Genomic DNA, 72,089 nt, shown 5'->3' with positions numbered 1-72,089 from the left:
TGCACGTGTATATGAACCTACTGGGTAGTGGAACAAAGGAGTACTTGATGATTAACAGTTGTGGTGAATAAATGGGATGTGACATATTTTACTCTGCTTTCCTAGGCAACCCTAGTTCCAGCACAGTAATGTGTGCATACTTTAGGTGACTGTAATGATAGTACATTTTGCAGCTGTTGTTAAATGCAGCCAACTTCCAATCACTTAATTTAAAAGCTTCGTCTCTTCAGTTTTTGACTATTATCTTTAATAATCTTACTACTATGTAATCTGTATACATGCCTGTACTACAAAGTAAAAGCCTCAAACAACATAGATGAAGAAATTTCTAGTAGTTGAATCATGATAAGCAGCTCTGTTTGTCATTATGCTTTGGTAATGTGATTCCATAGTTAATTATACCCAATGTTAAAAGCCTGGTATTTATTTCTTATCTGAATTTATCCAGCTTCAACTTTAGCATCTTGCTATGCCTTTTACTGTTAAAGATAAATTTACCACCAGTAATTTCTTCCCTAATATAAATCCTTATAGACAGTGATCAATCTCTTAACCTTTTTCTTGGATAAGCTACATATATTGAGTGTTGTATGTCTCTCCTGGTATAAGGCAGTATTTTCCACAACTTGAATTATTCTTGTAGCTCCTTTTCCATGATTCAGTGTTATTTTTTATGTATGGACCAATATCCAAATACAGCATTCCAGCATTCTGCTATCACATAATGTTCATTGATGTTCCTTTGGATATATTTTCAAGGATTATGGGTGATTGAATAACTGGCTACTCCCTGTCCAATATATAGTGGCATTATGTTCAATATATAATGCCAATATAGTGGCATTATGTTCAAAAAAATGTTTGAAGAAATCAGCATGGTGAAGCATATACTAAAAATAAAGTTGGTGCTTCATTTAAGCCTGTTCAGATTAAAAATATCCTGCAATTTAAAACAGTCCTTGGGAAAATAGTTTATGTATGCTTTAAAGTATTAACTTTTTCATAAAATGTACTTTTTACAATTTTCATTCTCATATTATCATTTAAAAAAAAATTCAATGTAGGTCACTTAATCCATAACATAATTAATAAAATATGTTTCCTTTTCTAAAACTAAAAAGATTAATATATCAAATAAGAATGACCAAATATGTATACTAGGAAATGCAACCTTTAATTAAAATCCTTTGAACACCATCAGACAAATGATATTGGATATTATCTTATTTTCTGTGAGATATTACAACTTACATATGCAAAATCAGTTTCCAAAGACCTTAAATATAATCTAAACCACTGATGTGACAGGAGTTATTATTAGAAAATTAAATATGTTGATGCAGTATCTGCATCTAATTAAGCTAGGACAGTGACATTTGCTAAAGTACTTAAAGACAAGTTCCACAGGGGGACTGGTGTAGTGACATGGAGGGCTTGTTGATACTACTGTGGTGACAGGTCCAACACTGAGGGGCCCAAATATACCATGCCCAATGGCACAATCCAGACCCAGAAGGTTTCCAGTGAGGTTGCTCTAGGCTTGAATTCACAATAACCTGCACACTGAGCAGGTGGATACCTAAACTGAGGCAATAGAAAATGCTGTGGGAAGGAATATGTCTGAAATCCTGCCTCTTTCCCAGACTTAGGCACCTCCCCAAGACCCTGAGAAATACCCCTTCTAAGTGCCTAATATAGCTTTTTTATCAAAATGGATGGAGGGTACATGGGGGCGGGGGAGGAAGGCAGAGACAAATGTTTTTTCTTTCCATCATAGCTGTCTAATTGGCAGCCCACAAGGGGTTAAGTTGTGGCCCTCAGGCTCCTACCCAGTTGCCACTCCCCGCCCCCAACGCCCCTTCCACTGTTCCAGCTGTAATAACATTCAGAGTTCTTGGGATCCCCCTTCCACCTCTGGCTTCCACTTTCCAGACCCACTCCAGGGGGTGGGACAGTGCCATATGGAGCAATGTGGCACATAATGCTGAGACTGAGCCTGGAGCCATGTGGGCATGCAGTGTAGAGATGCAGTGGTGCCCCTATGGGAATGTGGTACAGCTCTTGGGAGGGGCAGGGGGCAGGGACAGCCAAGATGGGTGCACCCCAGGGCCCCTGCTGGTGTGGCTCCCAGGGTGTGCAGCTGGTATGCCCTGTGGTGTGGCCCATGGGGCATTTGGCTTCTGGCTGCTAATAAGTTGGACAGCCCTGGTTTATATAATAGTTTATATAACATAACCCTGAACAGGGTTTAGGACCAAGCCCTTCACATTTGCACCATGTGGCCGTGGCATGGATCAGCTGGGCTTGGGAGTCCGCTTGATCTATGCTCAATTCAGGGGTTGAAAAACCAATTGGCAGTCCTGGAGGCAAGGAGGCCAAAGAGCAGAGTGAACTGTTCTTCCCTACAAAGTGGGCAACTTTGACTTCATGACATTTTCTTTCCCAGCCCCAGGGCCAAGACCCTGAGCTGTCAACATCTTAGGAGGTTTAGCCTTCAGGGGCCCGGCTGCCTTGCACTCCTCTTCCCCCCACCCCCAAACAAATAAAGGAAGATGGCTGAGCTGCTCAGCAAAGAGTGGATGCCAGCAGTCATTCAGTCCTGCCCTTTGGTCTTCTACCCACAGGGCCAAACCCCTGGGCTACAGAGTCCCTAATCTCAGCCAGCCCTTCTCTCAGACTCCTTATGTGGAGCCTTGGCACAGCTAAGAAAGGCCTGGGAGAGCGCCCTACTTTAATTAAATGCTTTTTAATATTTTGTATCTTTTCATGTGCCAACCATTGTGGGCATATTTGGCATGCTCTGATGGCTGGTGCAGTTCTTATCCTGTCACCAGATACATTGCTATGATGATTAGAAATGCAAACAGGGACAATCTACATCACAAACTTTCCATGCCACAAAGCACATGGCACAGCTCTTTACACACAACCTCCTGAACTGGAAGCAATAGAGGCAAATCACATGGCACTGTAGGAAGATTTTAGGCTGACTAAAAATAGTGGGAAGTCTGTTCTTCTCTATTAAATCCTGTAAGTTTTTAAAGTAACTTATGTAGACCTCTGTAGAATGTCTGTAGAATCTGGTTGATGTTATACTTATTGTTGTCTATAATAAATAGCTCTTTCTTTCAGGGAAAGCATCTTGTGTGTAGTTAGTCCAACGATAAAGCAGGAGGCAGTAAAAGTACAAGTCAAAGAAAATTTAGTTTGGAAATTCTGCTAAGTGAGGACGATCTCTTGAAGACCTATACCAACCAGGAAAAGCAGCTAAAGTTCCTGGAGAATAGCCAAGTAAGGAAAATTAAGGACTGAAGCCAGGTACTGTAATAACAAGGTTTGGGATAGATGTGTAGCCAGTGAGGTGTTAATACCATTGGTGTGGAAAGCAGCCACTTAAAGCTGTGATGTGGCAGGGGATCAGAGAGGACTGCAGCTGCAACATGGGGCTGAGAAGAAGAGATGTCACAAAACAGTGAGTCTCTGTCACACAGCAGGCTTACAAACTTATTCAGGATGTCAGACTTTTTAAAAACCAGCTCTCTGCTGCTAAATGGCTTTACACAGATGTTGCATATTAAGATCTACCAACCTTTTAAAAGATTATGCCACCTCTTTTCCTGTTCCTCCCTCCAATAAAAAACCAGGAAATGGTACAAATTGGACTGTAGTCGCCAAAAATATAATGTATTTTCTTCCAGTGTGCTAATTGAAGGAGTTATTATTTGCGTTTATTTTACAATATGGAGAAAATTATGTAGCTTAGCAGAGCTCAGACTTTTACTGCATAGTGTTCCAAAAGGCAGGACCTTTGCCCAGTTTCATTTATGGTAATCATTTCCTCTGACCTGCAGATTTATGTGCTTTGAGCTTTTTCTTTTAAAAGCCAAGGAGAGTGGCTAACCCTCTGTTCTTGGATTCCTCACTGAAGTCTTGAATTGTGTTTTTATAATCTGACTTATCCCGCAGCGCCTCTCTTACTTCCATTTGGGATGAATTATTTTCTTCTTTTACTAAACCTCATGGCAGGGCTAGATTTGGCATTTTACAATTTATTTGTGTTCTTGCAAAATTTTTCTCTCTGTTTATGTAATTGGTCAATGCCTTATAGAAATATTAAGATTCTTCTGGGCCTGATCATGCAAGGTGCCAAGTATTCTAAATTTCTATGGGGTTTTATGGGATTTTAAGGAACTTGTCACCTTTTAGGATCAACCTTGGGATCACCATATTAAGAATGACCTTAGACACATCTAAAATGGAAACTTCCCATTCCAGGGAGTGGTGCACCCAGACATATTGTCTGCCCTGTTCACACAACTTCTGCCACCAGAAGTAGTGTAGCCCCATTTACATCACACTGAGGAATCAGCATTATCATTTTCTATCGAATTCTAAAGGACTTTTTTATGTCTTTTCTTAGAAGTTCTCAATATGAGATAGCACAGAAAAAGAGAAATATACTCAGACTTTTAAGGCAGTTAAGTGCTTTATTGCCATTTTACTTGTTCTGTGTAATTTTATACCTTTGAGAAAATATATAGCTTTGCCTCTTTGAGTATTTTAATTTATAATCAAACTTCCAGGGGCTAGAAATTATTTACAATGAATAACAACCTAAAATGCCATTTTAGAAAAAGCAGTTACACTTTTAAAAACAAAAATAGGTCTTGCCTAAGTAATCCCTTAAACATACACATAATGTTAAGCATGTTGGCTGTCCCACTGAAGTCAATCAGACTATACTCAATATCTACGATATGCATATGCTTAACAACTTCCAGGATTCTGGCTGTAATGAGGATGTAGTGTTTCCAAATGATCTATGTAACAGACTGAGCATACTAGTGGGAGCAGGACAGCCTAATCTCACTTTGGTCATTGATTGAAATTTACCCTTTCATTGTAATTTACAGGTGTAGGTCATTTATGATGTGAGTTATTTATCACCATCATTATCATCATTGCTATCACCATCCAGATGAGAAAAATTCCATCGCAGAGATAAACGTTAGTCTACATCAGTGGCTCTCAACCTTTCTGGACTTGTGGCACCCCTCCATAACTTTTGTGAATTAAGTGGCACCAAATTTCAAAAATGAATTTTTATGTTACAGTGCTTACCTCCTTGCAGAGAGATGGGGTAATGGAGGTAGGGAACCATCCTACCAAAGACAAGCCTGAGCCTGTGCTTATCTGTCTAATTTCTCAGCTTATCTCTTCACACCTCTTTGTATCCTTTGAAGATCTAGCAGCACCCTGGTTGAGAATCATTGGTCTGCATAAATAAATCTACAGAATGGAATGTAACATCCATTAACTTATCTTATAATTAAAGGGAATTTTTCCCAGATCTTTTCATGATGCTAAGTGAAAAAGTTCCCTATAAATATTAGCTTGATAGCTAGGAAATGCCCTTACGTTCTGTAGTAATTTTGGGATTGTAGGGTTAGATTATACTCAGGGAAGGGCAAATGCTAGGGAAGCCCAATGCATTCCAGCTACAGCTACAAGGTTTGTAGAATTGCTATCTCCTGACTTATCCCTATCTTCAGGCTTATACTGAAGCAGGAACAGGTCTTTCTTGTTCTCCAAATGACTGATCTAAGATTATTCATGTCAAAATGAATCTTTCTGATGACTGCAATGGGTTTGGGATCAGCTCCTAGATGCGGGGTAAGATTGTAGGCCCTTGACTTTCTTTCTCAAAAAGAACTTCCTGGAGTTGGTAAGAATGGTCTTCCTAGCCAAATAGCACTTTAAAATTGTGGTGGCAACCAAGCTGCACCTCCTAACGGTGTTTTAGGAGGACCTCAAAATAGTTACAGGGATCAAGACACTGAATAATGGAAATTTCCAGATGTGGTGCTGACAGAAGGACCACTGGAAAGTATTGCAGGGCAAAATAGGTGAAGAGTTCCATTTGCAAAGAAATCATCAAGGGATAACATTGCCAATTTCAAACAAGATGTCAGGGTTAGGTCCGAGTATACCATATAAACCACATCCTATATAATTAACTCACACAGCTGTTAGCTCATCTAGTCCATCCACAGCACCCTATACACCTCTTGCTTTATGTCTCTTGGATTGTTCCCATCAAAATAATCTTTCATAATTTATCTAATCCAGTTTTGTATAAATCATCTTAAACTGCGCACCTTAATAGAGGTGCACTGATACATTCGTCCCATATCAGATTGGCACTGGTATGAGGAAAATTGAGAGTATCAGCAATCAGCTTTTTTTGAATCATGTGGCTGATAAAGTGGCTGATAAATGCTGTGTGCATGCACACAGCCGCAGCACAACATTCAGCTGGCCAGGAGCGCAACCTGGCATCATGGAGAACAGCTGGGTCCCTCTCGTAGTGGGTTGTGGTGGAACGGGTGAGGGGGCAGGGAAGGGCTATGGGGGTGAAGATTGAGGCCCCCATGGTGAGGGAGGGAGTAGGAGTAGGACTGGGGCTGGGATTAGGGCAGGGACAGGTGCTACCCTGCCAGGGTGGGGCAGGGTGTGGGACAGAATCGTGGCTTGTCTGGGGGGTGCAGGAAAGGGAGAGGGCAGCCCCCACCACTGCACACCCACCAGGAAGGCATGGGGGGTGTGCCCCTGGCTCTTTTCAGGATGGGTCGGGCTGCTGCTGTGGGCTGGGGCCAGTTCTGCACCAGACATTTCCTGGTGGAGGGCTAGGCTGGGTGGTGCTTGGGGCTGGTGGTGGCAGTGCTGGGAGGAGGAATTGGGGGGGCGGCGGCCACCTCAAAATTCACTGTAGCCCCCATTTCCAGTGCTGCTGCTGTAAGCCCCAAATGCAGCCTGGCTCAGCCCCCCAACCATGAAGAGCCCAGCACTGCTCCTGGCCCCAGCCTACGACAGCAGCCTGCCCTGCCCTGCATCTGGAGCACATGCCACCCATGACTCCCAGGATGTGCACAGCGGTGGGAGTCAACCCTCCCTTCTTGTCATCCCCCCACCCAGATGAGCCATGGCTCCATCCCGCCCCAGCTGGGCACCTGTCACTGCCCATGCCCCAGCCCCAGTGCCAGCCCCACTCCCTCCCTCACTGCTGGGGCCTCAGTCTGCCCTCATGTCCCTTCCCTCCTCCCTTCTCCCTTCCCTCACAACAGACTTACCAGCTGGATGCTGCTCTCCATGCTGCAGGGCTGTATATCTGACTCGGATTGGTATTGGCCGATATGGCTCATTAAAAATCAACCATCAGTATCAGCCCAAAAAATCTCTATCAGTGCACTCCTACACCCTACTATAAACATATGCAGTAAAATAAAAACAGTATTCAAAGTAACAATTACACTTGGGAATATCTTAAATTATTTGGATCATGTTTAATAGTATATATTAATAAACTAACATACAATATTCAGTAGTGTAGCTGAATACAGATTTCTGTTTTACTCAATCATCTTTTATTGGGAGGTCATTGGATGGCACATGCTTGAAAAGAAGTTTGGTCTAGAAGTTTTTATCTGTTTTTGCATGGGGAGCTTTAGTTTTCTATAAGCATTCATAGTCACAATGTTTTGTTGGCACTGAATGGGGATCCCCCTTTGGTACTATATATAGATTTTTCTACATATAATTTCTTACATACTGTTTTTTCAAGCTATATTATTAAAAAAAAATCTTTTTCCTCATTTGTCTTGCATGTTCATATTTAAGATGTGGGCAAATATTCTCTGCTCCGTATACTTTCCACTGCAAAATTTCCTCCATGGAGACATTGCCATCATCACCTTCATACAATTCAAATTAATAACTCCTGTCAATATGAAGAATCACATAAGGATTGTTAAGCTGGTATGCCACCATTTTGAGCCTCCAAAATTGCTTTGCTATAATAATCATTTTTCTTTGAAAGTAAAAATATATGGATATTCCTAATATTCATACTATTACTGTTAACATAGTTTTGGTATCTAACCACAAACACCAATGTGTGCTGTTGTAGAGGAAACCCACTCCTGTAACCACCCAGAAAAATATTATATTTTGTCTTTATTGCAATATGTAGTTCTGCTGTTTAGCCATAGTGCTTATAAAAAGGTATTACTGCATGACTAATGACTGTAGGGCTGGACCTCTTATAGCAGGCTTGTCCAACATATGGCCTGCAGGCCACCATGTGGCCCACCAAGCCATTTTATCTGACCCACAGCGGTGCATGGAGCCACTGTCAAGTGAGGAGCCACCAGCGTGGAGCTGCTGTGTCAGGCTCCGGAGTGCGAAGGCGTGGCAGCGCGAAACCACTGCCGAGTGCGGAGCGGCCACCACAGAGCATAAAGCTGCCACCTCAGAGTTGCCACCAAGCATGGAGCTGTGGCAGCCAGGTGAGGTGGGCAGGGCCAGCCCATGGGCCCCAGCTGGCAGCGAGGGGAGGGGAGCTACTTACCCCCACAGGGCCAGGCTCATCAGTGAGCCAGGTCCTGCTGCTGCTGCCTTGAGGGCTGCGTGGCATGGGGCTGCCCCAGCCGTGCCTAATTAGATGATCTGGGGACAGCACGTGCAACTTCTTCTCTGGCTCCACCCCTTGCCCCTGGCACATGGCCGGGGGAGCTGCAGCATGGCCCGTGCCCTGCCCACATGCATGGTGGATGGAGGCACGAGGTAAGTTCCCGCAGGGAGCTGGGGGGGCCTCAGGGCCAGGCCGGGGCTGTGGAGCACATGGTTGCCGGAGCCAGGCTGGGCAAGAGGCAGGAGGAGCCCGGCCCAGAGGCTCTCTACATCCAGCCACTTCATTAGCAGTTCAGCAGCCCATGCAGTGAGGGGGCCCTAGGAGCCTACCCTCACAGCATGCAGCCTGTGCAACACATGCTGGTGTCATCTGGGGCCCACAGCCTCAGCAGATCTGAACAGCCCTGAACTAGTTTCACCTTGAGATCTCTTCCACGTCTCTGCAGTATATGCCTACAATTTCTATTTAATTAACCACAATGACCATGATTGAGTTAGTAAAGGATCTCAAGGATAAGCTAGTCCAGGGCTGTTCAGAACTGGTGAAGCTGTGGGCCCCAGATAACACCAGCATGTGTTGCACAGGCTGCACGTTGTGGGGGTGGGCCCCTAGGACCCCCTCACTGCACAGGCTGCTCCAGCAGCATGCAGACCCCCATCCTCAGCCATGCAGGCTACATTTGCAGGATATGGACCACTCCTCCCCGCCCACAGGCCTTTCCCCCTTGCACAGAAGTGGGAGAGGTGGCTGCCCAGGCTCATGCCATATATACCTAACTGCTTGCAAACCCCATATCGACTGTGGGCAACATCCTGGCCCTTTGCAGGCCACATGTGGCCTGCAGGTAGTCAGCTGGGAAGCCCTAATCTAGTCCAACCCCTGCACAGAAAAAATGATGTCCTGTTCCTAAGCCATACCAAACATACATACTTTCTGAAAACCACAACTTCCCTAGGCACATTTCCAGACCCATTTCATTGTCACTTCCTGTATCTTCATTGGTGTCAAAGGTCACGTGACATCACTTCTTGATGTGATACCACTTCCTGTGAGGTCTTTGAATATGGCTCGCCAGCCCACTGGGTGATTAAAAGTTGGTGATCTGGCCCCACATTCAAAAAGGCTGGACGCCCCTGCTTTATAGCAAGGATTGGCAAACTCTGATTCATCCCAGGAGGAGGGGAATTGGTAACATGTAGCAGTGTGAGCTTTAAAGGAGCCATATTCACAATTTGCTACTGCCAGTCCAGCACTCTGCTCTGCGCTGAAGGCTAGCCTCTCTTCTGCTCCACCCCTACAGCTCTGCTCACCCTTGCTGCAGTATTAACCATTCCCCATTGACAATGGCCATGACTTTTGGAAATGCTCAGTATTACATTGAAGAAGCACAGGAAACCAGTCTCTGGCACAGAGCAGGGAGTGCTGAGGTGCTGCAGAGGGATAGGCAGCCCATAATGGCAGGGAGGTCACAAGCATGAGCCCACCATTCTAAAAGGTTGCTGATCCCAATCTATGCTTATAGCCACATTAAATCCTTCTAAAGAAAGGCCAAAGAATGAAACAAGAGCCTCTAGGAAGGATCACTCTAAGCATTCCTTTCAAGGGACTGGAGGCTGTGCATAGCAAAACAAAAGCCTCTTACCCATAGTATCTGGAAGTCCATGCAGCAAGATACCCCTAGATTTACTGATGCAGGTGATTTATTCTACACATCACAGAAGAGCTGGATATTAAGGCATCCAGTACTGATTTCCTAGAAATCAACAGCTATGTTGATTGTAAAAGGACAACTTTAAAAAATGAGGATTTCAAGGGTGGTAGCTTCCAGGATATCTGTAATTTGAAATGTTCTTTACTAAACTTTATTGTAAAATTACAGAAAATACCTAAAAATAATGGCCAAAACATAGAAGTATGAATGTCTAGGAGTAGACATCTAAATATCTCTTTAAGCAACTAAATTTTGATTATCAAAGGGGCTAAACATCTACCTTTCCTATTGCTTTCAGTCAGGCCTAAATGTGTCTCCGGGTGCCTACTTAAGCATCTATATTCGGGCATTTTTTCCTAAATGTCTGTTATTTAATGCAATACAAGATATTAGTTTAAAGCAAAATAGATTTTTAAAGAATGCGTATCATATCTAGCTGTCCTGCCTTCTGGCATTTCTGTTCTCCTGCTTTATCAAGGCTGTTGTTCATCAACATGCAAGCAATGAATTGAATTAGCCCAGCATTTGTGGGGTGAGTATGATATAGGAAGATAAATGGAGGAAGAGGGGCCACTGCAGGGAGAAAAACGAGGGAGAAAGGGTCCAGAAAAAGGTAGGAAAGGGAAAGAGAGGGTCTGCGTATGGAGTGTTCCCGAGTGAGGCAGGAGTGTACACACAGTCAGGGAGGGGACCAAAGAAAATGGAGCAAGTAGCCAATCAGCACAGGAAGGAGAATGTCCAAGAGCCAACACTCTGATACATCATAATCAGTCCTTTAGTCAGTGCTGTTCCTCTGGTTGATGGTGCTCTCATATATGATTTCTCAGGTTTCAGTTTATTCGACCCAATGGCTGGCTCCTTCCTTGAATTTCCTTCTTCCCCTTACCCCCATGACTCAGGGATGGAACATTACATGGATCCTCAAGATTCTTTAGTGAAGGGACAACTTGTCATCTCTGCATTTTCATTCACCTGGTAGATGCCCAGAGGCCTAAGGTTGTATATGAATAAATATGTAATAAATAGACAGAAGTTCTTTATAAGTTTTTGTGATGGACTGTTTATTTTTCTGCTTAAGATTCAGTCCTGTCCATCATCATCACATTGCCAATAAGGGATATGAACATTCTTTGGCAAAATTTGTACAAAGCGTACAGAGCACAGTTGTTATCACTTAATCTGACCTAAATACAGTATAGATCTTTCTGCAAATGGAACATTCCATTCATTTTTTAAGTGAGAGAAGTAAAGTATAAACTATGTGAATCCATCTGTTGAAGTTATGTTTCTTGTTTTTTCATCTGGCCATTCTCCTTTCCAATTCTTGAATTTCCTTCATTTTTTACAATCTATGACTTAAAAATAAAGTGGAGGAGAAGGAAGAGATGGAAGTCTTTAAAGTCATAGAGTTTATTTTTGTTTTCAGGTTTTTTGCAAGTGTAGTTCAGGATTGCAAAAGAGACTGTTGTAGTTTGTACTTATTTATTCTCAAAGCTCAGATTATAAGAAACTATATCAGCTCCATCAGGGTTTAAACTGTTACTGAAAGTGGCATTTTAATATTCAAATTAGAGTCTGCCTTAATTTTTCTGTAATTTAATTTGACATCTTTAATTTTTAGATCTGAGTGTGCTGTGAATACAACGAAGTTCCTGATATCCTCAGCAAAATAAGATTTTTGCTTATCTTTTTTCAGTAAGTAATTTAAAATAATATTTGTATTGTTTATCTCTCTTAGCAGCAATACACACCATATTAGAACCTGCAAAGCATGCAAGAGTTTGACAAGACAACACGAGAAGGCATAAAGTTAGAGAAGTGGATTAAAAGAGCATACAGGTCCAAATTCTCTTGAACTCAGTGGAGTTGCCATAACTGGAGCAAGAGAGAATCTGGCTTCCAATACAATAGGCAGTGTGCAAGGATTATAAAGGGTTTTACCAGTTTACAATTAGCAACTGAGGGCCCAAGGGTGACATTTGCAGAAAGAATTCAGTGCATAGCAGTAAGCTGCCAAAGAACAAAAGTCATAGTCATAGGGTCATAGACAAACAGGTCTGGAAGGGACATCCAGAGGAATCTCTATCTAGTCCAGCCCCCTGCCTGATCATCCCTATCAAACCATCCCATACAAAGCATAATCTAAACTTGATTGATACACACCTGACAACTGGAAGATGCCAGTGAAGGCAGATGACATACATTTGGTTTCCAATGCCCTGTATATGAGCTTGTGTGTATAGGTAAATGTCTAACTCCTCTATAGTATTTGGTAAAAATTACTCCCATCTGTTAGAAATAAACTTCCCCAAATAGACAGGCTAACTACAATGCAAAGAATATTTTGTTCAGACCTACATATGCATTACAAAACCAGCTGGGTTTAGCAAACAAATCTGTAGCCACAGGACACTGCACTATCTCCCTCAAGTTCCCCAGTTTAACTATTTTTAAAGCCAAAGGGCAAGTAGGACAAAAACCACAAGATAGATTTGCAGTTTTAGAAACATCTAGAACCTTATCACTGCTTCCATATCAAGACCTTCTTTAATCAAGGAGCCCTTAAAGCTGAACTTGGGTAGACTCTCCTATCAGCCAGGATTGGAGTGAGGGGTACAAATAGATCCACAAGTTGGATGAGGGGCATGCAGCTACACTCCCCTTTGGTTTGTTGCACATGTACAATGAACTCAACTGCACCTCCCCCATATCCACTCTTGGTGAGGGACATCTCTTTTTAAGGGCTTCTACACACATGCAGGGAGCAGATTCGATTAATCAAGTCTGCTGGAGCACAGCAATTGATGCTCTCCGGCAGCCTCATGTATCACTTGTACAGCATCACTGTGCATCTCTACACTGACAAAAAGGCAGCAGCAAGCTTTGAAATAAAGCACATCCAATGAGCATTAGTTCAAAGCACTACACCGCCATTTTTTCAGTGCTGAGACATACAGAGATGCTGATACATGTGATACACGGATGCTTTTAATTAGCACAACTCGCTAATTAAAGTGCTTAGTGCCACACCAGGACCACATGTAAAATGGTTTCTACATAAATGCTCTCCACTTCCAATACAGTGTCTTTTTCACCTGCTACAGATGGAGAAGCAGACACACAGAATCTCTGATCAGCTATGATCCATTCGTGGAGCAGCCATTGCTGCACTGTATACTTGCTAACAAAGTGATATATAAAGAAACAGATCCTGAAGATATCAAAGTAGTGTCCATATATTGTAACGCATGGTCAAATACTGAATCAGTGCCTCAGCAGGCAGTAAGTCATAAGTATCTTAGCAAGGTAAGGATCTTAGTTGTAGATGAACTCATCATTCCAGAAGTTCAGGGATACATGTTGTAAATGTGTTGGTCTGCAGGCAAAGGTAATCAGAATTTTGAGGAGGTGATATCTTTTATAAGACCAACTAGATAGTTGCAAAAAAAATTCTTTATTTGCAAGTTTTCAGGCACATGCACCCTTCCTCAGGCATAGGAGACTACAAAAATCGTAAAATTTCCTCCAGGTGGAAATGAAATTTCATATTTCACAGGAGAGTTGAAAGGTAGTATAAGATCTCCTGGTCGGAGAAGTTCATTTTAGGCAAAATGGGCTCAGAAAAAAGTTGGAGCAGTCTAATTACTTCAGAGTTGTGTGATGGCAAGCCAGATGTTGAATTATGCTTCTTTCTTGTTAAGATATTTTATACTTCACAGGAGGATGGGTAATGGAAGGCTCTCCTGGGCAAGGAAATTCTCTTTCACTAAAACTGCTCTAGGTGTATGCAAATTTGGTTTGGTCTCAAGCTGCTGAATTTTTCTTCTTTCTTGTAAAATTATGAAGTTTTCATTTACAGTTAGGAGATCTTATACCACCTTTTAGCATTCCTGTGAAATATGAATTTTCATTTCCACCTGGGAGAAATTTTACAATCCTTGCACTCTCCTATCCCTGAGGAAGGGCTCATGTGCCCAAAAGCTTACAAATAAAGATTTTTTTGTAGTTATCTAGTTTGTCTAATAAAAGATATCACCTCCCCAAGACTTCTGATTACACATTCCAAAATATCTTTTATTGCACAAACTTAGATTTGTACAGAACTAAATATTCCATTAACAGTTTTTTATTTTCTAATAGCCATTTGTTTTCCTTTATTATTCCCAATAATCTTTGATGGAAACACTCAGGTGTAGCATCAGTTTTGGCCTTTGAGCCACAGACCAGCACTGGTGGTAGGGCAGAACCACATTTCACCACGTGGTGCTGGGAGAGGGACTGTGGTTCCAGTCTGTCTGACAAGTAAGCAGACTATAAATGCTGCACCATCATGAACTGTGAAACCACCCAGTGACTGAGTGGGCTACACAGCACAAGATATTACATGAGAGCTCCATGTATATAAGACTTCACAAGTAATCAGCATATCACAATAAAATAGTTATCCAGCCCTGTTTTCCCCCAGTATTTATGAAATCCCCATGCTTCAGATTAAATTAAAGGCTTTCCACTCTTCAGTACATAAAGCTTGTAGATAGATATACATATATATATATATACTATACCTATATCTAGGAGTACTGACTTATATACATTTGTGTGTGTGTACACATATATATACATCTAGTACATACTTGTACACAGCCAGCCTAGGGCTATATATGTATATAGATGTGTGTGTATACACACACACACACATATACACATGTGTTCGAGTTCATGTACACAGGTCAGGATTTCCCTACGCATTAGGTAAAGAAGCAGAAATGCAGACCACAGAGATAGATATATATTATGTTCATTCAACAAAACACCATATTGTAAATGACACATACAACAAGATTATTTCAAGCAGCACCAGTAGCATTCTTCCAGCAGGAAAGAGAGGATAATCAAGAATAAAAGGTCAAAGTAAAAAGTAGGCCTTGGAAATGTAATTGAGGATTTCTACACTTCTGATATTTAGGTTTTCTTTTAACTACAATCTTCTAATTTCCTGACTCCCCCTCATTTGCTTTTTTAACCTTAATTCAAAATTTCTTTGGCAGACTCAGCTTAGCTCTAGTATATATTTATTTATATAACAAAGTCACCCCACAGTTCGGTGCAGTTAACTCAGGTGCTGGAGGTCAAAATTAAATTGTTTTGGCAAGGGGCCATTTTACAAAGGCTTTTACAACTTATTTTATTTAGCGCTGGGTTGGAGACAATTTTCTTGTCTCCATTTTTTTTTCAAGATGTCAAAAATGTTTTTTCTGTCCCAAATCAAGGTGAGAAGTTGAAAACCTTCACAACTAATCTTTCCAAATGGAAATCAGTTCAAGTCAATCAAAATATTTCATTAGGTAACTTAGAAACCCTTTGCTTTGTTTTTGATCTTTTCTCTTCCATTACTCTTTTATATATATATATATATATGCCCAATACAAAGAACTGCACGCAGGTCTTTTGAGTGCCATTTTCTATGAAGGCAGTGTAGTGACTGCATACATCTAGCACCAATGAAATATACTCAGTGAACTCTCTTTCCTACACATGGAAAATTACTGGATTGTAAATACATATAGTGAAAATTCCAGCAGAAACAAGTTTGTTGCCATTTCTAATGCTTTAGCCAAGAGACATGTTCCTTGTGGGTTACCTGGAAGAGTCACTGCGTACATGGGTTCCTGTTTTAGATCTTGATGTGGTAATATGCAGGATGCATTTAAAGCAAATTCAGCCACTTGATGAAAGACTCTGGTTCTGCCTGCAAAGTAAGCTTATACACTCATTTGAAGTGTCCCCCAATCATACTTGGTAGGGGACCTCCTAAAACCAGCAGGACACCCACAACTCTAGCTATAATACATTGCTTCTAGTTTATAGGAGTCAACCTACCTGGAGCATCACAGCATGTTTGATGAGCATGGTAAATTTTTCTTGTGGACATGACCTCTGCTACTAAGTCTACATTTCTATCTGCCCAGCTCCTCACAAACAGAATCAAATTTGCCATGCCACCTGGCCATGTCCACATGAGCGTGGATGTTTGTTTCCCTGGGGACAAGAAGCAGCAGTACACCTTGAGCCACTGCTACTTGTTGTCAGGGAATGCCCATGCCCTCTGGCAAATGGCAGGTTACCCCAGGTGGTTACCCCAGGTGGGATTGGGGAGGCTGGGACCAACAACTGTGGTGGCCCCATCAGTCTTACCTGGGTTCTTGGGGGCCAGGGAAGGGGCAGCTGGGAACCTGGCTGGCAGCCAGAGCATACCTCTGGCAAGCCAGGCTCAGCTTTTGGGCAGCATGCATTGCCTCCACATATACCTTCCCACTTTTTTTCTGCGTGGGATTTTTTGACCCCAGAAAATCCAGGGGTAACAGCATGGAGAACACCTGAATGTGCAGTTTGTGCCACTGCAGAAAGTCTGAGGTATCACATGGCTGCTTGTCTGGATATGGCCACTCAGCCCATTTTGAATGAATCCAGACATGCAGGCACATGCGGTTTGTGGCATAGCAAACCTCTTTGTCATGCCACAAACCACATATTCTGTGTAGTTCTGGGGCAAAATTTGCTACCAGGATTTCCCAGTAGCAAAATAAAACCTTAAAAAAAAAAGCAGTGCAAAGTATGCTGGGACAAGTGCAGAGACAAGGAAACAGGCAGCCTAGGAGTGCCCCATGCTGAAGCACCCTGTGCCCCAGCCAGCCAGGGAGCAGCATGTGGAGACTGGGAAGCAGGCTGGCTAGGGTGTAGTGTGCCTCAAGATGGGGGCTCCACTTGCCTAGCACAGGGGCTTCACCATTGGTGACACATAGGCGGTGCTTGTGGGTGCACATGCAACCCCTGAGGTTGGCAGTGCACCCCCCTGAGAGAAGTGCTGTCACCGACCACCCTCCAATGCCCAAGCTTGCCACTGCCATGCCCCCACCTCTGCCACAGCCACGTATGGGCAGTTGCAATGCCCCACCAGCCACCGGGGTGGCATTGTTCATGGGCTCCACAGTGGAGCCCTCACACTGAGGCATGCAGAGGCAGAGAAGCAGCAAGCCCAGGGCTATCTGCTCCCCCATCTCAAGGCACCCTGCACTCCAGCCAGCCAGGGAGTGGCACAGGAAGCAGCAGGACAATGTGTCCCGCTGCAAACTGCATAAATGGGGGCTGGACTCAGCGATCTTCTGAGGTCCCTTCCAGCCCTCATGTCTTTGAAATAATATCTATAAGCAAGGGCATGCACTGCAGCACAAAGTAATGGCACAAATTTGTGTTGCTACTGTTTGTGCTGCTACAGACACCTGCCCCTGCTTATGTGGATGCAGCCTATATGTCACTTAAGTCACCTTTAATCAATAGGGCTTTTTTATAAATGTTGAAATTCAGAACCTCAGTGAAATAAGCTTGTGACAAGGCAAAATGTTGTGCTACAATACCTGGAGTTCTGGTGCCTTTTATTTATAAAATAACTTTAGTAATTATTGAAGATAAACCTCAGATATGAGAAAACATTTTTCAAATTCAGGTGTCTAGAAATAGACATCTAAATAAATATACCCTGATTTTAGAATGGCTGAGTACCTGCAACTGTCACTGAAGTCAGAGTTAGCCTGGGCTTTATTTGCAAAATTTAGGGTGAAGACAACAGTGCACCTCCCAGCTGTAGCTCAGAACACTTTGCAGTAAGCGTTCTGAGTTAAAGCAGTCCCTGGGACCAAACAGAAGTTCATTGTTGGTTCCGGGGGGTGGGAATCTAGTTGCTGGCTGCCAGCCCGCAGCTGGTTTCCCTTAGCAATGGCTCTTCCTCCCTCCTAGTTTGCCCTGTTTTCAGAATGGGAGGAGGGATCCCTGCTGCCCCCCCACTGCCCCACGCCATGTGGGGGGCTCTGTCATGAGCACCCTGATGCCCACCCACTCTCCTAGCCCCCCCCCATGGCTGCCCAGCCTGCCCCAGCTCCAACCATTTAATAAAAAATAATTTGAAAAGAGCCCTGAATCACTGGCTCCTGCCTGGCAGGGGGGTGAGCCCCACTACCCCCCACTGCCCTGCACTACGTGGGGGGCTGTGCATGAGCCCTCAGAAGCTCCAAGGCCACTGCAGCAGTGGGTTTTGGTTTTTTTTCTTAAAGGGCCAGTGCTGAGGTGGGTGGTGCAGTCAAAAGGGGCCTGGGGGAGAGGGTGGGGGTTGCAGGGCTTGTGGTAGTATGGGGCAGTGGGGGGCATCAGGGATTTCCCCACCACCACCCAGCAGCACCTGGTTAGTGGGGGGTTTTTCCCAAAGGGCCAGAAGCTGGAGCAGGAGGGACAGCCATGGCACGGCTGGGGTAGCAGGCAGTGTTTGGGGGAGCAGGGGTTCCCCCATGGTCCCCTCTCCACTCCTTCAGCCTCCCCTCCCCCACCCCCTACTTACCAGCTCAGAGTCCAGGTCCAGCTCCCTGCTGCAGCAGGCAGGGATTGCCCGAATCACCGAAGCTCTCTGAATCAATTCAGACCTTTTAATTGATCCCCTGAGTCTATGTGGATTTGGAGATTCAGCCACCAAATCAGGCTGAATCTCCTCAAAATCGAATCACCATACAAAGCTTCTCACAGCCCTACAGCAGAGGGAGCTCATTCTAGGGGCTCCCCACCCAGGGCTGGAAGGTAGGGTGGGTGAATTGGAGGCCATTGGAGCCTATCTCAGTGGAGTTCCAATATAGCCATCCCACCCTCCAGCAGGAGCTGAAAAACCAAAGACTGAACTCCCTCTGTTCCATTTCTCCCTCCCTTTCTGAAAAGAGAGAGAGGCTGGGAGGCAGGCAGACACAAGTTACAAAAACTGCTATGTTTTGAAACATCTTCATCTGAATGACTGTTCAGATTTTCACTCAACTGGTCATTTTTTAAGCTGTCTGCAGTGCTGCACTTGTGTTTGATCACAGCTATAAACCACTTTCTGTGGCCAGATTGGGCAAAAATTGTCACTTTTGTCGGTGCCCTTAGAAACTCTTCTGAACATTTGCAAAAATTGCTGTTTTATCTACTTTGTCTATTTTCTTACATCAGTAATATTGGAGGTTCTCTAATGCAGAAATACTTTGTTTGAATTATGATGTAACAGGTGTTGAAAATAAGACAAACACTAGGCTACTGTTATGGCTAGATATAAGAGAGTTTATCGTATTAAATTTTGTATCATGTTTACAGCATTTGTTTTACATTAACAAGAATTCCTTTAGTATTAGAAACATAATGTTCTTAAAATTATATAAATCCAATACTTTTTCCTTCCCTTGGCTCCTATTTAGTATTTTCTGTGTGGTTTTCAGCCTGACACACAAACATTTGTACAGAGGCTATGTTAAAAACTGATATATGGGTGAAAAGATTTTCATTCAAATATGGCACAGACATTATGTCAGAATCATTCATTTTTTCAGGGTTAAATAAGCTTTCTACCTCCTCTTGCAAACTTAAAATCAGTTCTGGTATTGCTTATAAGTTTGAGTTAGATCATGGCTTATGCCTGTTGGGATGGAGAAGGTACAGCATCATAGGATCAGGTCCTAATGCATGACATATGCACGACAAATCCTAATAGGCACTGTGGCCAAGATTCAACTTGGTTTCATAAGTAGCAAAATGAGATTTAGGTGGAACTTAACTGAAGAGTGGTTCAAATTGGCCCTATACCATCAGTCATTAAATGCATTCAGTGTCTAAATCATCAGGTGCCTCCATTTCGGACTCTGAAGTTTCCTCGATGTCCACACCTAAGTTTCTAAGCTTCTTTTCAAGCAGAAAAACTATCCAGTTGAAGGATACAGGCATCTCAACTGCCACCTAATGTTTCCTGGTGATTCATGATAGTAATGGGAAGAGCCTTTTGGCATATTTTTTCAAACTTAAGATGGCTGAAACAGTATGCAAAAACCATTTATGCTAAATAAATGGGAAGAGCCAACATTCTTCCTGAGCTCCTGGACCAGCACCATGTTCCATGCTGAATTCACAGTAATAGAATTGAATAAAAATTAACATGTGCCCACATTTTCCCATTAGTAGAGTATATAGAGTACACACCAAGGAACTGAGAAACCTGGGTTTGCTCCAACACTTTATTCAGGTAACGCAATGCTGATCACAAGCTGCACTTTCATTGCTGTAGTTCTCCACCTATTTTAGACACAAGAGACCCCTCCACAACCTTTTTGAACAAGTAATACCCCAGAGTCATCCATCCACCAAGGTCCATTCCACGGGGGAGGTGATTCATGAGTGTTGCGGCAGAGCCCTGGTCTTAGGAGTTGCCCCAGTTTACAACTGTTAATTGTCTCTGAGAGATTGCATGCCAGGAATGAGTGGAATGCAGTGATACCTATAGGATAATTTACTGATTCTCTGTAATTATCATTCCTACAATATTTATTAATAGTACAGTGACCACATCTTGAATGGATAGTTCAGTCAGATATACATGTATAATAATATTTCTGACAGTTAAGCTCATCTTTTTGGATGACCTACTTTTTTCTCTGATTGTATGCATCTACAAGTGGTAAAATTAGTGCCAGACAATTTTATTTTATATAAAGATAAAATAAAAAATGAAAAAGACAAAAATAAAGAAAGAAAACTTGAAATGAGATTTATACCATATTGTTATAAGTATTAAATTTCCTTTTGTTTTCCTATATCAAGTATTCAAAAGGATTTTGAATAGGTTCTCAGGGAGGAAACATACAATACCAATAATATTTTATTAATATTACTCCATAATTCTCTCAGTATTTAACAAACTAAACAAAATTTACTCATACCTACAATCTTATGTTGTCCAAATTTACAACCCATCTGTAAGCTACAGTTCATTTTTATGTGCAGTCTATTTTCATTTAGGTTCATCAACCTTTCATGCAGCTTCTGACACAACTCTCACGGCTAAACACAAATCTCAGTGCCTGATATCTGTGTGAGGAGGCATAAATGTAAAGTTTCTGCACACAATAGTAATGCAGGGGGAAAAGTCTTATAATGAAAAAACTGACATTTTAGAGTGAACAGATTTACTGTTACAAAAATATGAACATTTTGTTCCTTAAATGATATTAATAGCTGCTTTCAGAGACCTGCATGGTAAAAAATCCAGGCAGACCAAGACTGAATGGCAAAAACAGTCTATGTAGTTGACTTAGAATTTTATATCCTATTTCAGATTTGTTACACTGTCAAGCTTAAATTGACAGAAAGAATTCTTAACCCAAAAACAACTGTGTAAGAAACCACGGTAAAAAATTCTTTAACTACAAAACATTTCAAACATTTCCACTTTTAAAAGTTTCCTTCTGGAGTTCAGAAGGAACATGGACTGAATTCTCTAATCTAACAGTGGGTGTAAATGATACTATACATGGCAGAGGTGATGCACTGAGGTCTTTGCAAAATAGAAGGGAAGTCAGCTGCATCAGACCCACAAGATCTCTCCAAATAAATGCCCTGAACAGCATTAATAAGAAGCTCAAAGAAGCCGTGTTTCCAAACCACTCAAGCATATATTATAAACTCCTGTGGGAGCAGGGAAGTGGAAAGAGAGAAGAGAAAAGGGAGAAAAAGACAAATTGTCTATACTCCCATACAAAAAACATCTTACAAACACTAGTATATATCAAAGTTAGGTATCAATTCCAACTGCAAGTCAAAATAGTGGTCTGAATAGTGTTTTAGGAATAATGTTTTAGTGGTCTGAATGCAATGGACTGAATTCGACATTAAGCTGATCTCTCTGTTAATGTTAAGGAAACAAATCTGATTAATTCAAAATGGATTAAAGTTAACGTTAGCTATGTTTCCCCTAGTATTCTGTACATACACATCAGAATGTTAATTTTTATTATTGTGTAATTTTATTGTTATTGAGGAAAGAAGCTACTTGCCTTTGTACCACCATTCCCACTTTGCCCACAGGTACCACAGGGGCCTGTTCCAGGTGGGAAAAAGCAGAACACAAACCTTACCAATCTGGAATGAATTGGAAGAATTTGCTATGAAGATTTCCTCCCTATTATTGTACTCCTGCTGGTTTTCCCAGAATAGTTCTCATCAAGCCTCAACTGAATTTGTTTACTGATCCATTATATATTGCTGTGCTATCAGTTATTTAGGTGAGATCTGGTTACCCATAAAACTAATTTGCTTTCATCAAAGTGCGTTTCACTTTCATAAATAAAGTAGTTCTTTAAAATAAACAAATAAATAAATAACATTGTTTGGTTGAATAAAAGACATAAACAGGGACCAATCCGGTTTTCTGGGTAGTTGCTAATGGTTTCTATTTAGTTTATCTCTATTCAGTAAAAGAAGTAATTGCATGAGACCAACCTCTACATAATCTTCACTCTTTCCCTCTTGTGCTAAATAAAAGTCTCATAGAAAATGGAGATGTAAAAAATTCATGTAGTCATTCCAGCCAATCACTCTGGAAGTGTAGAATTGATTCCTACAATAATGTTCTTTACCAAGTGATCAGCTTCCACTATATTGCTCGGTAGACTCTTCCTCCACCTAATGTATCTTATTCTTAGGACTTTTTCCTTGGTTATTAACCCTAGAGTTTCCCTTTCTCAATTTGAGATCATAGTTCTAAATTATGTGTGCTTGAACCACACATAATTTAACATAGATAGATAGATAGACAGACAGACAGACAGACAGACAGACATTAGGGCTGGAAGGCACCTTGGAAGATCATCAAGTCCAGCCCCCTGCCCCAGGGGTAGGAAGTCAGCAGGGATCATAGGATTCCAGCAAGATACTGTTTTCCAGTAAATATGCTAACTATCTATGTCTTAGCAAAGCTATGCGAATCTAGTTATTTTAAAACATTTGTCATAAATCTAATCCTAATAATTATTTTTAGTGCTTCTCTGAATTGCATCCAAAATGTGAATGTCTCTTCAGTATTGAAGTGTTGAGAATTAAATGCAGTATTCCAGATGTAGCCCCCAAAAAATTCAGTATCATCTCCTTACTCTTTGAATGACTCCAGGTATGTGAGCCAAAGTCTTATTGGCCTTGTTTACTGCCATATTGCATTGGCAGTTCAGCTCTAATGCTATCCATTATCGCTCTGTTCCTGTTTTGGCATCACTACTTTCCAAGTTTCTGCTTTCCATTGAATATATCAATATTTGGTATTATTTTTCACCAAATATTTTAATTTGTATGTTTCCACATTGAACTCACTCTCTTCTGATAATATTTCCATCCACTTGGTCCTAATGTTCCATTTCTCTCTCCTCTTTGGAGTTCTTGGTTTTCATATTTATTGCCACCTACTAAGGTTGCATACACACATTCAAATGATCTGGGAGAATTCTTCTGGTTTGTTCTAAGAGTAGGAAAAATTATGAGAGACACCTGAATAGACATTTGAATAATGAGCCACCGAAGATGAGACAGCCTACAGTGCTGATGCAATGCAGGGGTTGGGGGAGGCTATGCACACATCTCAGCATGCTCTTTCGGCTCCCTTAATCCACCTGGAGGGATTCCTGGGAATCCTGGAGGGACTTCCTGGGAGAGCAACAACTGCCCCAGGAAAAACTGAATGTCTGCATGTGGCCTAACGTAGGGTCCATCTTCAAAGTGAAGGCAATAGGAACTACAGGTACAGCGCATTTCAAACTATCAAACCCTTAACTAGTCCACTGTTCCCATCACAACTGACAGAAATTAGAGTCACTTTGAAATCATTCTTTTCTATCAGTTCTCAAATGTTCCGTGGATAAATTTAATTGATACAGCATTTGTGCTAATGATCTTTTTTTCCTTTCTCTTTTGTTTGCTAGTTGATCAAAAGTTAAAACATCTATGATTTTTTCCCCAGAAAAATCTCCTGATCTTTTTCTTTTTTAACTAGCTAATGTTCATACTTTGCTACTGAGCATTTACATTTGAGCTCCAAATCTAGCACATTTATAATATATTTCTTTTTTAGGGTCCAGTAAAAGAATTGCCTGTGCTTATTCAAACCTGTGGGAAATTTCAAGGCCTACATTTGATGTCACCATCAAGTGTTTTCCCTCAATGAGCATTTGATTCCATATCTATTGTTTCAAGGGATACAAATCTGGCAATCGTAAAATGCTAATTTAGTTGGCCAGCTATAGAAACCATGTGTATCAGAACAAATATGTTTCCTCTTGGTTTCTATATCCTTTATTCTGGAGAAATGCTATTCCTTAAAAAAATTCCAACAACATCTGTTTCTGCTAATGTCTATTTTAGATAACCATCACATATACCAAGGTCCTCCCGCACAACAAACATAATCTCCTAGAATTATGAAAGAAAAGTTCTTTCTTATACTGATTCAAAATGAAACATGGTTGCATTATAACCCCTATTATTCAATTTTCTCCTTTAATAAAGATAAAATTTAAAATATGAAAATGTGCTTCCTATGATTAAACCAACTTTAAGGAGAAAAAGTTTATTCTGACTGGTTTCCCTTTGCAGTGTACTTGCACAGTTCCTCCTTCATGCCTGAAATAGCACCATCTGGATAAATTTGGGGCCCAGACTTCCACCCAGAATCATCATTTATGATCCAAAGAATTAAAATGTACTAGAAGGCCATACTAGAAGGCCAGAATATTTAGCTGTTTAAAAACCAAAATTACAGTGATGAAAATGTATTCATTTGTTAAACTAATACAATTTCTGCCAACAATGCTTAGAAAAATTAATGTCTTGCTGACAATGGAATATTAAAGACTTACATTTTGGAATGAGGAATAGTTCAATCACACAACCCTTATAGGACTAGTCCTTTTATAAGAAAGAGTAGTCCTTTTTGGTTCTTCTTAATGTATTGCAATTGGCTCCCATGGGCCATGCATGGGGCAGGAGGCAGGGAAAGGGTGGATGGAAAAGGGCAATAGATATACAGCTATACTGATCTAATGGCCTCATCATTGCCAGTTTCCTGGATTATACTTCCCTATGTATTGGATATATGAAAAGTACAAAATACTGAGTTCTTTTAACTCTAAACCTGAACACTGAATTCCCTTATTTGGCTACAGAGAGTCCTTGTAGTTGTAGAACTGAGGAGGTTTTGTTGGAAAATGCTAGACACTAATCAGAGCAGATGCAATATTTCTATGATTCTAAACCTCTACAGTGGATCCACATCATTTTCCAACAAAACTTCCTCAGTTCTACAACTACAGGGACTCTCTGAAGCCAATTAAAGGAATTCAATGATCAGGCTTAGAGTTAAAAGAACTCAAATATTTTGTACTTTTTAAAGAAGACATAAGCCCTTATTTGTAGAAATCTTATAAAATCAGCTGTTCTCATGAGATTTCTTCCATCTGTGCCAAAATCTCATGGAAGTACCCATGAGACTGGTTGCATCTAAACCTGAAAAGAGGTTTCTTCTAGTTTGGACCTAACCCAGAACACAAGAAATAAATGAAACTTTGGACCTGGATTTTGAATCAAAACAGTTCAGCCACACACACTATTCAAAGGGTATTAGCTTTGGCCAATTTCTAATGGAGACTTTTCCTTATATGTGCTTTATGCAGGGTTATATCCCAAGAGTTTGACTTTGAACTAGAACAACTTAGATTTGCAAACTAAACTTGCACCTGGTTTTGCAACAGAATCGCCAACTGAGTTATGCTTACTCACAATTAACCATAATTTATAAACTTAACAAGTACATGGATGGATTTCAAATTCTTGTATCAAGGTCCTTACAGAATATTCTTACATTTGAACTTCATATACATTTAGATTACACTAGAAACACTATGAATGCTCAGAGTGGCAGGGGGCTGGGGTCCAGGGCGGTGTGAGGGTGATGGTGAGGGGACTGGGGTGTGATGGGGATGAATCTGTGCAGGGTTCAGTGGAATCATGGGAACAGTGAGGGAGCAGGGTAAGACTCAGTGGGGCATGAGTGGGATGGTGGGGTCTACTGGGTTTGGGGCATGATAAAGTGGAACTGAGCATGAGGAAAATGTGGATAACAGGGGACAGAGTGGAGCCAGGGCAGGGGGGGAATCTGAAATGGCAGAAGCAATACATAAAGCACAGTGAGGGGCATTGTCAGGTAATGGTAGAGTGTGTGAGGGCACTCCTATGTGCAGGTACAGGGAGCACTCTGTCCAAAGCCAGGCTGGGGGATAACAGCTGGCTGCCTCACCCTGGAGCTGGCAGTCAGCCCCCACAGAATCGGTTACATTTGTTTTGGCTTGGATGATAAATTGAATAATACATCCCTAATCCCCAGCACGTTAGTAAAACTTTAGTTCCTAACTAGAGAAAAAAATGTGTTGCTATATATGATACACCACACCACCTGCACCCCTCTTTTCAAATCCTAGATCCACCCATGCTCCTGGATTAAAATTATTGCACCAAATCAAGAAGAGCCCTCTTTATATGTATAGTGTACATGTGTACTTATGTGAGAAGCAGTTAGTATCTTTTTATAGTAGCAAATGACCAAGTCATTTACAGACCTTCCTCCCCACCACCACTGACTCATCCACTAGCATTTGTGATTTTTCATTAGTTCTGTAGTTTCCCTCTTGAATAATGGGATACATTTTCATGTTTAAAATCAAAATTTTACCAGACTACATTCAAAACATGCTGAGAGGAGGGAAGGCTGAAATGCAGAATTTCTTCTGCTGGATTTAATTTGCAGACAATTTGGGATTATAATTTAAATGTTTGTTCTCTTACTAGATACAGGGCTATCTATCGAAACTTAGTCTGCTTTACCAGCCTGACTTTCCCTATCAAGGTTATAAAACACTGACCTGCTATCAATGCTCAGGTCTCTATTTTTTCTCTTTTCCTTCATAGAAAGTTAGTCAGATTTTGGTCAATTAATTAAGGAAGGCCAGGAAAGAGTGACACTGAACCCCTGCAGGAATGTAAACTGACCACCCAGCATCTTTCTTTGCTTGCTAGCACCAAGTGATACAGGGAAAATTCTAAGCCAGTCATCCTGGCATTATTTGTTATGCTGGGGAAGATTTGAATTAAAGAAGCCTATGGAAATTTTGGGGGGAATTTGGAGAGAGGTGCTAAAAATATAAATTAAGCTCCATGTGTATATTTTTAGAAGAGTTATTTTAATACTTTAAAAAATACAGTTCCTTCCACTGTTACATTATTTTTTTAGAACCAGCACAGGTTCTTATTACTAGCTATGCCACAAATAGAAATACATAAATAAACAAGCAAATACATAAAATATATATTTTTAAAGATATTGATAATAACGATGGCTTTTTACTACTTAACAGCAAAAAGGAACCTTAACAAGATAGCATTGCAATGGTTGTTCATCTCTTCTGTATTAAGAATTTAACTATAGCCTTCAGACAGGCTTCAATCACAACTTTTCCCTACATTTTTTTAAAACAAAGACTGCTTTATTTGTGTTCTTCCAGAAGCAAGTTCTTATGAATTTTCTTCTACAACTTGGACAAGCATATTCTGATGAGTACAAGGCATGATGTAGGGCTTAGGTTAGGAAGATATCTGCTCTTCACCGCTTCTCTTTAAAAGGCCCTTGACAGATTGGTTTTCTTTCAATTGTATTTAACCATAGATAATATTTTTCAGGTGTCTGAACTTACACTAGTTTTTTATTTGCAATTTGAAACTGCATAAGACATTAGTATTTGCTTTCTGTTATACTTTGGTTTGCAAACATTCTATTGCTCAATTTTGTACAGAGAAATAGAGTATATATGTCACATTTTAATGGCCAATGATCAGATTTTGAAAAGCACTTCAGGGATTTAGGAATTCAAGTCCTATTGAATTGCACTGGAGGTTGTCCTTCAACACCCTTGTAAGCATTTGAAAATTTTCTCATAGTTTATCTCTGCATTTGTATCATTCTCAAGAATTTAACTGCTATGTGCTAAACCTAGTAAGAACATTTTATTTATCCTCTTTGAAAGATTATTTTGCAATAGAGCAACTGCATGCCTTTTCATGTAGCTGAGTTTTAGGGTATAATATTATTTTGTCATTTTATGGGTACCAAAATTATAACCACAATGGCAGGCACTCCAGAGAATGTCCCTTTTGGTCGCCTACTGTTTCTCTTACTGTTATTAGCCTCATGATTTAAAATACTAGTATTAAAGAAGCCAGTTTTATTGCCTTTCATTGCCTTGAAATATCTTAGGTGGGGAGCATACCATACCACCAGTGCACTCCCAGCCCCAGGAGTGCACCAGCCACATGTTCACTTATGGTACAATAGGAATCAGCCACAAAATTATTACACAAAATAGGATTACACATATTTTATGTAATAATTTTGTGGCTTATTCCCTGCTTCATCACATCATTAATTGCATGAATGTGTGGCTGGGTTGATACTTAAGACATTATTAACTGATTAATCATGCCTTAAGTGTAATGTCTACCAGGGACCTTAGTGACAACTTATATAACATGTGTAGGGGTCAGAATCCATACATGTGATATCAATGTATAGAAGCCCTTATTTTCTCCTGTAGATCACAGAGTATGATTGAACAGATTTATTTAAAAGTTCATTGACTATTCAGCAGTCAGAAAACCTGGTGATTTTCACGCTAATGACAAATAAAATCCTTCATTAGAAACCCCTTACTGCTAATCCTTTGTGAGCAGAGGTACATGAAAACATCACTGGAAAATCTCATAATTTTATCCCAACTCTCACAATATGTGATGTTTTTATTAAAGTTCTAACTACTGGCTTTCAGCAAAGATTCAGAAAGCAGAAGTTATGTTAAAAGCGTATAAATAATAACAATAAAAATAATAATAGTAGTAGTAATAATAATAGTTATTATTACTATTCTTTTAAAATATGATGATTTTAAGACTGTCTTGTGCTTTCGTATTATGGCATACACATTTTTAAAGTGTAAGGTTTGTAAATTTTAAAAAAATGTGATAGTTTTCATGCTGTCAGATATGCATCAGAAATCTCAAAGACAAGTACTGTAGGTGTTCCATGTAAGCATCTTCATTCCTTGAGTTATCCTTGGAGAAAGTTTTAACAAAAATGAAGACAAATAAATGTTGATTTGGGTCAATTTGTGTTCTTAGCTCCAATGTCGCCAAACAGAAGTGAAACATCTCTAATAACCAGGGTGTGTACACACATTTTCTGAACCCAGTCTACAACCATGTGACTTAATTTAAACTGCATGACCATAGACCAGGAACATCATACAGGCTATTGCCTATGTCTGGATCTGTGCAGGGAACCCAGTGTTAGTTGGGGTGGAGTGAGGAGCAGGTGGGATTGGAGGTAGAGGGGTTGTAGGTTCTTGGGCAGGAGGGTGATGGATCTGCAGGGTTGGTGGGTCCACTGGGAGCAGGGTGTCCCTTCAAGGGTGGATAGGTCAGGGACTAAAAATAGCATTAAAGGGAGGTAGGAAGAATATAAGCCTGGGGATGGGGATGGAGATGGGGATGGGGATGGGGAGCAGCTGGGTTTCCCCAGTCCTAGAGCTACACTCTGAACATGTGCAGACATTCACTGGATTGGGTTAACTCACTCCCAATCTAAGTTAGTTCACTTACTCAAGTGAATTAACTTAAATTGGGTCCACCATTTTTGGCCTGATTTAAATCCCCTGAACATCACAGATGGGCATTAAGATCAGCTTAACCCTTCATAGGTTGATCTAAATGTAGCATCTATATATACCTCCAGTCTAGATCTGTTGTAGCTCTCCCTAGATCCTGATTTCTTTAACCTAGTCTTGCCAGAGAAGGTAATTTAAAAGGGTTGAAAGTGAGAAATGGATGGAGTTTTGGGTCCCCAACATGGCAGGTAAAAGAGGTAAGATGGTGCCTGATGGAGAATGGATAGAGTGCTACATTTGGTTAAGAGCTGTAGCATTTTATTCTCTTCCAAGGGAAAAAAGGAATCATCAGAGTAATTGTGACTGTCTTATTTCTACCCTATAGGGGATGCAGGTATATGCTGTACATAACCAAGGCACTGAGTAAATACTCAATATAGCCCTTAAGCACTACTCATTTTGAACAAAGTATTGGAGAATCAGTCCAAGCCAAATGCAGTTTTATATAGCATTCCTCCAGACTGCACTGTCTGTTCATTCTTCTAAGGAACGCTTAAGATTTTGATTCAACCAAAAACATACTTTAAAACAAATGGGTTGTCTAGGGCAATTCTGCAAAAGTAATTCAGGCAAAGCTGAAAATATGTACTGCAGACATGGCACAAAACTATTTGACCCAAGAGACTAAGCTACAAATTTTCCATCCTGATGCAGGAGTCATTTTTTTTCCCACAATCTGGCTGGATTAAGGGACAGTTTTTCTGGAAGTTGACAATGCCATACTATTTGCATTCCATAGACTCTGTTGTGTTCAAACCACAACTGCAAATCTGCCAGGGGTTGGCTCTTCAGGGGTGTCAGGGCAGAATGGGTTTTACTATATATCTTTGTTGCTCTGGCCCTGGTCCTCTGCTTCTAAGGTGATTTAGATTTAGCCTTGTTTAAAAGTCACTTTTAAAGTTTTTATTCTCTTAACTTTTTGGAACAACTATCTCTATTTTAAGTATTTTTAAAGAATGTTAATATGGAGATTTAATGAACTTGGTATTTTTCTGGATCAACAAGTTTGCTTCCAGGGATAGGAAGCATTTTCATTAAATGGATTCTTTTTCATTAGCTACATTCATTTATTGACTATAGAGAACACTCTAGCCATCTGGAGAGCTGGATATTTTTGCCTCTGTTTTATTACTTGAAAATAAATCAAAACGTTGCAATTAAATTATGGGGTAGAGCAAGGAAGGAAGTATATGTTTTCCTACTTTTTTGCATTACATTACAGAGAATTTGCTGTTAACTGTGAAGTATTTTTTCATCGTTTCATATCTTATTTCTAACTCTCCTCTACATACTTTGATTTAATTGCTTTTTCTCCCATTTAGTTTTTCTCAGATCATTTTGCTTTCATAGTCCTATAATTGTATAGAAAAATATCATTAAAAATAATAAGCAGAACAGTTTGCTATCAGCTTTACCATCATTCTTTCTCTTGCCTTTTCATTTATTAATCAAAACCAGACATAGCAGTATTATCCATAGCTGTTGTAAAGAATAATTGGCTTGGTCAGTCTCTCTCTTTTTGTTAACCACTAATGATGTTTTGTCAGCCTGAAAGATCCACATTAGCACTGATCTAAGTTGGCCATCAGATCAAAACTGCAAATTCATATCTTCTTCACTTATAATAAAGTAATTGTGAAGACAAGCAAGAGAGTTTCCATTTACTATGTAATGTCTTTTAGCAAAGTGAGAAAATGCCCTAACCCTTAATTTGAAGTCCAAATTTAAAACAATTTTGTCTGAGCCATCTGGTTTTCACCAGGAAACCCAAACCCTTGACTAAAGGGTTTGTTTAGTAAAGGCAAAATTCAGTGAAAAAGTTTCTGTGTCAAAAGAGAAAAGAAAAGGAATAAAAGAACACCATACTGAAAGGAGTTCTTAAACACCCTCCAGCTCCTATCTGTTTGCAAAAAAAATTGTACCTTACCTTAAATTCATTGCTAGTATGTGAAATTAAGTGTCAAATGTTAGCAGGGTTCTCCTTCACAACTCACCAGCTTTTCTCAGGACATATTATTTGTATTTTATTTTAATGCGGCTACCTTATATTTATATCTAAGTTCCATCTTGAAGGCTCCCAAAGTGAGTTATAAAAACATTGTGCAGAGATTCAAACAGCACTAACAACTGTCATTTTTACTACAGAATGTAACGATCATTCTGCATTAGCAGCACTGCGCAATCATGCTTAGGATAAAATGTGAAGAGTCTCTTCAAAGAAACTACAAGAGGAATTCAAGGAAATAATTGAATTTCTGCGTTTTGAAATTTTAAATATAGTTTGTGAAAGTACATGCCAATTAAGTACTACTCGATCTGAGTAAAAGTTGCTTTTTACATTCCTGGTCTTTGTCCCCAGCTTGAGTTCTACTAAAGAAGAGATTACTCTTGTTGAATGTACTAAGTCCTTACAGAGCTCTTGTAGTAAATGTGAAATGGGTCCTATGATTCAATTGCTTCAGTAACACAAAATAACACAACTATATAGTTCATGAGTGGGATAATTTCCTATCTCATATTCTTCAAAAGATTCTTTCCACCTAGATGTGACTAATGGCATTCTCCCAATCTTCTTTATCCTTCCTTTTTCCTTTTCCTGAAATAAGGTAGTATGTAGAGAATCCCAAGTTTACACTTTACAACTGTCCATATATTTATGGATGGTCCATAGAAAACTGACCTAAAAACATCTGCCTGTCATGTTCATAAGAAAAAAATAAGCCATCCATAAGATTGAGCACATTTCAAGATCCATGTGAATGTCGTTAGATTCAAGTGTCTTTGGACAGAGAGGGCAGAGCAATGCCACCTGGTGTGTGAGACTGCAAGTTGAAGCTCTGCAGTAAACTGTCAATCAGGGCCTTCTGGCTCCCCAAAGCCTCCACAGCTTAGCCTAGCAAGTGCTGCTACTGTGTGCCTGCCTACTTAGTGCTTACCCTAAAGGTACCATATTCAGAGCTCTGGTGCCCTGGTTTGGGCAGGAGAGGTAGATGCTTTGGAGCTGGAGAAGGATGGGAAGGTAGAGGCTGGAGGTCTGGTGTGGCTAGAGCTGGCAGGAGTAAAGCTAGGGGCAGCATGGTGTGGGATCCAATCAAAGGTGTCACAAAGGAGGCTTCCAGAGTGGGAGCAGGAGGATGTAAAACCACTGCTGCAGTTGAGTTGGGGTGGCAAGATTTTTTTTTAATTGATTGTAAAAATGTGTCAATAAAAAGTTTGATTGTCAGTAAAAAGTTGGCAGATTGTCAGGAAAAAAAGCTTAGGTTATCAACCCTGCAACAGGCTAATGGACCAAAAGCTCCTGACTGAAATCTTTACCTCCTTAGGAGACCTCTCATCTTTGGACTCTACACCTCTTTTCAGAATATTTCCTTGCTAAGGAAGAACCAGCACCCAGCCGGCATAACATGAGGCATAAACAGACATACTCAGAATATCCCCCAATAGTATGCTTGTGGTTCTGGTTGCCATATAGGACATATGTTCCAGAAGATGTAATAAGTAAGTGCATTAATATTTATGTAACTGAAACCAGCTTTGTGTGCTGCTTTCCAGGAGAAATACAGAGTAAAGTGGTGCCTACATAACTCCAGAGATAATAGTTCACTGGTTCCAGGCCTTAATTACCATCTCTTGGTCTCCAGGTATCTGAGGAAGACATCTGTAGCTCATGAAAGCTTATGCAACACTGATTCAGTTAGTTTATAAGGTTAGTCTACCTTGCCTTCTAACTATTGGATTGGTATAATAAATGAATTTATTTTAAGTATTATATATACAAACACATATGTACCAGATGGCTTAAGTATGTCGATGGATAAATGTTTTGCCTTCACTGATTCTTAGTTTCTTAGAAATTCAATTAAGACATGTTCAATGCCACATTTTAAGGGTATTAAGTGCCTAAAATGAAGATAGATTTCTATCTTGTGAAATCTTCTGAGGTACTTTGCTGCTTCATTTCTATTAGAAGCAATGGAAATCAGCATCTTGGCACCTTTGGCCAGTCCACTAGATCCCTCTTGTGCATCTTTTGATGCCAAGATAATGTTAAAGATATGTTCTTTATTCATTAGGCCTTAAAATGCTACTTTGCTATGATGCCTGCAGAGAACTTAATAAAAGTTAGGTCTGCTGATATGCTGAGACCATAGCCTGCCATGCTGAACAGTAACGTCTCATTGTTTCCTTACATTTTCCCATCTACCTGACTCTCTCTAGTGTCACTTGCCTAGTGCTTAGATTGTAAGTAATCTGGATCAGCAAACATTTTTCAGCTGCTTTTGTACTGTACCAAAGCCTGGTCTGCGACTAGGACTCCTAAGTGCTACGGTGAGATAAATAATTAAAAATGAAACTCCATTTTCTCTGTTGTTAAGACATAGTGTGATCTTTTGGTGTTGTCGTTTTTGGTGTTTGGGGTGGGGTTAGGGAGCAAAAGTAACAACCAAGTTTCATATGGTTATGGACGTTAGATTCTTTTCCTTACTCAGTATTTTTGTCCAAACTAGTTACAGGCGATATCTGAATTCCAATTTTGTGTCTTAGTGTTTTTCCTATGATATCAATGGACATTTCATGCTGAAAGTTCTACTAGTAAAGGCACAGAATGATTTTGCTTAGAGAATGCTGCCCCATTCTGGCCTGGAAAAGAATGGCCCAAGCTAATATTGGCATAGTTGCACTGTATTCCAAGTAGAGGCAGGTGGTTTTATTGTGCATGTGGTGTTTCTATTTATTTTTTTTCATTTGTTAATTGTATTATTCTGGTCATTTTTTCTTCTAGTCCTATCCATTATGAAAATTATGTTGTCCAATTATGAAAACTATGTAGTAATTGAAAACAAAACCTAGGGAAACAATGCAAAGTTTCTAAATTCAACAAGGCAAGCAAGGGTCTTTGGGTAGATGTAATATCTTTTATTAGACCAACTAAATAGTTGGAAAAAACTTTTTTGCAAACTTTCCGGCACAAACACACTTCATCGGGCATAGGAAGAATCTGCTGGTGTTTTGTGTTCTCCAAGGAGGAAAAGAAGCTAAATTACAACATGCAGGTCTGTGACAATGCAAATAAGTGGAAGTTTGGAGGACAATGGTTAGAGATAGGAGGGGAGTTGGGGGGAAGGGAGGGAAATGTGTGAAAGAATGCAAGTGGTCAGCTACAGGCAGTTTACCTGGGGTATTAGAAGTCAGGCAAGTTGTAATGTGTCATAAATCCAATGTGTATAGTTAGCCCATGATTTTTTTGTATCCAGTACATTTATAAAGTGAAGTTTTTAGGCTTATTTACCAAAGGTGTTTTGTATATTCCCTTTGAGGATTAGAACTAAGAGATCAGAAAGGGACTGATTGTCTTGTGATTACTTGACACACACAAGTAACTGGATATTTTTGTCTTTGATGTATTTTCAGTGTGCATGCATCCTGGTACACAGTTGTTGTTTGGTTTCTCCTACATATTTTCCATCAGGGCATTTGGTGCACTGGTTGAGATATATTACATTTCTGGAGGTACAGATATAAGATCCAGGAATGATGATGGTTCTGTTGTGGGGTGTGGTTATTGTGGGACTGGTGGAGATGTGTTGGCAGGTTTTACATTTCTTGTCCTGGCATGGTCTGGATCCATTTGGTGTGGCTTGGGTATAGGAAGTTTGCTTCTGATCATTAGGTCAGTGAGGTTCAGTGCTTATTTAAAGGCTAGGATGGGTGGTTCTAAAGAGATCTCTTTAAGAATTGGGTATTCTTGTAGTATGGGTTTCAATTTTTTGAGGATTTTCCAGATAGGTTCCAGGGAAGGATGGTATGTCATAAATAATGGTATGCATTTCATGGAGATTTTCTTTTTGTACTGCAGCAATTCTTTGCATGGTGTCTGGGTGTCTCTTTCAAAAGTGTGATCTATCTCTCTGGAGGAGTTTCCTCGTTGGGTGAAAGGCCTTCTCAGATTTTTGAGGTGATGATAATGGGTATTCTCCTCAGTTCAAATTCAGTAGTATCAGAAAGTTTGGCTGCATATTACAATGTTTTTGGTGTGTTAGGGTGATTGCTGGTTCTGTGTATGTATGTATGTTGGTCCATGGGTTTTTTTGTATGTGTTGGTTTATATTTTACCATTCTGCATATTGATCATGATATCTAAAAAGGAAATGTTGGTGCTGGAGTAGTCAAGAGATAGCCTGATGGAGGGGTGATGATTATTGAGTTTGTGATGGAAATCAATCAGAGACTGAAGGTTTTCTGTTCAAATGATGAAAATGTCATTTGTGTATCTTAGGTATAGCATGGGTTTGATAGTGCAGTTCCGGAATAATTCTTTTTCCATGTGGACCATAAAAAGGGTGGCATATTGTGGGACCATTTTGCTGGCATATTGCTCTGCCCATGGTCTGGAGGAAGTGTTGTTTGTTCATACTGAAGTTGTTGTGTGTGAAGATGAAGTGTATAAGTTCAATAATATATTGAGGTCTGTACTCTGAATTGTAATCTTGCTCTTGTAGATATGTGAAGCAGGCTTGGATGCTCGTGGTGTGGGAAGCTGATATATAAGTTGGTGGCATCCATGGTGACTTGAAGGGTATTGCTGGGAAGATGGTCTATGTTTTTAAGTTTTTGCAAAAAGTCTGTTGTGGCTTGGATAAAATTTGGTCTTTGGATGGATGAATTCGATTTGTTTTAGTATGGATTCGATTAAACCTATTTTTTCTGCAGTTAGGGTTCCATGGTTGGAAATTATCGGTCTGTTGGGGTTCCCTTGTTTCTGCATTTAAGGGAAAAAGTAAGATGTTACTGGATCAGGTAGTGGAGGGATCAGGTTCTGGAGTTTTTCTTGTAGCTCAGATGGAAATGATGTGATGGTGGTTTTGAGTTTTGAGATGAAAATGGGACTTGGATCTTCCTTTAGTTTTTCATAGTAGGTGGTGTCAGAAAGTTGGCTTCTTTTATGTGGTCTTCACAGTTAAGAATAACTATAGCTCCTCCTTTATCTGCTGTTTTTATTACTATTTGGTGGTTGAATCTGACAGAGATAGGCTATTATAGTGGTGTTTGTTGTTATTTCATTGTTCATTCTTTCTCTAAAGCAGACGATATAGTGGTCAGGGTTTGAATTTCATCCCCTATAAGGTGTCCAATCTCATACTTTTTTGGATTTCTTGGCATTACTATTTTCATTGGTGTTGTCACAGGATGAAGTTGTGTTGAAAGTGGATTCATTTTGGTTCTGGAAATATTCCTTCAGATGGAGGCATCAGAAAGGTTCTTCTAGTTCTCCACATTGTAATATAATATTCTGGTATTTTTCTGGACAGAAATTAAAGCCTTTGGAAAGGACAGATTTTTCAGCTTTGGTAAGTGTGTCTGTGGAGAGATTGATAATATTTAAGTGTTGATCAGTTCCTTCCATTTCATCAAGTATGAGGTTAGAATGTTGTACAGTTTTGGTGTTGTTTCTCTCATGGCTGTTTTGTGACTGGCAAAGGTGTTCCTGCATCAATCAGTTCCATTTCTCTTTTTGTGTTGGATGGATGTTGTCAGAAATCTTTGGTAGCCTTTTTGTATACATTGTATAATGTTTAGGAAAACATTCAGATTTATCTCTTTCAAGTTGTTGTAGCATATATTGATTTCCTTCTTGAGTTGTTTTCTTTTGGAATAGGTTATGTGTAGGAGATGATTTCTAAGTTTTCTGAAGTTCTCCTACATAGTTGTGAAGCATATTTGGAATTATGTGTGGTAATCAGAGTATTGTAAATGTTCATTCCTCTGGGAATTATGTTGTGTTCCTTGCATAGGCTTAGAAAGCATATGTCTCTCTTGAGGTAGGTTTCTTTCTTTTTCATGTTGTAAAGTTTCCATTTCCAAATGCGACAAGAGCAGTTATCATTAAGAAATGGTGAAAAAAAGACAATAGTCTTAGGTACTTAAGAAATGATCTCATGGTCTATGGGCCAACGAGAGGCAAAGGGCTGCTCAAACTGGTACTGGCTACGGGGGACGATCTAATCGGCGACCTAGTGATCGATGGGAAGCTGGGTGACAGCGACCATGAGCTGATCACCTTCACCATCCGCCGTAAAGCTGGCAAGTCAGTCAGCAACACAGAAGTCCTTGACTTCAGAAAAGCTGACTTTGACAAGCTCAAGAGGCTTCTCAGTCAGGCCCCTAGGGACCATGACCCCAGGGAGATGGGAGTTCAAGAAGAGTGGTTGCTTCTCAAGGAAGCTATCCTCAATGCACAAGCTAAATCTATTCCAACATGGAGGAAAGGCAGCAAGAAGGCACAGCAGCCTTCCTGGCTCTCTAGGGAACTAGCGGACCTCCTGCGGCTAAAAAGGAAAGCCTACAAAGGATGGAGGACGGGATTCACCTCCAAGGAGGATTATTCTGCACTGGTCAGGTCCTGCAGGGAGCAAACCAGGAAAGCCAAGGCTGCAACTGAACTCCAACTAGCTTCAAGCATCAAGGACAACAAAAACTCCTTTTTCAGATATGTGGGGAGCCGGAGGAAAAGCAAGGGCAATGTTAGACCCCTGCTAAACCAGATGGGGCAACTGACAACTGACGCCCAGGAAAAAGCCAACCTATTAAATAGGTACTTTGCATCAGTTTTTCATCAGTCACATGGTACGCCCATGCCTGCTATGGGACAGGGAGATCTGGGTGATGGGGATCCCCTACCCTCCATAAATGCTGACCTTGTGAAGGAACAGCTTGAGAAGCTGGATACCTTCAAGTCAGCTGGCCCTCATAATCTACACCCCAGGGTACTCAAGGAGCTGGCGAGCGTCATAGCCCAGCCCCTGGCATGGATCTTTGAAAACTCCTGGTGCTCTGGTGTAGTGCCCGAAGACTGGAAGAAGGCCAATGTGGTGCCGATCTTCAAGAAAGGGAGGAGAGTGGATCCAGTTAACTACAGGCCCATTAGCCTGACTTCTATCCTGGGGAAGATCTTGGAAAAGTTTATTAAGGAGGCCATCCTTGATGGACTGGCCCAGGCTAACGTTCTAAGGGACAGCCAGCATGGGTTTGTTGCGGGTAGGTCTTGTTTGACCAATCTCATTTCCTTCTATGACCAGGTGACCTATCACCTGGATGAGGGAGAAGAGATTGATGTCATATATCTTGACTTCAAAAAAGCCTTTTGATCTGGTATCCCATGATCACCTCTTGGCCAAACTGCCCAGTTGTGGCCTTGGCTCCACCACGATCCACTGGCTGGGAAATTGGCTTCGTGGTCGGACCCAGAGGGTTGTGATTGATGGCAGTCACTCATCATGGTGCCCTGTGACCAGTGGGGTCCTTCAAGGCTCTGTCCTGGGACCCATACTGTTCAACATCTTCATTAATGATGTGGACATTGGAGTCAGGAGTGGACTGGCCAAGTTCGCCGATGACACCAAACTTTGGGGCAAAGCATCCACGCCAGAAGATAGGCGGATGATCCAGGCTGACCAGGACAAGCTCAGCAAATGGGCAGACGAGAACCTGATGGTGTTTAACACCAAAAAATTCAAGGTTCTCCACCTTGGGAGGAAAAACCTACAGCATCCTTATAGGCTCAGCAGTGCTACGTTGGATAGCACTACAGAAGAAAGAGACTTGGGGGTCATCATTGACCACAAGATGAACATGAGCCTGCAATGCGATGCTGCGGCTAATAAAGCGACCAAAACGCTGGCTTGCATCCATAGATGCTTCTCGAGCAAATCCCGGGACGTCATTCTCCCCTTGTACTCAGCCTTGGTGAGGCCACAGCTGGAGTACTGCGTCCAGTTTTGGGCTCCACAATTCAAAAAGGATGTGGAGAAGCTTGAGAGAGTCCAGAGGAGAGCCACGCGCATGATCAGAGGTCAGGGAAACAGATCTTACGATGACAGGCTGAGAGCCATGGGACTCTTTAGCCTGGAAAAGCGTAGGCTCAGGGGTGATCTGATGGCCACCTATAAGTTTATCAGGGGTGACCACCAGGATCTCGGGGAACGTTTGTTCACCAGAGCGCCCCAAGGGATGACGAGGTCAAAAGGTCACAAACTCCTGCAAGACCGTTTCAGGCTGGACATAAGGAAGAATTTCTTTACTGTCCAAGCCCCCAAGGTCTGGAACAGTCTGCCATTGGAGGTGGTTCAAGCACCTACAGTGAACACCTTCAAGAGTAAATTGGATGCTTATCTTGCTGGGATCCTATGACCCCAGCTGACTTCCTGCCCTTTGGGCAGGGGGCTGGACTCGATGATCTCCCGAGGTCCCTTCCAGCCCTGATGTCTATGAACTCATCATATTAAATGCAAAGAATTCCCACAAACATTAATGAGAATTTTGCATGTGGTTGGCCTGAAGGTTTGCAGTACATTGGACTAATATGACGCCTACTCCAGAAATGGTAATCACAAACTATATAGTCATTATCAATAGCTATGGATTTATTATTAATTCTAAAATATTGATTACCATATAAAATAGTTCATAAGTTGTATCTAAAAAAATCTTTAAAATATTCATTGGTTGTAGCGAGCTTTACATTCTATTTACATGATATGGTAGATAGAGACCATATTTTTCTTTGTTTTATGAGTTTTGATTGCAGGGAAGTGAAAAGATGTAGGAAATAATAGCACAGAGGCATCCATCTGCCATCCTGACCTGTTGGCTCAAGAGGTCTGCTGCCTGCCATAAGCCTACATCTGAGACATCACAGAAAGGTTTCTGAGACTCATCTGGCCCTCTGACTACAATCCCATGCTGCTCATCATTGCACACTAATAGTACTGCAAGAGTCACCTTGAGCAGGTCAAAAGTGACTACATTACTCTCGGTGCAAGGGTAAAGTGGAAGGCAGCCCAAGTGGTATTGTTATTGATCTTTCCAGTCAAGGGTAAAGGTCCAGCTATCAGTATGGACATAAAGGAGATCAATACATGGCTATGGTCTGGATGATCTCCACCCCAGAGTGCTGAGGGAATTAGCTGAGGTCATTGCGGGACCCCTGGCATGGCTTTACGAGCACTTGTGGTGCTCTGGTGTGGTGCCAGAGGAATGGAAGAGAGCCAATGTGGTTCCCATCTTCAAAAAAGGGAAGAAGGAGGACCCGGGGAACTATAGCTAGCCTTACCTCGATCCTGGGTAAGCTTTTTGAGAGAATTATTCTGGCACATGTCCACGAGCAGCCATCAGGGGAGATTATGCTTAGGGCAAGCAACACAGGTTCATTAGCGGCAGGTCCTGTCAGACCAACCTGGTGGCCTTCTACGACCATGTCATCAAATCCTTAGATGCAGAGGTAGCAGTAAACACAGTCTTTCTGGACTTTCAGAAGGCATTCAACACTGTCTCTCACCCCATTCTCATTAAGAAACCGGGGGACTGTGGTGTCGACACCCACACAGTCAAATGGGCCACCAACTGGCTGGAGGGCCGCACCCAGCCAGAGACTGGTAGTGGATGGGTCATTTTCAACCTGAAGGGATGTGGGCAGTGGGGTTCAGTAGGGCTCGGTCCTCAGGCCCGCACTGTTCAACATCTTCATCAGTGACTTGGATGAGGGGGTAAAAAGCACCCTGTTCAAATATGCTGATGACACTAAGATGTGGAGGGATGTGGGCACATTAGAAGGAAAGAATAGGCTACAATCAGACCTAGACAAGTTACAGGGGTGGACAGACAAGAATAGGATGGGATTCAACACTGACAACTGCAAGGTGATGCACCTGGGGAGGAAGAACCAGCACCATACCTACAGACTGGGGAACTCCCTTTTCGTCAGTGCAGAGGCAGTAAAGAATCTTGGAATCATCATTGATGTGAAGATGAATATAGGCCTGCAGTGTGGGGATGCAGTCAGGAAGGCCAACCACACCTTGTCATGCATCCACAGATGCATCTCCAGCAGGTCCAGGGAGGTGATCCTCCCCCTCTATGCAGCACTGGTCAGGCTGCAGCTGGAGTACTGCATCCAGTTCTGGGCGCCACTTCAAGAGGGATGTGAACAACATGGAGAGGGTCCAGAGGAGGGCCACTCACATGATCAGGGGCAGCAGGGCAGGCCCTATGAGAAGAGGCTACAGGACCTGAACCTGTTCAGCCTCCACAAGAGAAGGCTGAGGGGGGATCTAGTGGCCTGTTACAAACTAGTCAAAGGGGACCAGCAGGCATTGGGGAAGTCCCTGTTTCCCCAAGCACTACCAGGAATGACTAGAAATAACAGTCACAAGCTGGTAGAGGGTAAATTCATATTAGACATCAGGAGGTGCTACTTCACTGTCAGGCGGGCTAGGATCTGGAACCAGCTTCCAAGAGAAGTGGTGCCGGCTCCTACCCTGGGAGTCTTTAAGATAAGGCTTGACAGTCACCTTGCTGGGGTCATTTGACCCCAGTACTCTTTCCTGCCATGGCAGGGGGTCAGACTTCATGATCTGCTCAGGTCCCTTCTGACCCTACTAAGTATGAAATTATGGAACTATGCTATGTAGCTGGTGTCACCAGCAGAGATTTGACTTAATTAACTATAGGGTAGTGTTCCAAAAGGAAGAACTACTGTGAAGAGATGGGGTCCATCTGACAAAGACAAGGAAGAGTGTCTTTGCACACAGAATTGCTAACCTAGTTAGTAAGGAGTCTTTGAAGGGGTAGGGGAACAAAAGCCCAGAAATAAATAAAGAGCCAGGAAACCTGGATAAATCCTAGTAGGAGAAGCAATAGAATAATGGAATCATAGAATTATAGACAACTAGAGAAGAGACCTCAGAAGGTCATCTTGTGCAAACCCCTGCTCAAAGCTGGACCACCCACAACTAGAGCATCCCAGCCAACATTTTTTTTCCAGCTGGGTCTTAAAAACCTCTAAGGATGCAGATTCTGCCTGTTCCAGTGTTTTACTACCCTCCTTGTGAGAGATTTTTTTCTTATATCATTTTTAAACTTCCCTTGCTGCAACTTAAAATGCCTTGTTCTGTCATCTGCTACAACTGAGAACAGTCTAGCACCATCCTTTTCAGATAGTTGAAGGCTGCTATTAAATCCCCTCTCAGTCTTCTCTTCTCCAGATTAAATAAGATCTGTTTCTTCACTTCTCCTCAGAAGTCATGTGTTCCAGCCCCCTAACAATTGACTTTGCCCTCCACTGGACTTTCTGTAGTGGGCAGCCCTTCCTGTTGTGGGTGGCCTGAAACTGTACTCCAGATGTACACCCCTGCCAAATCTGATCATAGTTCTTTTCACAGGCTGCAGCTCCCAGCTCATGTTGTTTATTCAACATACTTCTTGCACCTGTGTACATACATCAGACATACTTTGCATTTTGACCTCTTTGCTTCCCTTTTGTGCCATGTGTTGCAGTCCTGTAGCTCTCTGGCCCTTTCCCAGAGTTGAGTTGGTCCTTTTGCCTCTGGATTGGGTGTTCTGTTGTTGGAAGGTTTTGATCACCATATCCCATGTAATCTAGTTTAAAGCCCTCCTTGCTAGGTTGGCCAGACAACTCCCAAAGATGATCTTCCCTGTTCCCATCAGATGGATCCCATCTCTCCATAGCAGCACTCCTCCTAAGAACATCTACCCATTGTCAAAGAAGCCAATACCTTCATGCCAACACCACCATCTCAGCCATGTGCTCACTTCTGTCGGGGAAAACCGAAGGATCAGGCCCCAAGGTCACGGTGGGCTGGGGTGGCAATTAGATACGGACAGGTGGGATTAGCGGAGTAGAGTCTGGAGTTAGGGACTCGGAGCGGATTGAGAAAGAACAGGTGAATTTATTTGACTTACGCTTCAGGCATAGGCAGAAAGGTCTTCAGTTACAGTTTGGAACACAAACAAACAATTAACAACAAAGGGGTCTGTTGGCCCACAAGGTTCAGTCCGAAGACCTAGTCCCAGGGCTGGTCAACAGCTCATAAATGGGGATCACAAATAACAAAACGAACTGTAACACGGTGATGATGAACCGCGTGACGCCAGTCCACAGCAATGGACAAATCGGGTGGTCGAATACGAAAGCCGAGGTCAGGAGCCAGAAGATGAAGCAGCGGAGACGTCAGTTGGAGGGATGAGCAGAGTCGTAGTTGGTGAAGGAAGCCGAGGTCGATGATTCAGAACCGGGTTAAACAAAGTGCAGAGGGTGATCCGAAATCGTAAGCCGTTAATCAGTTCAAAAGGTAAGTCAGGAGCCAGATGAACGTAGTCAAAACCGCAATACAATGAGCAATACGAAGAACTAAGCCACGGAGCCAAAGGAGGAGATCAATAGGCCCTGAAGCCTGACTCAGAGAACAGTCCCTGCAGCAGCAGCCTCTGTCTCTAGTCCACGCGATCTCCCCCCGAGGGAGGGGCTCACAGAACTTTTATATCAATTTGGTAGCCAATCAACGTGCTCTCCGCAGAGAAATTTCTAGTCCGATTACCTCATGTCAGGTTCTGACTGAGCATGCTCTCAGTCAGGAGCTGACACAAACTGAGCATGCGTCTGTGGGGAAAGTAGGTCAACAATGATTGACAGCTCCGCAGGTCACCCAGGGGGCAAGGACTGGGTGAGCCTTGGAAATTTCCACTCACAGCTTCAAACCGCGCATGTCAGTTTAACCTCTTCTGTACTGGCAGCACATACTCAAAAATTTCCTCTGACAACTTCCAGGATACGATGGTCTCTGCCTAGACCCCTACCTTCACCTATATGTGTAGACTAAGCATGTTCAGTAGACTATAGACTGTCTAGACATGTACATGTGCATATATCTGAGCATGAAGGGGGAAAGACAAAAACAGCTCCATGTTTCAGCCTCAATAATTGAGTGGTTAGGGAACTTGCCCAGGAAGCAGAAGACCAAGGATCCAGTCGCCTCTTGCACGAAAGGGATTTGAACCTGCCTAGTACTCTAACTACCAGACTTCAGGTCAACCATTCAATAGTCCCTTATCCACACTCCTTTTAAAGCTGAACTCCTCACCTTGTATTAATAGTCAGTGGATAAGAGAAGCTTCCTCTTAATTGCAAGTAAGTGACCAGACTAGAACCCAGATCCTCTCCTATACAAAGCAGAATCCAGTTCATTGAGCCACACATCCTCTAACTTAATTACTTCCTTCTGGGACCACATATTTTTTACTTCTCCTGTCTGACAGAGGCCAGCCTCAAGGGGCACGTCCACACATGCAAGCATGTGTGCTTGCAGCAGCTCAAATAGAAGCAGTGCAAATTTGAACTGGGGCTTTTTGCCTCAGCATACATACCCGGACATATGCTTTGGTGTGGGGCAAATTGTGCCACGTGGAACAAAATAACACTGCCTGGCCCCTCCTGGATCTGTAGCCAGGGGGACCTAGAGCCTGGGGCCAGCACCTGTCCTGGCTCCATCAGTACAAAAAACTGCCCTGTCAGCTCAGGAGCTTCTGGGGACCAACCAATTGGTACCTGGGGACACTACCTCTTGTGCCAGCTGGACTACTGAGGCAGCCCTGAGAATTCCCTGCACCCTTTACCCACTGAAGCAGCCTGGCAGTGGGAGATGCTGCCTGTTTGTGACCTGCTGTGCACCTGCCAGACCTGGATGGGGACTGTACAGCCAGTAGTGGCAGATGCATCTCTGGGCCAACTGCCTATGGCTGCAGAGTTGGCCTTTGTGTGGCACTACTGCCATGTGTGCTCCCTGCCCAGCCATTTAAGCAGCTATCACCCAGAAGTTCCCAGTGTGGTGGCCTGCTTTGAACTGTCAAAGCATGTCCTCCTGGCCAGTTGAGGCCAGCCACTTCCAGCTAGGTCCAAGGTGCCAGCTATGAAAGGCTTCTCTGCCTGAGTCCTGCCACTTGCCTCCCTAGTGGGAATTCTGGTGTTCCTTATTTGAAAACTGAAAAATCCCTGATAAAAAAAAATCCCGAAGTCACTCTGTAAAATACCCCAAAATTCTGTTCTTCCATGATTAAAACAAAAGACCACTATAGAGAGAGAGAGCGAGAGAGACAGAGAGACAGTGATCAGTTGGGCAAAGTTTTATTGATAATCTACAGTGTTAAAGCAATGTGGAAGCCTACCAGTGGCTCTATCATCATAATAAAATGTTTTCTAAGTACTTATATGTTTTCTTGTGTGCCTTTGGTTTTCTTACCATACAGCAGTTAGAGCTCCCTGTGACCCCTTCACTAACCAGGATGTGGGGACAGCTGCCCCTGCAGCCACAGCTCCTTCCACCAGGTCTTATCCTGCATGGCATCTTGTAAGCCTTGTACTCACCAGCAGTAGCAGGGGCTGTGGAGACTCTGGGGTGTCATGGCAGAGCCTCCCTGTGCAGCACAAGGCAGTGGCAGGCACCCCGGCCGCCTGGCACTCACAGTGTCACTGCCCCATCAGGCGGGTGCAGCCAGGGTCAGCAGAGTATCGGCATCATGCAGCTCTGCACACTGTCCGGCAGTTGGGGCCACTGCAGCTGTCACCTGGGCCCCGTGCTGCCAGGGGGTACTCTGCCATAGGCCCCAGTGACCCTGACAGCAGCTGCTACTGCCAATGAGTGTGGGGTTTTTTTTTTTAGTTGCCGGAATGATGGGGCCAGGCAGGGCAGCAGCTGGGGGGCTTGGGGTGCAGGCGAGGTATGGAGCCAGTTGGGGCACTGATCAGGGGACTCAGGGGGCAGGCGGGGGATGGAGCCATGTGGGACAGCCATTGGGGGGCAGGGAGAGCAGGCAGGACTGGTACGGGTCCCCATGGTCCCATCCCCCCTCCTCTAGCCCTCCTACCCACTACTTACCAGCACGAGTCCAGGTCCAGCTCCCTGCAGCTGGCACACTGCCTGCCCTGCAGGGGCAGACAGCGTGCTTCAACACGGGGGCAAGGCTAACCATAGAGACGCCCAAGTAGAGCACTGGAGCTTTCTTGCTTGTGCCCTGGTGTGTAGAGTGCTCTGCTAGGAACTCAGGGAGTTAAAGGTTCAATACCATTTTGGGCAAGGAGGACCTAGAGCTTAGGTCTCCTGCTTCCTGGGCAAGTGCCTGAACTACTTGGCTATGGGAACCAAACCACGGAATGGCCCTCTTCCCCTTGTATTTAACACCCAATATTCATAGGTTTATGGTTGGTTACATTTTTGTGATTTGAGAGTTGAGAATGGGTGTATCCATGCATATGCCAAGCCCATCTATAGCCTCCTATATATGCTCAGTCTTCACAGGCATATTTATGCATCCACAGTACAAGGATAATAGAATATTAATGTGTGTGAGTGTCAGACATGCCATTTCTGCAGCTACAAAACTGCCATATAGGTGCACTTTGGGAAATATAATTCAACCCCAAAAGGATAAAAATTTGGTAAGATAGCATGAATTTGTCATGGATATATGGTCTAGATGAAGTCATTATAGGTTGTGAACAGCCATTCACTTCACCTGGTCTAAGTTCATGTGGCTTACTTTAAGCTGAATGAATGTAGACCAGGAATGGCATATACAGCTGTTCATCAGTTCTGGGAGTTTTGTGGGGAACCCAATGTAAGTAACTTGGGTGGAGGGAGGGGCAGGCAGGATTGGGAAAGGGGGGCTTGGTGAGAGGGGTGTTGGCAGGATCGGGGGGCTGATCAGTTTGGGTGGGAGTTGTCCATCTAACGGTAGAAGTCAGGGGTTAAAAATAGCCCTGTCAGGACTGGGGGGCTGTGCTCTGAATGCATACAAGTGTTCCATATATTGAGTTAACCCATTCCCTCAGGTGAACTAACTTAGATTGGGCTCACCATTTTTTGCCTGATTTAACCCCTCTATACAGACGGGCATTTAGATTGACCTAATCGTAGGTAGGCCAATCTAATTGTAATAGCTGTACATACCCACAGGGTGGATATATAATAGGTTAAATAAGAGTGTTCTGAGATATGTTTTTAGTGCTTTAAGAGATGAAGGCTGAAAGAGAAAAAGGTATCAGCATAATAACATAGCTGCTGCAAGATGAAAAGGAGTATATGGGAAAAGGGAAGCACAAACTATTCAATAATATTTACAAACAAGCACAAAAGCATGTACCTGTGTAAAACTGGCCTCTTCCAGCACCACTCCCATGTACTTTTTTCACCCTTCCCTGCAATGTCTTGGTTACTGTTTTATCTGGAGCACTCAATTAGCTATTTGTGACCAGATGCGTCTCATAAAATTCATAAACCACAGCTGAACCTGCTACAATAGTTTCAAAAAGTAGCTCAAAAAGACTTTTGCCACAAGCAGCACTGTACCTAGACTCCTAGAAGCCCCAGGCAAACTTTTAGTATCGTCACCCCCCCTTCACCAGAGATAATGATAATAATAATCAAAAAATTACCATTTTCTGGCTCCCTTTCTGTTCGGGCCCCAGGCAGCTGCCTAGTTTGCCCATGCCTGTGCCCGGATCTGGCCTCAAGATCAAAAGGAAAACATACAGGCAATGGAAGGAAAGTCAAGTCATAAAAAAGCATACCAAGAAATAGGAAGAATTTTCAGGGACATAATCAAGACAGCAAAAAGGAAGGTGAGAAACAAGGAAAGCTGACAACAAGAAAACATTCTATAAATATACTGGTTAGAAAAGATTGACCAGAGAAGTGATGGACCCACTGCTATATGGCCAGGATGAGCTATTAAGAGAAGAAAACAAAGAAGGCAGAGTTGCTCATGGCTACTTTACCTTGTTCTCAAAAAAAAAAAATGCTTCAGCCAGACAGCTAGCAAAAATTATGTGGACAAAGCAGGGGAAAGACTGAGATGAGAATAACAAAAAAGAGCATTCAAGAGCATTTGATTAGTTTGAATGAATTTCAGTGATCAAAATCTGATTAACTTCATTCCAGAGTGCTGAAATAACTGGTAGAAGAAATCTGAGAGCCCTTGGGAATAATATTTACAAAGTTGTGAGAGGGGCAAGGTCCCAGAAAAGTGGAAAAGAATAATATAATGCCCATCTTTAAATCTGGCAAAAATTAGGACCTGGGGAATTATAGACCGGTCAGCCTGACTTCAGTACTTTGGAATTCAGTGAAGCAAATTATAAAACTTCTCAACCATCTGGGGGAGGAAAAGCTGTTCACTAGCTACTAGTTAAGAACAAATCATGCCAAACCAAGCTGATCTCTTCATGATTAATCTCTCTCTCTGACAAAATAACTAGTTGGGTACATAAAAGGAATGCAGTAGATATCATATACTTGGACTTTAGAGTAAGGCTTTTGACTCCCCATGACCTACACATCAGCAAATCAGTGAAATGTGGGCTAGATAAAATTACTACAAGGTGGACACATAATTGGCTCAATAACTGAAAGCAAAGGGGAATTAACAATGGATCAATGTCAATGGTGAGGGTGTTCCACTGGGTATTTAACATATTTATTAATTATTTGGATGCCAAAATAGAGAGCTTCCTGATCAGGCTGGCAAATGACATGAAACTGAGAAGGGTTATAAACATTTTAGGAATGTAGGAGTAAAATTCAGAAGGAACCGGAGAGACTGAAAACCTGGGCTAGAAACAACAGCATATAATTCAGTATATATGTAAGGTGCTAGACCTAGGAAAGAATAATCAAAAACACAAATACAGAATGGGATATTACTGACTGACAGGTAGCATTGCTGAGAAGTGCTTAAAGGGGTTGGTGGGTTAAAAACTCAGTATGAGCTAGCAATGTGACACAGATACAAAAAAGCAAAGGCAGCTTTGGGCTGCATCAACGGGAGTATTAGGTGTAAGACAGAGGATGTGATAGTATGACTCTACTCAGTGCCGGTAAGTTTGCAGTTCTGGGCTCCACATTTTAAGAAGAATGTGGAGAGCTTAGAAAGTCTAGAAGTGGGTAAAAAAGTATAAAAGAGTTGGGTGGCAAGCCATATGAAGAAAGACTGAAAGAATTAAGCATGCTTAAATTGGAAAAGTTGACTAGTGGGGGGCATGATAGCATTCAGATATCTAAAAGGCTATGTCATGGGTACGTATTATAGGGTTTGAATCCTTTCTTACCTACTGGTCAGAGTGAAACCTTGTAACATCAGAGTGAGACCCCCAGAAATGGAACTACCAGCCCATCCTGTCAGTTGTTCTCGTTCTCCTGCCACGTTTTGTTGTTACTGCTGGGAGACAGTCCTTGCTGGTGCTTCATGGGATATTTCTCTTCTGTTTTCTTCATTGGGCTCCAACCTCCCCTTTACCCCACTTACCACATCCCTGGCCCAAACTGGGGTCATTGTTAGGAGGCTCGCTCTTTATGGATGATCTCTTCTCACCCGTTTCTCTCACTGGTAGAGAAGAAGAGTTGCTCCCATTGCAGGGGCTCTTCTTCAGTACCTGAGATCTCGGGCTCATGTCCTCATAACTATGCTCATCATATGGTGGCCTTAACAATGTTCATTAAACATTAACTGAAACCACAACCTGAAGTTCTACCATCCAGCCTTCCCTGAGATAAGTTCTGAGAAAATGTATTCTTATCCCAAGCTGTGTTCTAGGGTCTTGCCCCTTCAGGAGAATCATTCCCGATTAGCTGGTCCAACTCTCATCCCTGGTCAGCCACTGGACTGCCTCCAGGCCTCACCCTTGTCCGTCCTTGTGTTGTCTCCTGGCTCCCATCCCAACTTGGCCCCGAGAGGTACCACCGAGTCCCAGTGTTGCCAGTTCTGATCTGGCCTCAGACTCTTCCACTGTTCTCTGCTGGGTTGCTCTGTCCCTTCTTGTGAGTCAATCTTTGCTGAAACACACAGATTTGAGTGAGCTGTGCATCTTTCCAGCCCTGCCTTTTGCTGGTGGGTTTGCTCTCTGCCAGCCATAGCTCTCCCCAGCAGTGTGCCAGCCCCTTCCTCTCACCCCTTTCTCCTGGAGTGTATCTCCAGCTCTGCCCTTCTGATGATCCACTCTGAACCTCCACTTCCTTGTTCCCTGCCTCCTCTCAAGGCTTCTTTCCACTTCTCCCCCTCTCTTCCTCCCCCACCCTGTCCATTCCTTGTATTCCAGCCCCACCTCCTCCCAGGCCCTGACCCTTTTTCCCCCAACCCAGAGGCTCAGACAGCTGCAAAACTTCTGTACCAGAGCCTGTCATACTGGTGTCAGTTCCTCTTTACCTGCCGGGAGAGAAGACAGAGGGGGAGCCTCTGTTGTCTATTCCCCTCTCACAGGCTGCCAGAAAAAATAGGAAGAAAAATTGTTCTCCTTTGCCACAGAAAGCAAGATATAAAGCAATGACTTTAAAATGCAGGAAATTATATTTAGATTACATATCAGGAATAACCTCCTTACTCTTAGAAAAGTAAGGCAGTGAAATAGACTGCCAGGAAAGTTGTAGAATCTACTTCAGTGAAAATTTTCAAAAGGAGGCAGAATAAGGATTTTAGGAGAATGATTTAGGAATAGCAATCCTACCTTTGTGCAGTGGTTTGTTTCATGAAATTTCTTCTAACTCCATGATCCTATGATTCTATAATGTGTGAGAAAGGCTTCATTTGTCTTCAGCATCACCACTAAACTGATAGGGGAAAAATAACATTTATTTTGCAGTAGTGCTTGAGACTTGGACTAAGATGTGTTCTACATTATCTGGCTTATTATAAGCCTACTGTAAAAGACAGTGAGTACATCTACATGAGATGTTTACTGCACTGTGGACTAAGCTGCACAGTAAATGTCGCACATGTTCACATACACCCCAGCAGTATAATACTTGTAAGTACAAGCACTAGTTTGTTATGGAGTGTTTTACTCCACAGCAGCACAAGTGTAGATGCTTTCCTAGCTGGCTGGGACAGAAGGATGCTTTAGTGTGGGGCTGCCGGCTGACTAGCCTGTACTGAAGCACTCTCATGCTCTAGCAAAATCCTCCACAGCATGCTGAGATGGGGGGAATAGCCCTAGGCAGCCTGCTGACAGGCAGACCCCCCAGGCTTCCTGCCAGCTGGGGCTACTCCAACTTGGCTCAATAAGCTGTGATCCTAGGTACATGTATAAATGCATGCCCAGAAGCAATAAACTCAGCTGTGATAAGCACCAGAGTTTTTTGCATTTAATTAATATGCATGTATAGGCGCTGCCAGCATCCAGCACGGTTTCGTTAGGGGGAATTCATGTCAGACCAACCTGATTGCCTTTTATGATCAGGTCACAAAAGTCTTGGATGCAGGTGTCACCATGGACATAGTCTTTCTGGACTTCCACAAGGCCTTTGACACCGTCTCCCACCCCAACCTCATTAAGAAATTGGGTGACTGTGGCATTGATGCCTACACAGTCAGATGGACTGCAGATTGGCTGAAGGGTCACACTCAGAGGGTGATGGTGGATGAGTCATATTCAACCTGGGGAGAAGTGGGCAGTGGAGTCCCCTAGGGCCCACGCTGTTCAATCTCTTTAGCAGCAATTTGGATGACAGGGTGAAAAGCACCCTGTTTAAATTTGCTGATGGTACCAAAATTGGGGGTGAGATGAGCACGCTAGTAGGGAGGGAAAGACTGCAGCAAGACTTGGATAGGTTACAGGGGTGGGCTAGCAAAAACAGGATGTGCTTCAACACTGACAAGTGCAGGGTGCTGCACTTGGGCAGTAGTAACCAGCAGCACACTTATAAGATGGGAAACTCCCTTCTTGAGAGCATGGAGGCAGAAAGGGATCTTGGAGTCATTATTGACTCCAAGATGAACATGGGCTGACAATGTGAGGTCACAGCTGGCAGGACTAACCGGACCTTGTCATGCATCCACAGGTGCATCTCTAGCAGGGCCAAGGACGTGATCCTCCCCTTCTATGCAACACTGGTCAGGCCACAGCTGGAGTACTGTGTCCAGTTCTGTGCGCCCCACTTCAGGAGGGATGTGGACAACATTGAGAGGGTCCAGAGGAGGGCCACCCGCATGATCCGAGGACTACAGGGCAGACCCTACAATGAGAGACTGCAGGACCTGAACCTGTTCACCCTTCACAAGAGAAGGCTGAGGGGGGACCTGGTGACAGTCTATAAACTCACTAGGGGGGACCAGAAGGGTTGGGGAGAGACCTTGTTTCCCCTAGCCCCCCCAGGCATAACAAGGAATAATGACAACAAGTTGTTGGAGAGTAGGTTTAGATTAGACATCCGTAAGAACTACTTCACAGTCAGGGTGGCTAGGATCTGGAACCAACTTCCAAGGGAAGTGGTGCTGGCTCATACCCTGGGGATCTTTAAGAGGAGGCTTGATGCCTACCTGGCTGGGATCATTTGAGCCCAGTTTTTTTTTCTCCTGCCCTGGCAGAGGGTCAGACTTGAAGATCTGCAAGGTCCCTTCCGACCCTACTTCTATGATTCTATGAACTTCCCTAAGGAGCTATCAATCAGGACTGAAATAACCTCTGGGAAAATAATAGGAAAGATGCTATGGGATGCATAAGTAAAGAAGTGGGGCTTTCTAGCTTAGTGAGGAGAGCTTTAAACTAGGTTCAATGAAAGACAAAAGCAGTGTTGTTAGAGAAAAATCATCAGGGCAATTGGCTGGTCAGCTAAGATATTCATAAACTAATGCAAGAAGTGTGGGAGATTTGGAGGAAGATTTGGAATTACAATTACTATTAGACTGTAATTGGGACAACTGGGAGTTGGTGGGATAGTTACATGACTGGAATACTGTTGTGGATGGGTAAAACTTGTTCAGAAAAGGACAGACGAGGCAAAAAGGAGACTTTTGCTTTACATATAAAATAGGTGCATTGCAAAACAGGAGCTTGATCTACTGAAAGGCTGTGAGTCACAGCAAGAGGGGAGAATAGCAAGAGTGATGTCATGGTGGGTGTCTGCTACAGATCACCAAACCAGTAGTAGGAGGTAGATGAGGCTTCTCTCAAACAACTAACCAAAGTACTGAAATCAGAGAACGAGGTGTTTATAGGAGATTTTAAATACCATGATATGTTCTAGGAGCAACGTACATGGTTCAGCAAGTTTTTGGAGTGTGTCAGGGATTTCTTTTTGGTACAGATGGAGAAGAAACCAAGCGAGAGGTCCCCTTCGCCATTTTCTTCTCACAAATAGAGAGGAAATTGTTAAGAATATGAAGGTGAAAAGCAACTTAGGTTACAAGGACCATGTAAAAATGGAGTTCAGATCCTAAGGAAAGCAGTAGAAAAACAGACTTAAACTCCATGAACTGATGGGAAGGACTCCCCCAATCTAAGAACATTTCTAAGAGAAAAATAGCAAACTATTCAGTGAATTGCATGTTTTAAATGATCTTATAAAAAATGAAGGCCTAGCCATATTACATGAATATGGGATAAGTATACATGTATAGAAAGGCATGCAAAGAGAAAATCAGGAAGGCCAAAGCATATAAGCCAGCAAGGAACATAAAAGGCAACAGAAAGGATTATACACATATATTGACAGTAAGAGGAAGGCTGAGGAAGGCATGGGTCCCTTACTGAATGGGGGAGGCAATATAATAATGGAAGACATGGAGGAAGTTGAAGTATCTAATGCCTTTTTTTCTTCAGGCTTCAGGAATAAGGTCAGTGATCAAATGACTGGAACAGTTGGCAAAAAAAATATTTAGAGTCCTAGGAAACATGATTTACCCGAAAAAGTTGGAAGAAAAGAAAGAGCCCAGGGGTAAAGGATTTGATAACAGTCTTCAATTACCTAAAGGGTAATTACAAAGAGGATGGTGAAAAATTATTCACTATAGCTCTGAAAAGGAAGTAACAGTCTTAAATTGAAACAAGGGAAATTTATCTTGGGCATTAGATCTTTTACAGGGCTTTGTTACTGATTACACTTTAGACTTCTCAAATGTTGATTAGTGTTTGTGTTAGCTCAAGTTTAGAACAATTACACATTCAAGATAAAAATCTGGGGACAGAGAAGAAGAAGTTCTTTACAGTGAGGGTTGCCAAAATCTGGAATGGACCTCCAAGAGAGGTGGTGCTTTCCCCTACCTTGGAGGTGTTCAAAATGAGATTAAACAAGCACCTGGCTGGGATTACTTGACCCCAGCACTCTTTCTTGCCCAGAGCAGGGGGTCGGATTCGATGATCTAATATGTGCCTGCCAACTCCTAGAAATCTATGTTTTAAGAAATTGGGATTGGGATTGGGATTGGGATTGGGTTGCCCCAGCTCATAGGGACACTGCCTCTAGAGGGAAGCTGCAGTTCACAGGAACCATGATCTGGCCCCCACTTTGCTCCCTATTCCACCCCTCCTACCTCTTCCTCCCAGACTGGTCTGGCGGGGAGGGGTTCCCAGCCAGGTCACACCCCCAGAGACGGAGACAGATTTGGCTTAGTGCCAGTACCACCCCCTGGGCAGTAGAGTTCAGAGGATGGAAAGGTGTCCACACAGGAAAAGAGGGTAGGGAGAGGGAACACTGCATCTTGAGATGCTGGAGGACTGCAACTTGGGTGGCTCATCTGTGAGGAGTGGCCACACATTCATGGAACATGAGCTGGGTAGTATGAACCAGAGATAAACATGCCCTGGAGTGGTGTAATCTTAAAATGCCTAAACAGTGCTTAAAACTAGTTTACAGGTCTTACTGTGTGGACAACCTCTGAGCCACCTAAAGGTAATATGTACCAAAGCCATCATTCTGAGGGTGTCTAAGCACAGCAACACACTACCTAGGGAGGCCATGGGATCTTCAGCCTTGAAAGATTTTAAGAGCAGGTTAGATGAGCACTTTCCTGGAATGGTTTCAACAAGAATGATCCTGCCTTAAGTAGATGGATTGAACTCTATGGCCTCCTGGGTTTCTTCCAGACCTACTTTACTATGATTCTATGAAAGAAAGAAATGAAATCTTATTTTATTAATAAAATCATAAAGTCTTATTTTAAGCGATGCATATTAGTGCCACCCAATGTTCTGATTAAAAGTTTCACTTAATACATCAATAAAACACATATTAAGTACATTAAAATTGCCCTTTTTAATTACCTCAAAAACTAACAGAAAATTACAATTGAAAGGTGATTCAGAGGTCACCATTCTATTTTTTCATATTTATGAAATTAAATCAATCATAATTAAAGAAAAGCCCTTCTACTAGATGAATTTAGCACATTTATTAAAACACTTAATTTCAATGTTTCCCCTAGTGATGTAATGCAGAGCTGTCCAACTTCCAGACTGCTGAGGGCTGCATGCCACACACAAGCTGCATGGGCCACTTGCTCTGCAGACAGTCCCCAAAACCCCCTGCCATGCACAGAGTGCAGACAGCCCAGCTCCTCAACCCTGCCACATACAGAGCCCCAGCCAACCTCCCAAGTGGGCATACCATAGAGGCAGCTGCCCTCTGCCATGGCACATGTCGCACAAGCATCCCAGCACCCTTGATGTGCGTACAGCACAGGCAACCCTTCCCCCTCCCCAGAGTCGGGGCAGGAAGCAGAAGCTGGAGGAGGGAAAAGAATCCAAATACCCTATCCACTTCCAAGCAGGAGTAAAAGGATAAATGATGTCTGAGCAGGAGCCTATAGGCCAGCCCTGGTAATGTAGATTTGAAAACTACATTACCAGATGAGATTTGTTTTCTTCTAGGTTGGCGGATCTCCTCCAGCAGGCTTTAACCTAGGCTTATTGGGGAAGGGGAAGACGAGGGTGGAGGAAACATCGGACTGCCAGACCAAGCAACACCCACAAGTACAGCCCAGCCTAGACCAACGAGCAGAACATATACACAGGTAAGTGACAGGGGCCAGGGTAATGCTGAAAGTAGGGAGCCAGTGCACACGTCCACAGGAGGCCTCAAATGCCTCTACACAAATGCTCATCGTATGGAAAACAAGCAGGAGGAACTTATCCTTCTGCTAGCTGACACCAACCCAAACATAGTGGGGATCACCAAAACGTGGTAGGACCCAACGCATGACTGGGTGATGAATGTCAAGGGCTATAGGCTTTACAGGAGGGACAGGATAGGAAGGAAAGGTGGGGGTGTGGCACTCTATATTAAGGAAGAATACACAGCCTCGTCAATTAGCAAAGTATCAGAGGAGGGGCACTCTGAAGTGCTTTGGGTTAGAATACAAGGCAGTCAAGGGGAAAGAGACTTAACGGTGGGAGTCTACTACAGACCTCCCAACCAAGGGGAAGAGCTCGACCAGGAATTCTTAAGTCAGCTCATGGAGGTAGTGAAGTCAAAGGTTGTGGTGGTCATGGGGGACCTGAACTTTCCAGACATCTGCTGGGAAGAGCAGTCAGCCAGGTCTGACCACTCACGTAAGTTCCTAGCCAGAATGCAGGAATTCTGTCTAACCCAGGAGGTGCACAGCCCCACCAGGGGAGATGCCTTGTTGGACCTGGTGCTGGCCACGGGTGATGACCTGGTGAGGGGGCTGCAGGTGCTCGACCACCTGGGCGACAGTGATCATTGCCTGCTGGAATTCACCAGCCAGTGGAAGGTGGCAAAGACCTACAGCAAGGCAGCAGCCCTAGATTTTAGGAGGGCAGGCTTCAATGAGCTAAGGAGAATAATCGGGGAAGCACTGAGGTCCCAGAGGGGAGGGGAGCCAGGTGTCCAAGGAGAGTGTTTGCTCCTTAAGGAGACGATCCTCCAAACCCAAAGGGAGGTAATCCCAACATGAATCAAAGGGAACAGGGGGGCACATAAGCCCTCATGGCTCACCAAAAGCATCCGGGAATGTCTCCTAGCTAAAAGGGAGGCGTACACCAAATGGAAGTGAGAGGCCACCACCAGGGAGGACTATACCACAGTTGCTCAGGGATGCAGGGGGGCAGTCAGGAAGGCCAAGGTGGAGATGGAACTGGGACTAGCTTCCCGGATAAAGGACAATAAGAATTCCTTTTTTAAACACATAGGGGACAAAAAGAAGGTTCTGGGTAATGCGGGGCCCCTTCAGGACACATTAGGAAATTTGATCGTCATACCAGATGACAAAGCCAACATATTTAATGATTTCTTTGCCTCCATTTTCCTAAGCAGGGACTGGAACAGTCACCCCCCCGCCGCTCTGGGCCCTCCTTAGACCCCAGGGGAGGCACACCTAGGCCAAGGGTTAGTGCAGAACTAGTTAGGGAACTTCTGGAAGGACTGGATGCATTCAAATCAGCTGGTCCAGATGATCTCCATCCTAAACTACTGAGGGAATTGGCTGAGGTCATTGCAGGACCCCTGGCATGGCTTTACGAGCACTCGTGGTGCTCTGGTGTGGTGCCAGAGGACTGGAAGAGGGCCAACATGGTTCCCATCTTCAAAAATGGGAGGAAGGAGGACCCGGGAAACTATAGGCCAGTTAGTCTTACCTCGATCCTGGGCAAGCTTTTTGAGAAAATTATTCTGGCGCATATCCACGAGGGGCCAGCAGGGGACATTATGCTTAGGGGCAACCAACATGGATTTATTAGCAGCAGGTCCTGTCAGACCAACCTGGTGGCCTTCTACGACCAGTTCACCAAATCCTTAGATGCAGGGGTAGCAGTGGATATAGTCTTCCTGGACTTTTGGAAGGCCTTCGACACTGTCTCTCACCCGTTCTCATAAAGAAACTGGGGGACTGTGGTGTCGACACCCGCACAGTCAATTGGGTCACCAACTGGCTGGAGGACCGCATGCAGAAAGTGGTGGTGTATGGGTCATTTTCGACTTGGAGGGATGTGGGCAGTGGGGTTCCGCAGGGCTCGGTCCTCGGGCCCACACTGTTCAACATCTTCATCAGTGACTTGGACGAGGGAGTAAAAAGCACCCTGTTCAAATTTGCTGATGACACTAAAATGTGGAGGGATGTGGGCATGCTAGAAGCGAGTAATAGGCTGCAATCAGACCTAGACAGGTTACAGGGGTGGGCCGATGAGAATAGGATGGGATTCAACACCGACAAGTGCAGTGATGCACCTGGGGAGGAACAACCGGCACCATACCTAAAGGTTGGGGAACCCCCTTCTTGTCAGTACAGAGGCAGAAAAGGATCTTGGAGTCATCATTGTCTCCAAGATGAACATGGGCCAGCAGTGTGGGGATGCAGTCAGGAAGGCCAACTGTACCTTGTCATACATCCACAGATACATCTCGAGCAGGTCCAAGGAGGTGATCCTCCCCTTCTATGCGGCACTGGTCAGGCCGCAGTTGGATTACTGCATCCATTTCTGGGCACTGCACTTCAAGAGGGATGTGGATAACATGGAGAGGGACCAGAGGAGGGCCACTTGCAAGATCAGGGGGCAGCAGGGCAGGCCCTATGAGGAGAGGCTACAGGACCTGAATCTGTTCAGCCTCCATGAGAGAAGGCTGAGGGGGGATCTAGTGGCCTGTTACAAACCAGTCAGAGGGGACCAGCAAGCACTGGGGAAGTCCCTGTTCCCCTGAGCACTACCAGGAGTGACCAGAAATAACTGTCACAAGCTGGCAGAGGGTAGCCTAGCTGGCAGAGATTTAAGCTAGACATCAGGAGGTGCTACTTCACAGTCAGGCTGGCTAGGATCTGGAACGAACTACCAAGGGAAGTGGTGCTGACTCCTACCCTGGGGGTCTTTAAGAGGAGGCTAGATGTACACCTTGCTGGGGTCATTTGATCCCAGTACTCTTTCCTGCCATGGCAGGGGGTCAGACTTGATGATCTGCTCGGGTCCTTTCCGACCCTAGAAACTATGAAACTATGAAATGTGACTGGGGTTAGCAGAAGAAGTTCAATCCTTAGTTCATAGACAATTCTGACGCTGCCAGTCTTCAGACCTTAAGATGTAATACAGGAAACAGGCCATTGCCTTTCATTTGTAATAGTAGCACAAATGCATTAACTAGAATTAAGAAAAAATATAGTAATATATTTGCTATAGCCTAACTTGTGGCTTTTGGTCATAGCCCAACACTGGGAACCCTGAAGAGTGTATATGCCTGAAAGATAAGCATTGGGAGCTAGAGTACTTTGGTTTATAGATAGGATTGTTATGACCCTTCATGACCTGCCACTTCTTATGCATCCTGATAGATTTGCTGCCAATGCAGAGGAACAAATTACTATCACCACTATATATGTATTACCTGTTGCAATAATACATGCACAATCCCCAGGTTAACATTACAAAATAAATCATTGAAATGTGCCTGTAAAATCTTATTCAGTGCTTTCCTCCAGAACCCCTCTTATATGGTGGACAGAATGGGTGACACACACTTAGGGTGGCATTCTGTTACCTGATTTAGCCACAAAAACTGCAGGCAGTTGTGACTTACACAGCTAAATGAGCATTTTAGGTTTTATTCCCATGCATCTCTCCCACAGTTAGGGAACTTATAGCTCAATATAGTTCCTCTCAGCTTCCTTTTATGTAAATCTCTCTCCTCCCAAAGCATAGCACTCCCTTTGACACACCAGATCAAAAAAAAATGAAATTTTACAGTGGTGTGTACTGAGTGTGAGTTCAACAGAAACTAATATCTAAGCATGTTCCAAGTTACATTTCAAAGCATTATATCATATTGTCTGTGGCATGGCATAGTATGTGCATTTTTGGAGGAATTTTTCCAAATAGAAAGAACATTTAATTAGGGTAAAAATATTTAACACATCTCTTCCTGTACAAAACCTGCCACTGCAAAACATGAAAATGCACATTATTAAGGCACCAATAATGTTAATACCATCATCAAATTCTATTACTTCACTCTGAACTTTATTCTGTGTGAACCAGAAGCCTTGTGTAAACAAACATGTAGGTTTTGTGTATGTAGAATTGTGTAGGTTTTCAAGAATGCAGACAGCAAAAACAAAAAGACCATCATGTAGCATCACATTAAAGCCCACAAGGCCTTAGGCAGGTCCAGGATGCTGTAAAGGTGGCTGCATGACCAGCTTCCCTACCACAACCAGGAAAGGCAGATCATACTGCAGGTGCAGCAGCCAGGGATACTTTTTTTTAAGTCTTGGAATCAGGTAAGAGTCTTCTGCCCCACAACACTCTTAGCAAGTCCTCCCTTCCCCTCCATTCTCAGTAGCATTGCCCATCCTCTTCCCATTTGTCCCCTCTCCTCCCACTGCTTCTGCTGTCTCCAGCTCCAGGGTGAGCTCGGCAAGTGCTCCTCCCCCACTCCAACTGAGCTCACCTGAGGACAGAAGCAGTAGTGGGTAGATTCCCCCACTACGGCTGAGGCTGACTGAGCCTTGCAGGGGTTCGAGACCCCAAGAGGGAGAGTTGGAGGCCAGGTGTGGCTGAAGCCACCTGTGCCCTGTGGGTGTGAGACCCCAAGGGGGGGAGTTGGGGCCAGGCATGGCTGTGGCCACCTGAACCCACCAGAGAAGGGAAGCCCTGAGACCCTAAGAAAAGGGGGCCATGACGAGGAGCCTGAGCATGAGGGGAGAATGGGGGGCTCAGCCAGAGAGCAAAAGCTGAGTCCTGACCTCAGTAAGTTCTCCACTGTTGGGAGGCAAAGTGTGGGTTGAAAATAACATCTGTAGTAGTACCATGACCTGCTGCCCAGGGGAGGAGTGAGAGTCCCCTGTGAGACCCTGAGGCACCAGTTGTGGTGTAAGGTACCCCAGCTCCCCATGTCTGTGAAGGAGGACCCAGACAGGGGGACCCCAGGAAGAGAGTGTGGGTGATACATTAAGGCCTGTCAGAGTTTCCCCTGACTGGCCCAGGCAGGGGCCAGAACCAGAAGGGCTAGGAGGCTGACCGAGAGGGTCGTCCAGGGGCCTGGGGTCCCGACTGGCCTGGGGATGGACCAGGGCTAGAAGAGTCAAAGGTCCCAGTGATGGGAACTGGTTGCAGGGAGATAGGTGGCCAGCAGAGTCTGCCTGAAGGGAGGAACCTGGGTGGGGTCCTACAGTAGGATTCTAGGGCCCATCGTGTGGGACTGGTGCTTATGAGAACATCATGATGTCATCTGCGAGGCTTGGGTTGCAGTGTAGGGGAGGAACGGAGGTGCAGATACTACCCCCCAGCATCAGGGCAGAAAATGGGCAGCATCCCACTTAATTTACATCTTTATTAATCAATTAAGATCAAGTCGTGGTGGGCGAGAAGGCAGGCAGTTAGCCCAAGAACAGGTGGGCGGGCCAGGCAAAGATCGGCCCTGAGCAGACCCCCGTTACAATGGGTCATCAATAAAGTTGTCTGGAACCTATAGATCCATTACACGTACCACTGTCATTTATTAATCAAATAGTGGTAGTAGGTTGTTATCCTGTATGTGACTAGCACTGGATGGGGAGGAAACATTTTGGCAATGGTTTTATAGATATCTGCTATGACACAGGAAAGTTGAGATTTGGGAAACCTTGGGTTTCACTGGAGGTTCTGGAAGAATTTGGGTTCTACTGGGTGCAGATTCTTCTGCTCATTCCCTCACAATGTGGACTCCTTATTTTCCTCTCTAACATTCACCTATCTTGTTCCTGATTCTTCCTCCTGGCTCCATTCTTTTCATCTAGCCAGTTCCAATCTCTGCCCCGTGGTCATCTCATCCCAGTTCCAATTTTCTTGTCCAGCAAATCCAATCTCACCCCTTCAGATTCCTAGTCCAAACCTCCTTGCTTAATCATTCCCAGTCCTGTGTATCTCCATGACTCACAATTCCAGTCTTCCTGTACAGCCAATGTCAACCCTGCCTTCTCTAACAAATAACAAATGCTTGCTCTTTACCGTCAGCCTCTTGTCCCTATTACAAATCATGGAGGAAGACAGAATTAGACATCCTCAAATAAGAAGGCAGGATATCTGTGTGTTTTTAATATGGGCAACATGATGCATTTTTGCTTAGCTTTCTCCCTTAGATGGGCTATTCTGGCCATAATTTTCCAAAGTACTTCTGCCTGTGGCAGGCACCTGCCATTAATAATTTCAGCTCCAGTTAAAATCTGAAAATTTATAACTAACTACAACCAGAATCATAGGTAGCATTTAGCAAGCTTAATGAGAGGCAGAGCTACCAGTCTTCCCTAAAATAGTGCCTAATTCTGCCACCTGGAGAGGGTATAAGATCATCACCATAGGTATTATATGCACATATACAGGGACACATGCATAGAATTCAAGCAAAATAAATACCATATTTACTTAATTACAGGATGAAGCCTTCTCCGCAATCAGCATAGGGAAAAAAGACTCTCATCTTACATTCACATTCAAGGAAGCCTCATTAAATGCACTCTCTATGATTAAACTGCTGCCAAAAGCAGCATATGCTCAGTAATAGAGATGAACTATGTAGTTGATTAAACACAACCAACACTGAGCATGACTATAAAACACATGTCCCACATTGGGCAAACATAGTGCAGCACCTTTTCTTTTTTTTTTAAAGAAATTTTTCATGTTCCTAGCCAAATCAGCCAAATCAAGTCCAAATCCATGAGTCAGTCCAGAACCATAAGTGGCCCTACAACAAGCAAACATCCTCCACCCCCACCAGGGGCTTCAGATATTTCCAACATCTTTTGGCAGGCATCCTATGTGCAGGCCCAAGCCCAGAGGCTTGGAACTCAGATGCCCCCAAGTTTCACCTACCCTACCACAAGGATAAATTAGTGCAGCTCCTCTCAATACAATATATGCAAGTGCCCATTGCATTCAGTCTGCCTCAGTGCCAATTCTTATTCAAGTCATGATGAACCACTACACTAAATGCATTTTACTTCCTCTTCATTCCCTCAGCTGAGCTGCAATTTTCTATCCCATTTCTAATGATTCCTTTTTATTCACCAGCCTTAAATGTCTGGCAAACATCACTACATGGGAACTCAAACAGTTCACCCAAAATTCCTTTGTCGCTTCTTCTCTCAGCCTATCACACATGATTATTGTGGCCCTGCCTTCTGTGTGGTGGAGCTGGCCCAGGTTGCCCTGTACCTAATCTACATATACATTCTTGGAGAATCCGAGGACCTGTGACAAGAACATCCTGTTCCAGCCATGAGTTGGCATCTAATTGGCATATGGATCCTTTGTGGTGGGAACCTGGAGTACACACACACAGCTACTGAGCAGTACTGAGCTATGTGGTCACAATGGCTTGAAACACTGTTGACGGCTGGGATACAGCCCAATGAACTAAGTCAAGAACCTTTTTGATTTGGACTAATATCATGCATAGTTTGTACTATATATAAGTAGATACAAAAATACTGTTTGAACATTTGTTTATGGTGTACCTGTGCTAAAACTTGTAGCAGTTTCAAAAAGGCAGAATACATCCATTTTGGATGAACCAAGTCTCTGGCTACCTGTAGTAATATTATGTAAATTACTACAGGTATGTTGATTTCAAGGTCAGTATTTTCAAATATGCCCCTCACTTCAATGGGCTTAGGGAGATCAGGGTCTGAGAATGACCCTGTAGGAAAGGAACTGCAGGGGAAGAAGTTGAGAGGGCAGAGAACAAGGAGGCTATCTGACCCCCTAGATTTATTTCCCCTGATGTGTAAGTGGGAGGGAGACAAATTCAGGGCAATCCTCCAATAATTCGGTTGTATACCTGGAAAATTATAACAAATTTATAAATTTTATATACGTAGAATCTAATTATTAGGGGGTCATCTTATATTTAGGGTCATCATATATTGGAGTAAATACTATGCTATACATAAACCAAAATATTTCTCTATTTAAACTCTTTCTTCTTTAGAATTCATCATATTTTTGATCAAGGGAAAATAATCAGCAAAAAAGAACGCATACTTCTTTTATAAACTTACATTATCTATTAGCCTGTTCTTGGCAGCCTAGAAAAATTACTGATAGAAATGTGCCAGGCAGTCTGAAATCAGATCATATTTCCATAGACAGGAAGCATTTGATGACAAGAGAGATAGGATCTTCAGAAATCTCAGTAACTGGAAAACATTTTAGGATTGTGGAATCTGGAACTGAGAGAAGTACAGTCACTTTTTTTTTTGATTCTGCATTACTGAACACTTCCTATGTTCATTAATTCCTATGGAAAAATAACTGCCACTTACCACATCCAGGTTCAATTACGTGTTGTTTCCACAATGAATAAATATCTCACCACTCCACATTTTACCTGGAATCAAGAAAATGTTTCAATATATACAGATTGAGGTGGGGGGGGCGTTCCTTATGAAGATGTTAGGTAAATCTGCTTTATGCAAGTCACAGGAAGTTATATAGCTGTAAGTTATTGTGGTAATTTTGTGTAATTCTAGAATGTAATTGAACTGTGAACTTTAATGCCAAGCATTATGACATGGAACTATGTTGTGAATGAAAAGGCTAACATTTCATATATTCATAGATGTTTGGGTTGGAAGAGACCTTAGCAGATCATAGATTCCGACCCCCTGCCCTGGGCAGAAAAGAGCACTGGGATCAGACGACACCCGCCAGGTGCATGTCTAGCCTCCTCTTAAAGACCCCCAAGGTAGGGGAGAGCACCACCTCCCTTGGAAGCCCATTTCAGATTTTGGCAACGCTTACCATAAATAAGTTCTTCCTGATGTCTAACCTAAATCTGCTCTCCATCACTTTGTGGCCATTGTTCCTAGTTACTCCAAGGGGTGCCCTGGTAAACAGAGCATCTCCTATTCCTTGCTGTGTGGTATGAATTTTAACATATTGATTTTTTTTTCTTTTATGAACAACTAAAACTCCATTGTTCCCTGCTTGACATTAGTAAATGAACTTTGTATGCCCTGTGTACTTGAGACTCTGTATGAGAGGGTGAATGGTGAAAGAATGGGAATTTTTGCATGAAAGCAAAAGAAGACTTAACTTATTATGTAAGCAACCAGGTGCCAATGTATGAGTAACCAAACAGTAAACTAATTAATGGATGACTGAAGAACTCATCTGTGATCAGGTGCAAAAGGAGATAGTGAAAAAAAGGAATACTGGATATCCTGCCATTAGATTTACACAGTTCCTCAAGGCTGAGATACCAACTCTGAGATACCAACTTTACTGGAATGACCTCAAGTTGAGATAACCAGAAGATGAATAAGAAACAACCTCTAATTAAAAACTGAGCATGAAAAACCCCAGTGTGGAACAAAGACTTGAAATCCATATAAAAGTGAGATGTAGACAAGCCATGATCGGGAATCCACTCTCTGCAACCTCCTGGAGCACAGACGTGTCTGTTCACCCCGGCTCCCATCACCCTCAATGAGCCTGGGCTGGCCACCCAGTGCTAGCTTTGAGCAACTTCTGCTAGTAACTATAACACCTTACTGGTATAGTTTTGTCTGTATGTCTGTCTATGTCTGTTTGTATGTATGCTTGTGTGTATCTGTTTGTATGACTGGTGTGTCCAAGCTTATGTATCTGTTTCATGTAATCAATAAACAAAGCATTTTGCCTTATCCCCCTTTATAAGGTCTCGCTTTTGATTTGATTAATTGGCAATTTAAAGTAACTGGGTAAATAGGGCATCTCCTATTCCTTCCTGTCCCCCTCTGATGAATTTGTATGTGTCCACAAGATCCCCTCTCAGCCTTTTCTTGTGAAGACTGAAGAGATCCTGAACCCTCAATCTCTCCTTGTAGGGTTTTGCCTGCAGGCCCCTAAGCATACAAGTGGCCCTCCTCTGAACCTTCTCAAGATTATCCACATCCCTCTTGAAGTGTGGCACCCAAAATTGGATCCAGTCCTCCAACTGCAGCCTGACCAATGCTGCATAAAGGAGAAGTATCACCTCCTTGGACTTGTTAGTCATGAACCTACTAATGCATGATAAAGTGTGGCTACATGACAAACAGGAAAGATATTTCTGTTTGGAAAGATGTTTCTGACAAGCAAAATATTAAGAATGAATTATGGCTCTATCTTCATAGGAATTCTAAAAGGGAGAGGTGGGCCTTTCAATCCACCTTCAGCATAGCTTCTCAGGGAGAAAACATGTTATAATCCACCAGAATTATATTGGCATATATTGGTATATTGCCAAAGAGGTACTAATTGAGAGCAGAGTGAAAGTATGGTCCCATCCTTCTCTTTAGTCCACAGCCTGGCAATGCTTAGTAAAGTGACAGAGATGAGGTAGATCTCTTCTACACAACATTATCCTGAGTGCCCTGGAAAAAATATGACCAGGAGCTATTGCTTCATAGATTCATAGATGTTGGGTCAGACGGGACCTGAGCAATTTATCAAGTCCGACCTCCTGCCCTGGGCAGGAATGAATACTGGGTTCATATGTCCCCCACTCATATGACCCCAGTTAGGTAGTTATCAAGCCTCCTTTTAAAGACCCCTAAGGTAGGAGCCAGCACCACTTTCCTTGGAAGCTGGTTCCAGATAATTTCTTTGCTGATTAATTTCTCTCTCTTCCTCTGTAAAACTCAGACTTAAATGAGCCAAAATTGAGCTCTTTGAATGTCTGTACTACTCCCTTTGGCCCTTCCTAGGTCTAGCCTTTAGCCACATTATAAACCCAGTTGCTTGCCAAGCAGCAGCTGTCCAACTTAAACCCCAGAAGCTCTTCTGACCACCCAGGCCCAAGATCAAGCTTTCCCTTGGAACTTGCTGTCCTTCAGAACTCACCCAGAACAAAGGCCAAAAGCACAGGACATCTACCAGCAACTGATTGCCGGCCCTTCTATCAGATAATCTCTTTAACCAGAATCAAGCACAAAAGGAAGGGAAAGTAGTGGAAAGACTGGTTCGAAAGGGCCTTTACTAAAGCCTTTCCAAGAATGAGGCTTCCCACTACAGGCATATCTAGACAAGTCCATATGTGCGATCTGTAGCACTGCACATCACGTGCCCCATACATGCTGGTAATCTCTGCACTGCTAATTTGCAGTATGGAGTGGGGCTTGACATTGGGAGATCCCAGTATCAAAAACTCCACTCCTAAAAAATGCGGGGTAGTACATGTGGCAGCAGTGTATGCCACCCAAAACCAGAGCCTGGCCAGCCAGCCAGAGCCACACTCTGGCATCCAATCACCTCCATTTATATTACTTCCTAAATGGAGGTTCCCTTTAAATCAATTGTGGATCTGCTTCTTTAATATCACCTCCTATATTATGAAGATTTCATTAAGGTTATAGATGGGAAGGCAGAGTGGTAAGGTAAAAACTGACTTGTCATAGTATGTTTTCATACTATTTCCTTTCTGTTTGTATGCTGGAAAATTAGTCTTCAGTCCTTTCATGCCAAATTAGAACATTTTTTCAAATTTACTCATCATGACTAGGAATACAGAATCAGTTTATATGAACTGAAAATATTGGCTTCCATATTTAGGGAAAGTTCAGCAAGGTAACAATTCACTACTTAGACCTTGTAGTTATAGAATATTAGCCCTGGTGTTAAATGTTCTTGAAATAGAACCAAACGATTTGTGTTGATTAAAGAGAGCAGGACCACTATTGCAGCATATTCTTATTAGGCTCTAAGAGTTGTCAGGAAGCAGCAGACAATAATGGCCCCCCTGGTGTAACTTCAATTAAGCCTATCCATTTACTCTAGAGATAACTTTGGTCCCTTCTGACAAGTGTTCTCAATAAGGAAGTTTCATCTGTCTGGGGTATATGAAAATATTAGATTTCTGAGAATACAAGCTAATGTTTAGAGATTCCAGTCCACTTATACTTTATAAGATATCATGCACTCTGCCTTTTCTGGAAGCTTCAGAGGAAAAAAGCAGCATGATAGTTTGGATGGTATTTCTTTGGTGAGTTTCGCTACATAGTAAATTAAGTTTGTAAAGAACTTCCCTAAGCATTACTGATAATATCTAAATGCAAACCTAAAAAATATGTGAAACTAAACTTTAGTTACCTTTCATCTTTTCACAATTTAATTTGTTAAAAGCTATGTCGATTTCATAGATTTCATAGACATTAGGGCTGAAAGGGACCTTGGAAGATCTCTGAGTCCAGCCCCCTGCACCAGGGGCAGGAAGTCAGCAGGGGTCATAGGATCCCAGCAAGATAAAAATCCAAATTTCTCTTGAAGGCGTTCAGGTGCTTGAACCACAGTCTATTCCAGACTTTGGGGGTTCGGACAGTAAAGAAGTTCTTCATTATGTCCAGCCTGAAACAGTCATGGAGGAGTTTGGGACTGTTTGACCTTGTCATCCCTTGGGGCCTGCTGGTGAACAGATGTTCCCCCACATCCTAGTGAGCACCCCTTATAAACTTATAGGCAGAGTTTACTTTAGCAGGACATTTTAAATTAATCTTTAAATCACTGTAGATTATCTAATAGGTCCCTTCCAACCCTAACATCTATGAAACTATGAGCTGTTATACTACTTTCTGTCTCAATTTACCAGTTTCTAAGATTCAATTAATCTTAATGGGTGAAACTCCTAAGAAAGGCAAGATTGTGACTTATCTTTCTGGATGTACTGGCTAAGGAGAGGTCCACCTACTTGTTTACCACATTATTCAGGTTGACAGTTTTAGCAAGTGACAATGGTTATCATGAGACTAGGACCCATACACCATGAGCCAGGATGCAGGCAAACAGGATAGACAATGTCTTTGTTCTTCATGGTGTCGCAGCACACTCCCATGTCCTGCTCCTACTGAGTTAGGAACTTAAGGGGGGGGTGTCGCAGGGCACTTCAGTCCCCTGCTCCTAGGAAAAGGTACAGGTGCTGGTTGCTAGGGCAACTGCAGATTGGTCAACTGACCAGAAAGGGGCAGGGCCTGGCCTATATAAACAGCCCAGGCTGAGGCCAAGCAGGCAGTTCCCTGCTAACATCCAAGGGAGAAGGAGCTCTGCTGGAGTATGCTGCCTAGGGAAGCTTGATGGCCTGAACAGCTTTGGTTTGAGGACTGGGTGGAGAAAGCCCTGGTAGGGAGTGGAATGATAATTAGGCAGGTAGCTTACAGATTGCGTTTTAGCCAGGAGGCTTAGTTTTGAGTTGTAGCTGATTGTCTTATGTTATTGCTTTTGTTGTTACACCGGAGGACTGGGTGAGGCTAATAGGGGTTGGAGGAGGCCTCATGGGGCTCCACAGCAGTGTGGGGACCCCAGTGCCAGAGAGAGCAAGCATTTAGGGGTGCACTGACCCCTGCCCTGAGAAGGGGCACAGTGCATTAGGGGCCAGGTAAGGTCAAGGCCACCTGAGCCCCACAGGAGTCGTAGACCTGAGGAGGGGATTAAGGGGCCAGGTACGGCTATGACCACCTGAGCCCCAGGCTTGGAGGCAGGCCCTAATGCGGGTGGAGCCCAGGGTGGGCACACAGACAAGCAGCCCCAGGGTGGGCACACAGACGAGCAGCCCCAGGGTGGGTGCTCGCTTAAGACCCCAGAGGGGAATTTGGGGGCCAGGCATGGCTAGGGCCACCTGAGTCCCAATTGTGAGACAGGGCCCCAGTGCGGGCAGAACTGTGAGGGAAGGACCCAATCGTGAGAGCAGATTGTGAGGGAAAGCCCCAATCGCGAGAGCAGGCCCCAGAGAGGGCACAGCCAAGAGAGGCCAGAGAGCGACCGCAGAGAACACGGGCAACTGTGAGGAGGGAGAGGCCAGGGGGCCCTGGGCCAGGGTGCGATAACCCCAAAGGGCCCGTGAGGGCATGGGCAATTACGTGAAGAACCAGGGGTGCCCACGAGGGCACAGATAGAAGTGGACTAGACAATGTCCAGTACATCTGTGGGGCTTGGGGCGTGGTATCAGGGGTGGTAGGAGCCATGCATAGCCCCTAAGGCTTTAGTGCATGGAGTCATATCAGACAGAGCACCAACTTGCATATATTGGGGTGCTGCGTCCAAGGGGGTGAAAAGGCAGCCTCCCATAACATTAATAACACCAAAGACGTGGTGGGCGAGAACGAGGGTGCATTGACAGCTTGGCACGGTAGGGGCATTAGGAGAGATCATGGCCACTCCTAGGATGCCGCGCTGTGACACATGGTATATCTACAAGTACTGTTGATCTAGCCCAGATAGGGAGTAACCTCCTGTTGGCCAAGTACATTTAATTACTTACCCCCAGACAAAAGGAAGAATCGTGGGAGCAAAGGAAGAACTGTGACACCAAGTCTCAATTACTTCCTTGGTTTAGCATTATTGCACTGTCTGCTGCACCTAGGACCATTAGATGCCTCCATTTTTGGCCTAAAAAGATACCTAGGCATCTAGATTTTGGCTATTATGCACGCACAGCAGTAATACATATCAGCGATGCAGATATTTAACTCATACTTCAGATCTACTGAAATTCAGATGAGTGCTGGGGGAGGCACCTCAGTCCATTCAGACCTCCAATTCCTTAGGTATGGGGTTCTCAACCTGTTTCTTCCTGAAGCTCCCTGCCCCCATCCCACCCTCCTGTTATAAAAACTCCATGACTCAGGAGATGACAGGCCTAGCTCCCCAGACCTGCCCACACAGCCCTGGGCCCTGGGCGCAGTGGGTGGGGCTCTGTGACAGGGTGTCCAAGGGCCCCACTTACCTGAGCAGCAGCAGTGCGGAGCCTCGCTCACCCACCCACAGTGCCAGCCAGAAAATGGAGGTGTGATAGCAGAGTAGGCCAGATATGCTGATACTGTTAAGGGACGACCCCAGGAGGCATGCTGGGCCACTCGTGAGAAATGATTTTAAGCCCGGTAAGGGCAGGAGATGGATTTCCCTTACCCACAGGTGTGGACATGCCAACAGCAAAGCAGCAGCCCCACTTTAGAAACTTGTGCTCTCTATGGGTAGGTATGTGCACTGAGACTGACGTCATGAGTCAGCGCCCTGGTCAGCCAAATGGGCAGTCACGGGGCAGTGCAGAGGCAGCTGCAGGAGCTCCACAACACTGAGATTCCAGCCATCTAGAAGCAGGAAGGGGATAGGATTGACTCCACTGACTGAAAGCCCAGAGGGGCTTTTGGATACCTAGCAAGACCAGACCTCCAAGCCAGGGAAAGCAGGAGCAAGAAAAAAGGAAACTCCACATGGGCATTGACAATTGACATGCAGAAGGTACAATGACATGTGAGTCAGGAGGCGTGACTGTCTCATGGATCCGGGAATGTTAGTGATGAAACAGCACTGGACAGTGAAGGAGGAGATATTTATTTAGAGGATGTACGGTCTTAACTTTGTCTTCCTTTATATGGGTCATTAATTCCAAGGTCTGCATAATAATGCATTTACCCCTAAGAGGATCTCATAGCATACTTTCATAGCACACCCTCTGGGAATCTTTGGGTTAGTACTATGTGTAATGTGTGTGTTACATAGTACTAAACCCACTTCATCACATTCTAAATCAATTCCTTATTATGCAGACCTTGGAATGAATGACCCATATAAAGGAAGACAAAGCTGAGACAATGCATCCTCTAAATAAATATCTCCTCCTTCACTTTCTAGTGTTGTTGCTACTACTACCGAGATGGGATTTTTGTCTCTGTATGTTGACACAGTAGATACTGTTTTTTTCTCTTTGGGAAG

The 72,089-nt window shown here is 43.2% G+C and overlaps 1 long non-coding RNA gene across 1 annotated transcript; it reads left to right on the top strand.

Annotated features, from left to right (window-relative positions):
• Positions 1 to 34,848: 34,848 nt before the first annotated feature.
• On the top strand, positions 34,849 to 66,043 carry LOC149872830 (uncharacterized). Its single transcript, XR_016439804.1, has 3 exons — positions 34,849 to 34,881; positions 56,313 to 56,455; positions 65,362 to 66,043. It is a non-coding gene; the product is annotated as an uncharacterized LOC149872830 (long non-coding RNA).
• Positions 66,044 to 72,089: the final 6,046 nt, after the last annotated feature.

Source organism: Crocodylus siamensis, chromosome 1 (genome assembly GCF_052110815.1).
Source record: "Crocodylus siamensis isolate JL-2025a chromosome 1, ASM5211081v1, whole genome shotgun sequence".
Taxonomy (NCBI): Eukaryota; Metazoa; Chordata; order Crocodylia; family Crocodylidae; genus Crocodylus; species Crocodylus siamensis.
Note: the sequence above shows the minus strand (reverse complement) of the source record. Positions and strands in the feature narration are given on the sequence as shown.